General features: G+C 51.1%; 6 protein-coding genes across 6 annotated transcripts; 2 read left to right on the top strand and 4 right to left on the bottom strand.

Moving 5' to 3' along the window:
* Positions 1-8,638: 8,638 nt before the first annotated feature.
* MIND_01137500 (Zn(2)-C6 fungal-type domain-containing protein) lies at positions 8,639-9,505 on the bottom strand (the record flags this gene model as incomplete). The annotated part of the gene is made up of 4 exons (XM_037367916.1): positions 8,639-8,710; positions 8,759-8,863; positions 8,917-9,051; positions 9,347-9,505. 4 exons carry the CDS (start codon positions 9,503-9,505, stop codon positions 8,639-8,641), a joined length of 471 nt encoding a protein of 156 aa, XP_037215748.1.
* A 5,668-nt stretch (positions 9,506-15,173) lies between these two features.
* On the bottom strand, positions 15,174-16,811 carry MIND_01137400 (uncharacterized protein; the record flags this gene model as incomplete). Its single annotated transcript, XM_037367915.1, has 1 exon — positions 15,174-16,811. The coding sequence occupies one exon, from the start codon at positions 16,809-16,811 to the stop codon at positions 15,174-15,176; it is 1,638 nt and encodes a 545-aa protein (XP_037215747.1).
* A 2,507-nt stretch (positions 16,812-19,318) lies between these two features.
* Positions 19,319-20,704, bottom strand: MIND_01137200 (Protein kinase domain-containing protein; the record flags this gene model as incomplete). Its single annotated transcript, XM_037367914.1, has 5 exons — positions 19,319-19,669; positions 19,715-20,051; positions 20,113-20,150; positions 20,196-20,480; positions 20,531-20,704. The coding sequence occupies 5 exons, from the start codon at positions 20,702-20,704 to the stop codon at positions 19,319-19,321; spliced, it is 1,185 nt and encodes a 394-aa protein (XP_037215746.1).
* Positions 20,705-43,488: 22,784 nt separating this feature from the next.
* Positions 43,489-44,874, top strand: MIND_01137000 (Protein kinase domain-containing protein; the record flags this gene model as incomplete). The annotated part of the gene is made up of 5 exons (XM_037367913.1): positions 43,489-43,662; positions 43,713-43,997; positions 44,043-44,080; positions 44,142-44,478; positions 44,524-44,874. 5 exons carry the CDS (start codon positions 43,489-43,491, stop codon positions 44,872-44,874), a joined length of 1,185 nt encoding a protein of 394 aa, XP_037215745.1.
* A 553-nt stretch (positions 44,875-45,427) lies between these two features.
* MIND_01136900 (Zn(2)-C6 fungal-type domain-containing protein) lies at positions 45,428-47,535 on the top strand (the record flags this gene model as incomplete). The annotated part of the gene is made up of 8 exons (XM_037367912.1): positions 45,428-45,518; positions 45,564-45,979; positions 46,021-46,407; positions 46,454-46,680; positions 46,731-46,896; positions 46,946-47,063; positions 47,118-47,415; positions 47,464-47,535. The coding sequence occupies 8 exons, from the start codon at positions 45,428-45,430 to the stop codon at positions 47,498-47,500; spliced, it is 1,740 nt and encodes a 579-aa protein (XP_037215744.1). The 3' UTR covers positions 47,501-47,535.
* A 6,132-nt stretch (positions 47,536-53,667) lies between these two features.
* Positions 53,668-55,424, bottom strand: MIND_01136800 (uncharacterized protein; the record flags this gene model as incomplete). Its single annotated transcript, XM_037367911.1, has 6 exons — positions 53,668-53,756; positions 53,805-54,048; positions 54,095-54,153; positions 54,414-54,454; positions 54,822-55,048; positions 55,164-55,424. 6 exons carry the CDS (start codon positions 55,422-55,424, stop codon positions 53,668-53,670), a joined length of 921 nt encoding a protein of 306 aa, XP_037215743.1.
* Positions 55,425-67,733: the final 12,309 nt, after the last annotated feature.

The raw sequence follows: 67,733 nt of genomic DNA, 5'->3' as shown, positions 1-67,733 counted from the left end.
TCACACTAAACGCCAATATCCTCGATGCATTCCGCGTCCACTGCGGGAAGCATTCACTGGAAGACTGGGTCTCTGATCTTCAGTCATTCGGTGATGTCACAGACATTGCGCTCATTGTGTATCGCAAGTTGTGCTCAGCGCGAGAGGTGTCCCGTTTGCGCACTCGACCAAGTCATGAACGTGACGTGCCACTTGAGAATATTATTCTCTTCAACCGCGATGCATTGACTATGCGAGTTCTCCGAATTGCAGTCAAGGCAGGTCATATTGGAACTGTCATCACCGTCCTTCATCACTGGATGGTCATGTTTCGCGGTTCGGGCAAGATGCCCAAGTATGATGACTGCGACAGCGATTTGACCAACTCGATGCAGATCGCATGTGCTCGAGCTACTATTTTGAAGTGGGCATTGAAGCTGTCGCCATTCCGGGCACTCCAGGAATCGCAGTCGAGAGACACAAACAAGGCTGGTACATTTTGTTGCAGTAAGTGAGCCAATGTTGATTGGAATCAACGGAAATCTACCGCTAGTTCCTTGCGGGTGTCGCGGATATATTGAGCGAATTGTCGAGGATATGCTGGTGTGTCAATCGTGCGTCCCGTAACTTGATCCTGCCATCCGGTGCTCGAGCAGCCATCTCCATCATATCGACGAGTGTTTCCTTTTCGAAAGCATCGATTGGCTTTGCGAAGCGTCAGCCAGATGAGTTTTGGGAAACAGATCACGCACGTAGCGCCAGCTGAACAAGTCTATCGTTGCTGAATTGTTGCTAAGATGACAGAGAGCGATGGCGCCATGTTGAGTCCTCAACAGCTACACCATCCAGCGTCGTTTGTTTCATCTTTGCGGCCTCCCGGCGCTGGGGTACAAAACTTGAGGTATTTAGGCTGCCGCTTCTTCATCAGCGAGATGCCAGATAGAGGTAATAACTTACTCGATGATTCGTCTCGAGAAAGAGTCATTTTGGTTTTCTTCGTAATTCTGGAGCCATTCAAGCCACATGTTATCCCAGACAGCAAGGACGTACCGGCATGGAATGCAGTCGAAGTGGGTATTTTTCTTCCCACCGTCCATCGGAGTCGGAATCGGCTACAGCATGGACACGAACAGCCGTGTTTCCTGCGCCGCTTGAGGATATTGGTTTGCCAGCCCTCTGTAAGGGCAACCCTGGAGACTCCGACGAAAGCCTAGCAGGGGAGGATCCAAAGCGTGAATAAAAGCTACGGGAAATACACGGAGGGACCGACCTAGCAGGGGAGGATCCAAAGAGAAGAAACTCTAAGGGTCCGCCTGCTAGGGCGCCAACTATATACTGGTCGTCCGTAACTGCCGACGTAGAGCGCAGAAGGCCTGAGCGGCGTCGCAGGCTCTGTCCCAAGGTGATCGTTGGGAGGGTCTTGACGGATCGGTGATTGTGCGGGCGAAGGAGGCCGTGGACGATGGTCGGGTGGGGTCGGAGCGTCCGAGGGGGCGCCGGTCGGATGCGCCTCGGATGCGTTCGGAGGGTCCGAAGGAGGCCGCGGGTTCCCCTGACATCACCCCCCCTTTGAATGCGGCGTCCCGACGCATAATACGGAAGGGCAGCGAGTCGAAGGTTGCTGAGGCGATGTGCCGTGGTTTACCCGGGTATCTCCGATAGAAGTCCGCAATCTTGTCTGGCGCAAAGACACGGTCGAACCGAACCCACGAGTCGTGTGAAGCATCGTAGCCTTTCCACCTGACGAAATAGTTAAGACGCTTATACCTTATCCTGGCATCCAAGATTTCCTCGACTTCCCATTCGGGAACTCCGTCCTCTAGTTCGGGGGCGGTTCGTCGTAGCCGGGTCGTCCGTCGAAGGGGTCGTCCTGAGCGGGCTCGAGCTTAACAACGGGGAAGACGGGGTGGAGCTTGGAGTAACGCGGGGGAGGTCTAGCTTGTAGGCACCTTTGCTAACCTCTGCGAGCACCTTGAACGGTCCAAGGCGCTTGTGGGAGAACTTCTCGGAGGGCCGAGTCGTTCTAATGTCAGAGGCGTCCAACCAAACCTTATCACCAACTTGAATCTTCGGAGCGTCCGAACGTTTCCGATCGTAGTACCGTTTATACTCGTCTTTGGCTTTAACGAGTGCGGCCTTTGCCTCGGAGACGCCGTTAGCTATCCGATCGCGAAACTCGTTTACCGACTCCAACTCTGAGCGGGCGCCTGGCTCGAAACCCATTCGGGGAAGCCGGCCAGTGTCCGTCATAAAGGGTACCTGTTGAGTGGAGGAGTGAACGTGGTTGTTATAGGCGAACTCAGCGGCAGGGATAAGCTCGTCCCAGTCGTCTTGTTGGTAGTTGGTGAAGATCCGGATGTACTGCTCGAGCTCTTGGTTAACGCGCTCGGTTTGTCCGTCGGTTTTGCGGGTGGTAAGCCGTGGAGGTAGCCGGTTTGACGCCAATTAAGCGCCAGAGTTCGCGTGAAGTCAGCGATGAACTGCGAGCCACGGTCCGAAATGTACTTCTCGGGGGTTCCGTGGTGCCTCCAGACGTTCCGATAGTACAAGCGGGCAGCTCCGACCGCGTCTATTGTCGTATGGCACTCAGTGAAGTGGGCGCGCTTTCCGAGGGCGTCGACCACTACCATAACCGGTCATACCCATGGGCCTCGGGCAGCTCGACAATGAAGTCTACAGTGACAGTGTGCCAACGTTCGGGCGGGACTTCGGTCGGATGGAGCTCTCCATGCGGAAGCCTTCGGAGGGCCTTCGTGCGGCAGCATAAGTCGCAGGTCGCGACGTAGCGTCCGATATGGCGAGACATCTGCGGCCACCAGTAGTTGCGCGAAACCAACTCTAAGGTCTTGAACCGCCCGGCGTGTCCGGCGACTCGCGTATCGTGGCAGAGCTCGATGATGCGCCTCCTTAGGTCCTTGTCTTTAGGGACTACAACCTTGCCAGGGAAGTACAGGAGGTCGCCGGAGACGGCCCACTCGTCCGAACGTGATGAGCGGGGGCCCCGAACTTGACCTCGGACCTTCAAGAGTTGCCGGGCTGCAAGCGCGACGGGCTCCTCTAGGTCAGGCTCACCGGATAGCGCTTCCTTGATGTCGCGGACAAGTTCGGAGCCAGGCCCAGAGACGGTGACGGCCTCAAGCGCGAACGTGGAACAGTTCGGGGCGTAAGAGGGTGACATCCGAGTTGTCGTCGGAGATACCGTGGTCGGGCCGGGAGAGAGAGCATCGGGACGGCCCATCTGGCGACCTGGGACGTGGTGCAGCGTAAAGTCAAACCTGGAAAGGTACAACGACCATCGGGCTTGCCGACGGTTAAGGTGCTGTGCCTTTCGGAAATACTCCAAATTCTTATGGTCAGTCCAGATCTCGACCGGATGCGCGGCGCCCTCGAGGAAATGCCGATACTCCTCGAGTGCGCGGATGATCGCGAGCATCTCCTTGTCGTGAATCTCGTAGTTGCGCTGGACATCATTTAAGCTTTTGGAATAGAACGCTACAGGGTGCCACTTCCCGTCCGGGGCGGATTGTTGTGGAAAGAACCGCCCCGTCGCATAATCTGAGCTGTCTGCTTCAAGTCGGAAAGGCCGGGAGTCGTCCGGGATCGCTAAGACGGGCTCTGAGACGACCGCGTCTTTGATAGCTTGAAAGGCGGCGGCTTCGGCGTCTCCCCAGGTCCATTTCTGGTCTTTCTTGGTGAGCGCGAAGAGGGGTTGCGCTAGGGCCGAGAAATCCCGAATGAACCTGCGGTAGAAATTAGCAAACCCCAGGAACTGCTGGACGTCCTTCTTGTTCTCGGGCGGAGGCCATGCGGAGACTCCGGCAACCTTAACGGGATCCATTTCGACGTGGTTGTGAGAGATGATAACCCCCAGGTACTCGATTGACGATTTCTCGTCGCACTTCTCCTTGCGAAGGTACAGCTTGTGCATTCGGAGTCGCCGAAGGACTTCGCGGACGATCTCGCGGTGCTTACGGAGGTCCGAATGCGCGATAAGGATATCGTCGAGGTAGATCATGACGTCTCCTGAGAGAATGAGATCCTGGAAAATGTCATTCATCATCGTTTGGAAAGTCGCGGGGAGTTCGTCAGGCCAAAATACATCACCAAAGGTTCGAACAACCCTCGGTTGGTCCGAAGGCCGCCTTCCACTCGTCTCCTTCTTTAATCCGGACGTTATTAAAGCCCCAGCGAACGTCGAGTTTGGTGAAGTAACGGGCGCCCTTAAGCCTGTTGATAAGGTCATTAATCAACGGGAGGGGGTACCGGTTCTTAATCGTCATTGCGTTGAGGGCGCGGTAGTCCTGGACAAACCGAAGTCCTCCGTCCTTTTTCTTAACGAAGAAGACGGGGGAAGCCATCGGAGATTTCGAAGGGCGGATACGGCCTGTGGCAAGTCCCTCCTCGATGAACTCGTCAAGTTCGCGCTGTTCAAGGGGGGAGATCGGATACACCTTGCAATTAGCGGGCTTCGCGTCGGGGACGAGTTCGATAGCGTGGTCCCAAGCCCTCCGCTCTGGTAACGTGTCGAAGGACTCCTTGTCAAAGACGTCCTTGGAACTCCTTGGCCCAGTCCGGAATCTCCGAAGGCGGGGGGCCGAGTTACGGGCGAAGGCCTCTGCAAGGCGTTGGGACACGGTGCTCCCAGCGCGAATCTCCTCGATTGGGCGAAAGGAGGTGTAGAAGATGCGGTCGCCGTCTTCAAGATGCTCGTCGTCGTCAAGGTCTGGTGAGCGCTCCGGGAGGGTCCGAAGGAGCTCCGAGTTCGTCGTCGGCATCGTCTGGGCCAGCGATATCGATAGCGCAAACGGTGGGGAAGGCGCCCGCAAGTAAGCGATTTAAGGAGTCGGAGGCGGCGAACCTCAGCGCGCTCGGTCCGTTCCTCGTCGCGGCAGGTGGAGCAGCTTCGGGGGCAGCGGCTCATTTTCACCTCCTTTGTTTCCCAGTTGATCTCGGGGTTATGCTTTTTGAGCCAGGAGTACCCGAGTATCAAGTCCTGTTTCCCAAGGTGGGTTACAGCCAGCTGAACGCGTTCGGAGTGTCCGTTGTATCGTAGGACCAGGTCCGCGATTTGGCGAATAGACCCAGCATCATTGGGGGTGCCGTCGACATTGTAGACCGGTATGGGTACTGAGAGATTTCGGACTGGCACGTTGTTTCGGTTGACGTATTCTGTGTCGATAAAGTCCAGGTGGCTCCGCAGTCGACCAGACCCGAGAGGGAGAGCTTGAGCGCGTTCGCAGTGGACTCAAGTTCAAGGGGGAGGTGCAGCGAGTTAACGCCAGGAGCGGCAGAGATGGTATAACTGCCAGGTAGCTTTTTCTCCCAGGCAAGTCGGCGTATCCGAACGGGGGCTTCGGAGGGGGCAGGGGGTGCGTCTTTCGTTTCAGGCTCGTTGTAAGGCAAGGGAGTTGATTCATCATACAAACAAGTGAAACGATTTATGGACGCGAACGAGGGCACACCAGTCACTCGTCGCGGGGACAAAATCCTCTGCCGGAGCCTCCGAATGCGCTTCTGCTAAGGCCGCGGTGTCGGACAACCGCGAAGTAGCTCTCCTAGCATCTCATCGCCAAGTTGCTGGATCACCTCGTCGAGGATGTCCATATGGCGAACATCGGCGGGGAGCGGACAGTCCCGAGCCAAGTGATTGGGGTCGCCGCATCTGAAGCAGGCTCGACGAGGGGCGCCCCGAGCCCTAGTACGATCCAACTCCATAGGGACGGGAGCCGGAGGTACCGGGACGGGGGCGCGGGCCGCGGGTGGCGCAGGTGCGGCCACCGGGCGGATGGGGAACGGAGTTGCCGAACGAGTGATGGGGAAGGCGCCGCGGGAGCTCCCGGCGGTCCGCGGGGTAGCCGTTCCCTTAATGAGCTTCGCTCGCACCAGGGCTTCATATTGTCGGAAAGCCCGAGTGCGCCAGCCTAGATAGTCACGGAGGTCTGGGGGGTCGTTCGAAGAGGTGATGCCGTTGTTGATCAAGGGGTCAAGTCCGTGGCGGTACTTGGTTACCTTAACCAACGCGTCTTGAAGCCAGCGAGGTCCATCAAGTCCTCGAAGTCGTCGGTATATCCGTAGACATCCCGCGTTCCCATGTGATAACCCGCGCTTTCCAACTTAGCGAGCGAGGTCCTGTTCGTTCTCCTCGACGAACCGAAGGCGAAACTCGGAGAGGAACTGGCTCCACCGAGGGAAGGGGAAGGGGTTTTTGCTCCCATGACGCTCTGCCCATTGCTGAGCAGGTCCCTCCGCCATATAGGACATGGCGTAGCGGACGGCCTTTTCTTCGCTCGGCTCTCCGTTAACTACGAAGGCCTCCGGGGCAAGCCGAGCGTAGGTTTTGACCGCGTATAGGAAGGCGCGGCCGCGTTTGCGATCTCCGTTAAACGCAAACGGGGGGTTTGGTCGTAAGACCAGTTTTGAGGCGACAGTAATGTCACCAAATAACGCATCCGCGTCGGGGGCATTCGGAGATGCCGGCGGCGGTTCGGGAGCTGCCGGAGGTGGTGCGGCAGCGGAAGCCTGGGAAGCAAGGTGGGTGAGGAGATTGGTGAGGTTGTCTAGTTTCGCCTCAAGTGCGTCCATGCGCGTCAGCGTCCGGAGCAGCTCCGGTAGACATAGCGGGCGTAAAGACGACAAGAGCAGAGGAGGAGGGGTCAAGTGGCAGGGGCGGTGACGAGGGGGGTACGGACTCGTACTCCGAGCCTGAGTCAGCACCAAACCTGGCAATCTTGACCGGTTAATCCCGTAGAGAGTTTCTTCTGCTGTAAGGGCAACCCTGGAGACTCCGACGAAAGCCTAGCAGGGGAGGATCCAAAGCGTGAATAAAAGCTACGGGAAATACACGGAGGGACCGACCTAGCAGGGGAGGATCCAAAGAGAAGAAACTCTAAGGGTCCGCCTGCTAGGGCGCCAACTATATACTGGTCGTCCGTAACTGCCGACGTAGAGCGCAGAAGGCCTGAGCGGCGTCGCAGGCTCTGTCCCAAGGTGATCGTTGGGAGGGTCTTGACGGATCGGTGATTGTGCGGGCGAAGGAGGCCGTGGACGATGGTCGGGGTGGGTCGGAGCGTCCGAGGGGGCGCCGGTCGGATGCGCCTCGGATGCGTTCGGAGGGTCCGAAGGAGGCCGGAAGCGGGGGTTCCCCTGACACCCTCATTCGTGCCGATAAGTGTGCTGTTCTATTCATCCACATGGAGGAACGCGTCTGAAGGGGAGAAATTTGTTGGATGGCTGCTGGGAAGGGGTGAAGACATCTAGGATCGATATGTGTTCTTGGCTGTGTGGGGGGTCGGGCCGCAAGGATTAGGGATAAACTTGGCGGGGCGTTGGGCGTTTTTCAGTTGGGATGCTTGTCGAGCCGCCCCATCGATTTGCTAAAGGGAGAGATAGAGGATATTCCTAAAGCATTATTCAAGTTGGTCAGACAGCGGAGACGGACTGGACTGGCAACTCAACACTCAACTGCTGGCGCAGGAGAAGCCCGAACTTGTTGGGGCTGGGGCTGTTGCGGTCGGTGAGAGGCTCGGCGTATGCGCCTGAGACCTTATGTGGTTGCTGTCCGGAATGGCGAGAGAAATGTGGGACAGCAATTGTGACAGCATGTAAATGTAAATGTGTGACAGCACGCGTCCTTCTCCTTCGATCTCAGCTGGTGCCAGCTGCATACAGCGGCCCAGCCTAAGGACCCACCAGCTCATTCTCGCAACTTTTTCACCACGGCCGACTATCCGTCCAACAATTTCGAGCATTGATGGCGGATTATACACGCGTTGTAGCCAATCACATAAGCAACCGAGCTACGTCCCCAAAATCCAAGTCAAACTGCACCTGTCTTCTGTGGATCTCAACGATGGCTGCTCATAGGACTCCAGAACCGCCAGACTTGGCGCTAAAAATTGTGTCTTGGCCCAGACTGACCGCGCAATCGCTCGAAGGCTGGCATGTGAAGTGCAGTAAGTATTCTCAAGAACGGCTAGCGTGGGCTTTGGGTTATCATCGAAGTACCGTTCGGAGGGCACCGCAAAATCGTCACGACATAAGGTCTCTCTCATTCCAGCCTTCGGTTCAACAAACACGAGCACGCGGTCTGGCGATGGTCACTGAATGTCCGAGTCAGGATGGGTCCTACGTCGAGTTTCCAACTGATCAAGACGCCGAGGCGCATAACTTGTAGTCAGTCTCGTGAGTTTTTGACGAACCACACTGACTGACCATAATGATGTACAGAAAACTCGGTCGCAAACCCGCTCTGGGGTCATGAACACTGAATTGTCTGGCATCAAACCCGATTGCTAGCGCTGAGCGGAAACCATTATATTCAGGCAACTTCAATGAGAATCCGGTCTGCGAAACCAGTTGAGTAGTCCTCAGGCTGTCCTTGACTACGATATAGACTGATTTTGTCAAGTTTCCGTCACTAATCGGAAATCACCGCAATCCGGTAAGTAAATAACGCTCCAGATCATGTGTGCAGTTATTTTCAACAGCACTATTTTCTCCCTTGATTGACTAATCTCTCAGAACGTTGGTGATTCCAACGACGGAGAGATAGAGTCCCAGATCTACTATATCCGCACGCAATGTAATGGCTACCATACATCAATGTCAAGGCCAACTAACGAAAAAAAAAGACTGGAGCGTTACATCGGCCATGTCTGTTTCAGCAGCTTTCGATCGGCCACCACCCCCAGATATTCAGAAGCAAGACGATTCCTGCGGTAAACAAAGGTGTCTGGCAAAAAAGTCAGCATTGCGCGGAACATCAGTTTGTTGTCTTGACCTGGCTGAACCAGATCGGGTTGTTGGGACGACGTTTCTGTTGAATCTCCGCCACATGACTGCACGCTCGCGCTGCAGTATTACAGAGAGCGAGCGAAGGGAGATGCTGTAAAGTAGGTTAAAAAGGAAATAGTAAAAGTCGAACAAGTGGTTGCAAACAGCAGGATTGGATTCTCGTCGCATCGCAGGTATGAACGGCCGATGAATAACGATCCGTGTGTGATAGTAACTGCAATGCAAGGCTGCCGACTGGTCGAAGAAGATGTCGTCTTCAAGGAGGCTATCGGGGTTCCACTGGACTTAGTTCTGTGGAACTTAGATAGCATTTAGAAGTACCCTGTACATGAATACATATACAGTTGTCCTCCTCACCCCTTGGGGATCACCGGAGCCGATCCAATCGTCTTCCAAAAGCCGAAGTTAAGGTACGAGGCAAAAACAAGAAACCCCGTTCGACACAGCCACCCCCAGGAAATGCACAATTGCACATACGCCGGTCTGCCGTCACGGCTCGCCGGTCGCGTCGTGTGGGGCTGGAGAGGTGCTCCGGGATAGCTAACTATCCCATCATCATCACCTCCCGACCCACCAAAACCTGGAGCTCGACGGTGGGACTCGCCCAGTCCACCGGGAGTGTGCCTTCATTCTCAAGGACCCGACGCCAGGTGCTGATCACTAGTGACGCCTTGAGAGCTTTCCTCTTCCACTTCCGTTCATTGGTCATCTGGCGGTCCAGCTCGAGCCGCATATCGAGTTGCCTGTACCATCTGTTGTGCGCCTCCCGCTCGCTTACTGGATTCATACTGTCTCGCTGGATTCGGTATTCGTGGCGCATTTGCCATATCAAATATGCCGACTCGGAGACTATAATCCTATAGAGTCGGGTCAGCGCCTTGTCGACCTTGCCGTTACGGCCATACTTCTTAATCGCGCCGCACGCGAGTATCTCATCAAACGTCACCCTTGTCAGTGCTCCGGTTTTCCTCTGCCAGAGTGCTGCCGCAAGGTCCCAGACATAGTGTTGCCCAGTTGCAGGGCACTTGGTGAGTATGTGCTCCATAGTCTCCTCCGTATGGCAGCCCAAGCACATTTCTCTCTCCGCATAGCCTGGTATATTGCGCCAGTACTTCCCAACCTTGTAGCCGTTGTGCAGCAGCATCCACATGAAGTAGCGGATGTTGCGGCCGAAAATCTGGTTTCTTGTGCCCTTCCAGATCAGCCTCGCTGTCGGGGCGTTGCCTTTCGCATCGGTTGCCGCTTGTCGGGCGCGCTCAATGTTGGATGTCGTGTCTGTCCGCTGCAGTTTCTTGCGGTATGCGGGGAGGGCCTGTTTCGTTTGTCGCAGTATCTTGTAAACTTTAGATTGTGTCATTTTCGAGAGTTGCGCCCCGGGTAGTCTGAGTTCGGCAGGGATGGTGGTGTCGAATAAGTCACTTGCGCTTGGTTTCATCGCGCCCTCGTTTGCCAGGGCATCAGCGCCATCGTTGCCCACGTTGCCCGAGTGCCCCTTCACCCACTCAAAGACCGTTGGCGCTGAGCGCTGGCGTATTCGCGCCGCTGCCAGTTTAAACAGCTCCCCATTCTCTGTGAGTCTGAAGTCTTCGCTCTCCCATCGGGAGAGGTGAATCGTAAGGCCGTCGATGGTGGTCTTCGAGTCGCTGAGGATCTTCAGCGGAATGTCAGTGGGGTTGTCCTCCGCTGCAGCAACGATTGCCAGCAGCTCACCCGTTTGATTGGTCTGCTTCAGGTCTGGAGGGACCCGTATGGCCCGGTTGCGGATGTCGCCTTCTCCATAGAACAGCCCCGCTCCAGCCCGGGCGTTTGCTTGTCCGTTGTTCATTGCCGATCCATCTGTGTACACCACGATCTCTTCCTCGTCGGGCTCAACTGCCTTGTCAAGGTCTGGGGGGCTGTGTATTCCTCTTTCGCCGCCACAGAAGATCCGGAATGCATCCTCGAGCTTTTCCGATTCCGTTGGTAGTGGTTGGAAGATGTGCTCCTTCCCGTTAAGCTCCCTGTCCGCTGTCCCAGGGGTCGGATTGTCTCCAGGTTGGTCCCTGAGCGGATTCCATTTGTCCTGTAGGGTATTTAGCAAGCTCCTCGCTTTCACGAAGCACTTGTGTGGTGACTCACAACGGGGGCAGTCATCCCTTGTTGTTGAACATCCCGCGCAAGCGCAGTTGCGGCGCGGTCTATGTTGTGCGGACTCCAGGCGTCTGGCGAGCACTTCCGTTTCCCCGACTGTGACAACCCTGTGGTTCTCGCGGAGACATCTCGCTTCCGCTCCGTTGTTGAAGACTCCCCGATTTGTCGCTCGCGACTTGATGTGGAACCATATGGGCAGTTGTCGCTGGACTTCGCGTTGGAAGCACAGCCCTTCAAGGCGCGCGTCATGGTCTTGGGCGGCTTTCATCAGCCGTGCTATATCCTTCGGGAGCGGGTTAGTTCTGGACCCTGAGTTCCACGATTGCAGGAACACGTGGAGCCTCAGGTCCGGGTCCACTACGCCACGGTCATCTCCCAGGATGTTGAGGGCGTTTAATTCGTCCGCGGCAAACGCCCAAAGCGGGCGATCGTGGCCTGTCTTGAGATATGATTTCAGCCACATGACTGTAATGGCTTCGTTCCGCGCCACGATATCAAGAAGGTTCCTTCCACCCTCATCCTTTGGCGCATATATCGTCTCGGCATTAATGGTGCGCGATTTCTTTCCCGCCCAAAGGAAGTCTCTCACTCGTCTCTCAAGCTTTTTCTCGACCTCCTCCGGCATGCCTTGAACCTTGGTCAGGTACTGTGTCATTCCGCCAACGACCATAAGGATTATCAGGCGTCTCCCCTCCATTGTTGGGTGACCCAATTCCCACTGGTCAAGGGAGTTGTCTATTTTCTCCAGGGTTCGGGTCCAGACTGATATTTGTTCTAGGTCGTTACCCACCCATGCGCCCAGCGTGCGTATTGGCTCTCTCTCTGCTGCTATCTTGTGGTCGGCAGGTATCTCCATACCGTTCACGCCATTCAGGCGTCTGGTCTCTCGGAGACGTTCGCGCTTTTCGCGCTTGCCAACCGGTATGATTTCCGTCTTTGTTTTGTTGAACTTCGCTCCTGACGCCAAGCACCATTCATCTAGTATTACCAGCAGGTCTCCATAGTCGTCGTTGTCCGACAAGTACACCAAAGTGTCATCCGCAAACAGGGACGCAATAATCTTGTCCTCCACGCCCCGGATTTTCAACCCCTGTAGATCAGATTGGCGTAGCGATTCAGCTAGCGGCTCAATCGCGAGATCAAATAGGAGGCAGGAGAGTGGGTCCCCTTGATATACCCCCCGTCCCACCTTGTATGAGTGTTTCGAGAAGACGCCGTTGATAGCTACTCTAGTGTGAGCATCGGAGTACAGTGTTCGTACAGTATTTATGAATTCATGTGGTAGGCCAAACGTCTCGAGTACTTTCCATAAGTAGTCGTGTTTAATTTTGTCATATGCCTTCTCCTGGTCCAGCGCGACCACCGCCCCGCTCAGTTCCGAGACTTCACCCAGGTCGAGGATGCGTTTTGTGAGCCATATTTGATCATAGATCTGGCGGCCTGGTACAAATCCAGCCTGCGCTGGGTGTATGATGTCAGGGGCTATCTTTCCCAACTTGAGGGTGAGTGACTTTGTGAACACCTTGTAGTCTGTGTTGAGGAGCGTGATAGGCCGGTAGTTCGCGATTTCCGCACGATCATTTTTCTTGTATAGCGGTGCCATGTAGCTCTCCGCAAAGTTGGTATCTTTAACCAGCCCATGTGTTTCGATGTCATTGTACACTGCCTGCAGCATACCAACCATATCAAATGCCTGTCGGGCCTGTTTCTCGAGTGTTTCGTACCTTGCTGCCAATGATTTATACACTTCGTATGGGATCCCATCCGGTCCTGCCGCCTTATCATTTGCAGATTTGTTGAGCGCTTCGACAACGTCCTCTCGCGATGTGCGGCGTCGCATTATTTCTTCCTGGTCGGGGGTCAGTCTCGCTTTGATGCGGCTCAACACACACTCAATTGCCTGTGCTCTCTCGACCTCGTCTGTCTCGTTGACACCGTCATCTTGCAGTCTCCTATGGTGGTCTCGTGCGATGTCCGCCATGCCCTGAGATGATGTCTCGTATACGGGCTGTCCATCTCCACTCGTTGATGGCTTCCTCAGTCGATGGATCACTTCGCGGGGCTTTCTGGGCTTGTTGATGCCAGACCAGTATTTGCCTATGACTTCTCCTTCCAGTTTGTTCTGAATCTGGGCATCTAGGCGCCGTCGACGGTGGCGTTTCCGATACTTGGCCGTCAACTCGTCTGTCAGCGCGGCCATGCGCTGTGTCTTCTCCTCCGGTCCCAGTGTAGCATTTGTGCTTACACTATTTAACTTATTCTCCGTGTCCTGTATTTCCTTATCCAGGCGGGGCACAATCTCTTTTGCCCTTTTACGGGCAAAGGCTAGAATTCTTTTCTTAAACTCTGCGTAGAGCGTCTGTGCGTTATGTTCTCTGTCGCGCGGCTGGCTTCTGACGAATCTTAGCTCAGCATGGAATGCCTTGCCCTGTTGCTCAATGTACTCGGTGAGCTTCTTGTCGCCAATGATGCATTTGGGCCATACCCACCTTCCGGGCCCCGTAGTCGGCGCTTCCGCCGTGGTCAACCTTACTGTTGCCATTTTGTGGTCAGTATTAAATCCCGGCGGGCGAATCTGCCACTCATATGCACTCTCTAGCATGTCCGCCGTTACATAAATCCTGTCTATTCTGGATTGGGCTCCTGTGGCCTTCTGGAGGTAGGTGTATTCTAGTTTGGTCGGGAACGTCTCTCTCCAGCCGTCGTTCAAACCCAGATGTGACTTTAGTGTGTCAAGCGCCGCCGTTGCAAGCGCCGAGTCCGCATGCGCAGGCAGTCGATCGATGGTGTCCTCAACTATATTCGTGTCGCCCGCCATCGCATCTGGCTTCTGCACATGGGGGTGTTCGGTGAAAAACCTGTCTATCTTTTCCCAGAATTCTGCGTTCTCGGCTGGTGAGTTTGGGGCGTACACTCCAAGGATGCTCAGTGGGCGGTCGTCATGCCAGGCGACTTCCAACAGCATTGCCCTTCCGGGTACTATCTCTGTCGTCTTTGCTGTCTCTGTTTTGACAAGTGTTTTGTTTAGTCCAAATGCAAGCCCTGCTGCGTTTGCAGACTCCGGATTCTCCGAATTCATAACCCTCAGGACCCTACCGAATAGGAACTCGACATCATTATGTCGGCTTTGGTTAAGGTGTGCTTCCCCTACAACCATGACGCCTATCTTATTCTCGCGCATGGCCTGCCACAAGTGGAACCACTTGTTGTCTGGGTGCCAGAAGTTAGTGTTCCCGAGACCATTTATGTTGATGGCGCCGAGCTTCATTGACGCCTTTGTTAGTTTTGTGCCCTGGTTGGGGCTCATTGCATTTCTGGGGGGGCCCGGAAACTCTTCCTGCCTGCGGCGGAGCGGTGCCTGTCTCCCCACGGGTACCGTTATGGGAGCGCGGGTCTGTGCGGCCGTTTGGCCTTGCGCTTGGTCGTGCGCCGGCCCTTGGTCTCGGGCCAGGATTTCTCCTACGGCTGGTCGTGCCTGCGGCTGGTCATGCCGCGGTGTCGCCAAATCGGGCGGTACACCTGTTGGGGCCTGTCGGGCCATCGGCGGGTCGTGCCGGGGCTGGTCGTGCCCTGGTGTCGCCAAATCGGGCGGTACACCGGTGCGACTGTTAGTCGCTTGTGCATCGGCAACCCCATCATCGATGCGTCTTGGGGTTTGTTGTTGCTCCCTCTCGGGATCTGGCACCCTCGGCATCTCCGGGGTGTCGTTTGCACCATCTCCTCCTCTTCCGCCAGTGCTGTCCTCGGAGTTGCGATCGCCGGTAGCGGAGCGATCAACTCCTCGAGCACTTGCATGCGCGTTGCCGTTTGCCGTTGTCTGTCCTGGTGGGTTTGTTGTGCTTCTTGTGGTGTCGACTGCGTGTGTTTTGGGCTGACCGCTTCCTCGCTAGGGCTTGCGGCCTTTACGCCTCGTATATGTGGGTTTGTCGTGACTTCTGGCTAAAGCTGCTGGGGCTATAGCCTTCCCTCACTACTTGCCAGGACTGCTGGCCGGTGTACCCTGGCCTAAACAGGCCCACCGTTGCGGCGTACTCATCATCTCGGAGGCCGGGGGCCTCCGATCCGAGCACGCAAACCCTCCCCCGTTTCCTGTCCTGCACGCCAGGCGTGCAGTCAGTAAATGTGGCGGGTTCGGGGCGCGCCTCTTACGAGGCGACTTCTTCCAGCCCAGCGCTAGGTATTACTTGCATCCTGTTTTTAGAAGGCAAAAAACATATATTTTAGTGGCATGTATATTGTTCGACAAATGTGTACTATTCCAGCGCGTTGATTCAGCGTCCGCCCCTCTGCGGTTTACCACCCTTTTTCACTGGCTGCTCCGGCTTGATTGCGATTGGTGTCTGGCCCCGGCTATGCGCGTTTTGTCTGGGTCCCGCGTCGTTTGGGAGTGCTCCACGGTTCAGCGTCGGGGTCTTCATGTCCTTGATCAGGACAGTGGGGCCCGGCCAGTCAGCGGTGTTCGGGAATTCACAGCACCAGTATAGGTGGTCGTTATTTGAGCAGATCGAGCACCACGGCATTTCAGTTTCGAGTCGGCGTAGCTGTTCGAACAGGATGGGTTGTCCGGTCGAGACAGTTTGTCTCGCCTTTGTGGCCGGGTCAAATGCATTGGTTGGGCCTATGAAGCGCCGAACTCGGATGTGCGCACATATAAGCTCCCACCCGTTTATGCTGTCGGTTGGCGGCTTTCCGTAAACCTTCCACAGGTTGTGCCTCTCGTCATAGCGTGCTTCAATTGTCCTCAGGAACTTGAGGATTCGTTCATTGAAGGGCTCCGTGCTCATGTGGCCCGTGGCACGCTGAAAAGCCAGTCTGAATGGCTTGTCGTCTCTGGCAAACTCGGCTATACCCCAGCGCAGGATCTCCGCCGACTCGGAGTCTCCCCCTTGGATCTCTGGGTGAAATATGCCTATTGCCCACGACATGGCCTTTAGGTCGATCTCCACGAAGCGGACTGTGAGTTTGTCGGGGTCGTCGAGGAAGGGGAATACATTGATGCCCAGCAGCACCTCGCGAACCGCCTCGTTCAGAATCTTGGCCCCGAAGGCGAATGGCGGTGTATACGGGCCTGCGTAGGGTGTCTGGATTTTTGCCGTGAGGGGGAAGAACCGGACGTCGCCCTCGCGGATGATGCCTCCCCGAGTGAGATAGTCGTTAACCTTGTTGATTATCGTCGACATGCCTTTATACGCGTTGGCCGCGAGCCAGCCACCGAGGAATACCACTACCGCCAAGTGTTTGCTGGGTTCCTTGCGGATGGGGTCCGCGACTGCCGGATGGACGTTCTCGAGGATATCATCTGCTGAGATTACCGCCGCCGGGTACTCGCCATTATTCGGAGCATACGTCTGCTCGCGCGTCAGGTCGTTCGGGCCTTCTGGGTCTGGTGGAGTGTATGCAGGGAGGATTTTGTGGGGGTTCATTCCCCTGAATTCTGGGTTGCGGGCCAGGAACTGGTCCCGCGTTGGAAAGACGAATGGGATGTTCTTCACGGGGCGCTTGTCCGTGCCGTCTGTGCTCATTTCATCCCCTCGTTTCTCCCCTCCACCTCCCCCGCCTCCACTTCCAAACACGTCGTCTGGCTCCGGCATGGGGTCGTCTAGGTCGGCTAATGTGAGCGGGGTAGGGTTGCCTTGGCTGTCGAGGATGTTGAAGCTAGGTATGAGTGGGCGCTCCTGGTTGTTCTGACCGGGACGTTTGCGGTTCGCGGGGGTGGTTTTCTCGGGGTTGTTGCGGGACCCTGGGAGGTTGTCGGGGGCTGACTGGTCCTCTGCGGTCTTGCCCACCTTGCGTTTCTCGCTTTCCGCAGATTCCAGCGTGACGGCAAGAAGAGAAAAGTTTTTCCTCTCTCTGCCTCGTGCCTCTGAGTTTGTCTCATGTGCTGCACGCGCATTGCACGCCTTCTGCATGTGTATTTCCCAGCATGCTTATAGTTCATTGTAATGTTTAATATATAACAGTTGTGTTTACAACTGGGCCATTGGCCGAGCGGTCAGCTCATTTTGACGTCGGTCGACGTCCCCAGGTCGCGGGATCGCGGTCAGCGAGGGGCTCCGACGTCGGCGGTCGCCCCGCTGTGCTCTGGGCGTCCCTGAGCACAGCGGGGGGGCTCGTCCTCTCTACTTCACCAACCACATGGTGGTGGTAAAGAGTCACGAGACCCCCCCACTGGACTTAGTTAGATGTCAGATTACTTCAATTTGCAACTTCAAGTTGGGGCAACATACGGTGTGGTGGAAGTGCTTCGAACCACCTATTGAGGGCTGAGTCAAGTTCGACGACGACTTGTTCTTCCCATTGGTCATCCCCAAGTCCGATGAGAGATTTGCTTCGATTTGATGAGTACTAGCGACAGCGTCAGCGGCAGAAGAGAACAAGAGGGTGGAAAGACGACCAGAATCTTGCAGCTGAAGGACAGTATTCGATTAAGCTGCAGCATGAACACGAAATAGTCAATGCGCGATGGCTGTTGCGTTGGCTGGCGAAACAATGGAACCGAAGAATCGTCTGCGCTACCCCAATATTCATCGTCGCACAGGATAGGTAGCTGGATATCAAAACTAGTGGGAGTTGAACCATTTACAATGAAGATGATCGAAGAATCGCTTACTCGTGGGATTGCAATGCAAATGTTCTCCCAAGCGCGGTGCTAATTTGGGACTCGAACAAAAACAAGATCCACGATGCCCGCTTTTCCAACTCTTGTTCGAATTGATGCCGGCGTTCGTGCTTCTTGTACCTATGAGCCCCCATGTCTTGGCTGAGTCTGACCCCAAACCCAACCAATGTCCAGGTTACGCGCGGAGTTGATGTACAGTCCAGAAATTCGGCTGCTAGCTGGCCGACCGTCAGCCCGCGTGAAGAAGAGACCAAGTCTACGCACGCAATAACACTGTAAATCGTGCAAGGTAGGGGTCTTGTGGACCAAATGTCCCGTAAGTTGGACTTGGTCAAACCATTTCCAACCAGCAGTCTCAGCTGGAGAAACATCCACATTGGTCAAGGATACCCGAGGGTCCGTCGAGTATCGTGCTGCAACAGCGCAAACGAGAAGAACGGTCTTGGCGAACCCGCCATGTCGCAAATGGAGTTTTTGTGTGACCTCCGCTTGAAAAGTGGGTCGGTGCAAGAGTGGGAGAAAGGCATTGACATTGTCGAAGTAAAGAGCAATGAGGGTTTCCAGCAGATCTTCGTCCGGGAAGGAGCTGGCTGGGGCAAGGTCTCCCCACCCTCGAGTTTGGAGGGGTGTCTGGAGTGTTCTCCCACTATTCTCTGTTAGCTTGTAGTAGCAGGGAAAAAGAATCAACGCACCCTTTTATCAAACTCCGGACTGCTCGAGGGTAACGTGCCATCTTTCTTCCAAAGATCTACGGCAGCTTTGACAAGCATTCCCCCGCTCGACTTGCCCTGGAAGCCCTGGGCTGCGGGGTGGTTGATAGAAAGTGCTTTAAAGCTTGCTTCGATTTGCGTGAATGCTAAATCATCGGAATGTGGCTCCGGAAACGGATTATTGAGTCGTTGGATGGCGTTGTTGATGAGTTGGACACCCGGACTTTTCGCAGCCCTTGCTTGGCGCAGCAAGTCCTCTACGGTCTCGAGACGGGCTTCGAGTGCAGCAACGTAGGCAGCGGAGGGTCGCGGATCTTGCTGACCATCGAATGGCTGGTCAAGATAGGTGCAAACAAAGTCGTGCTTCTTGCAATGTCCACAAGGATCGCCACCGCTACCTAGTTCGATGAATGTCAGAATAAACAGTCTCAGTTATTACGCACAACGACGTTTCTTGCGTCGACACATATCGCAGGCCCTGGCCACCCGTTTCAGCTTGCTCCTCGTTCCATCCTCGTCGGCTGATGCCGACATTGAGCCTTGTCTCCCGAGTCAGACTGTAAAAATCAGCCTATGAGGGGGGTGGTTGGACGGCTGATGTAACATTGAGCCTGAGGTTACATAATCGCAGGTAGACAGGTACATGGTATGCTTGTTCCAGGGATTTTTCGACTCGTCTCGTCGCGGCTCTGAGTCTGTGCATTCTTTCATTACGGATGCGCCACACCGAGCTGGAAAGCAGTCATCCACGATTCAGAACCAAATGGCAAACTTGAACCTAGCTTTGAGCCGTGGCCCGACTGCCTCTTGGACCTTGGCTCTCAACTGACAGCGTCGGCTGTTGGTGTTACAAGCACACAAGCAAACACCTCCCGTCTGTCGTGGAACAAGGGTCTGTGGGTCCCATTATTGCGGCGGCTGACGACATCACTGGCAATGCAAGGTGTCTGATAGTCCTTCGTTATGTGTATAATTGTCGCTACTTACATGTTGTCGTTCTAAATAGTCTTACTCATGACTGATAGTAACGCCTTCTACTATCTGTGTATAGGCAACTCGAATATCAGACAACACAACCGCTTCTGAGCTAGGAAGCACTACTCTTTTCAGATTCTGGCCAGAGAAAATCACCCTTGTCCAGCGGTATCTGCGTGTAAAAATCACGCAACTCCTTGCTCAATCGTGGTCGATCCGCTCGAGGAGTGTACCGCGGAATCGGACGGACAAAAAATATTGTCCGCCAGACCTGGCGTACGCGCTGGTAAAAACGGAATGAATGCCGTTGGCCTGGCTGACGTAATTGCGACCAGGTCAAGCCACTGCACAGTTTGTCAAAGCGCTCGCATACCTCCCCAATGGTAGGTCGCATCGAGGGATCCAGCGATGTCATTTCAGTGACCAGGGGCTCCAAGAAACTCAGAGATGGGCGGATTATACCCTGGAGAATCTAAGTGACCAAACTTGTGGAAAGCGAGACACACACTTGGAGTTTCTCTTTCTGAGAGAAGAGGAAGTATTTCCTCAAAAGGTTGCCCAAGCAATATATATCGGTCGGAAATGGATTGCACAATTGGTGGGTTCTGAATTCCGGAGGCGACCTATCGCCTCCCATGATGACATATTCGAGCGGCGGCCCGTCTGAGGGATCATATTGTCTCGAGAGACCGAAGTCGATCACGAAATAACGTGGCCAGCATTCCGTGCGGGTGATATAACGAGCAGGCCAATCGGACGTGGCAGACTGCCAGGTATGCACAGGGTGATACCCGGAAGGGAAGAGACGGGAAGGGTCTTGAACGATGTTGAGTCGGCTGCAGTCCCTACACACAGAAACAAACGGGTTGTGTTAGATAGTGTCAGCGGAGAGTTTTACGCAGATACCGATGAGCAACGAAGTTCTCGTGCATGAATTCAAAGGCCTATGATAAGTCAGTGGTGGCCGAAAAGCAAGAAGAGTCACAAACCTCAAATATTTGCCTGAAGCAATGGATCACTTCCCCGACCGTGTCGAATTTGGGTTCACAGAAGCCAATGAATCGAGGCATGACCAGGATACGCTTGTCGGGGTCCTCAGGATCTTGAAGAGCTTCCAGAATAGGTACGCAGTGGTTTCTAGGATCTTTGGCATGTTCGGGAGATGAGAAGAGGTTGGCAATTTCAACTTCGTGAGGGTGGACACTCGTGGACACGATTTTAAGCATAACAGGCTTGTTGTCTGACATCCGGTGTGCATCCATTAAGGTCCGCTTCTATGGGGGTGTCAGCGGAGAGAAAGTCATGTAGCAATTCGAAGACGCACAAAATGAGTGGCTTCATAGTCTTCCAACGCGCGACGACCAACATCCGGAATAAAATGCGGATGAAATTTAGGTCTGAGGCGATATCCTGCGGCCTCCAAGAAGTCGCGACGGTCGAACCAGTACAGCTCGTGGGTCGAGCGCTCCAATAGGTGGTAATCGCGCGGCGCAGACATTTACCTCCATGTCATTGACATGAGGCAAGGTGTCCTATTTTGATGGCCGTCTGGCCGGCCCCAAGCCGGCCCTATCAGAGGACAGTTCCAAACTTACTTGCATCTTACTACTTGGTTCGAACCTCATGTTAGTGCAAACTTAGAGCTCAGCATGGTGTCGTCACGGGGGCCTCGATCTCTTCTCCTACCCCCACCATGGCGCTAGCTTTCATACGTTCGCCTGCAACCACAGCATTAAAAACACTGAAAGTGATGGACAAGAGCCTCGACAACGTTCAAGAGACAAGAGAATACTGGGATCAGACGGAACTCCATACTACCATACACACAATGCGCCAGAAAGTCGTAAAATATGTCCCAAATACGTTTACCGATACCACAACAGAAATGCCGCCCAACGCGATGAGATTTGTCAGAAGATCATTGAAGACTCGCAGCAGGGGGACCTTAGCATCGAGACACGCAAACTCGCCTCGAAGTGGAGTACTGAGTCTCATCGACTGGCGGCAGCCATCGAGGCATGTATCTTTTTCCCTCCGAGCTCTTTCAAAGTACTAGTAATGTTCGAGTCCCCAGACTACTTCGGAACGGAAACGAGAAGGAAGACCGCCCTCTTATGAGTCAGCTGTGAGAGCAGGTGGTGTCGTTCATCACGATGGGTACGATTTTTGTAATTTCTCCGTTGGGAATTATTCAAGGACCCCGAGCCCATCAACGGCATTGACCTCTCAGGCTGCCAATACCAATGGATCTCAGGCCAAAGTTGATCGTCTCAAGTTAGCATCTGCATATCCAATTTTCCGCCGCCAGACACTCATTTCAAACGACAGGGAGAAACTTCAAAACATGGTTAGTAGTTTGTGTCGCTGTCTGCGCGCGGGGCAACCACTTGATATTCTTGATCTTGTAGCGGGTGAAGGAGGGACCCATCCTATTCCCACATGGTACGACCATTACACCCTTTTTGGAGGTACATCCGAGTTCAGGGGTTAGTATTCAGCGTACACTGCTGTCCATTGCCTTCAGCTTACAATGGCTCAGGCGGCCACACAACGTGTCAATGGGCCCTTGATGGTTCAGAACCCAGACACCGAGAGCATCGAAGGAGACCGCCATCACCAACGGTGAATATTTTCCGCTGATTCTTCCAGCCAGATTCAAACTTGAACCAGATTGAGCCAATTCACCCATAACGCTGTTGCTACATCGACAGTTGCGGAGTCCGATTCGGACTCTGAACTTGAAGACGAGCCTGAGAATGCTGCCTTGATGGATAGTCTTTTGAGCCAACGCACTCAAGATGGGTCGGAGAGGGATTTGGAAGATGTGCGGGATGTTGCTGCCGACATATTGCAAGCCGGACGGTATGTTGACCGCGGGCACCGGTAGTCGAGAGAAATGTCCAGCCCACATAATCCTGGGTCAAGTCATGCAGATAATCTGAAGTGACCAATTGTAAATAAGAGCCAACTCAAATCCTTTCTACCGGGCTGTGTCCGCGTGTGAAGGTCGAGCACGTTCACCAAAAGTAGTTTTCGACGCTCTCAGTCTTGCAACAATTGGCCACGAAGTTGAATACTTGTTGTTACAATAAGCACCATGAAAAATTGGAAGACGATACCACGCTGAGAGTAGTCCAGAGTGGAGCGACATCTTCCGTCACATTAACGCCAGTATTTTTGTGCCAGGCGGACCCATGGAGGAGCACTTGATGACACAAGGCGCGCAAAGTGCTTAGCCAGGAAAGTGCAGTATCGATCAGACCATCAGACGCGTTTATGTAAGCCGAGTGCCGATACTACATGCCGCAGTGAGTCGAGTGGCGAGTACCGCCATGCCTTCAAGTGCACGCAAGACGCATTTATCTGGGCCCGGGTGTTGATTGGCCGTTGGGAGCGGCAAGAGCGGAAGACCTCCGCAGCGTAGGACGCCTGATGAAGGAGAAGAAGAGGTTTGATAGTACATGTCGGACCCACTGGCGACGCGACTTTGAGCTCAAGTTCGGGGCTGGATGCAATCTGAGGCAATGGATAGGTAGACATATGCAGCCCGGTATATGCTGCCCAGTCTCCACGCCAAAGATGCGTCGGGCAATCAGTAAGAGCGACAACCCGCCAACATACTCGAGTTTCAGCACCGGTGTAGCGGTTCTTGAGTTCTACAAGCAGCCATCGAGTCGGCATAGAAAAGTCTGGTTTGAGGTTTGAATAGCAAGTTAAAATGGATGGAAGGCCAAAAAAATTGGTTGTGGTGTCTGCGCTCCTTGCTTACGTCATTGGCTACAACGCCTCCAATTATGTAATCCACTGTCGTCAGTCTGTCGATACTTGAAATTGTTGATCAGATAGCCGACCGCGGTGATGAGCTGGTGGGTCCTTAAGCCTTAGGCTGGACCGCTGTATGCAGCTGGCACCATCACTGTATGCGAGATCGAAGGCCTAGGAGAAGGACGTGTGCTGAGAGGGGTCACGAGATCGGGTGTCACACGACCGTGACCTCTCTCATCATTTCTCTCCCCGCCATTCCGAACAGCAACCACATGAGGTCTCAGGCGCATACGCCGAGCCTCTCACCGACCGCAACAGCCCCAGCCCCAACAAGTTCGGGCTTCTCCTGCGCCAGCAGTTGAGTGTTGAGTTGCCAGTCCAGTCCGTCTCCGCTGTCTGACCAACTTGAATAATGCTTTAGGAATATCCTCTATCTCTCCCTTTAGCAAATCGATGGGGCGGCTCGACAAGCATCCCAACTGAAAAACGCCCAACGCCCCGCCAAGTTCATCCCTAATCCTTGCGGCCCGACCCCCCACACAGCCAAGAACACATATCGATCCTAGATGTCTTCACCCCTTCCCAGCAGCCATCCAATAAATTTCTCCCCTTCAGACGTGTTCCTCCATGTGGATGAATAGAACAGCACACTTATCGGCACGAATGAGGGCTGGCAAACCAATATCCTCAAGCGGCGCAGGAAACACGGCTGTTCGTGTCCATGCTGTAGCCGATTCCGACTCCGATGGACGGTGGGAAGAAAAATACCCACTTCGACTGCATTCCATGCCGGTACGTCCTTGCTGTCTGGGATAACATGTGGCTTGAATGGCTCCAGAATTACGAAGAAAACCAAAATGACTCTTTCTCGAGACGAATCATCGAGTAAGTTATTACCTCTATCTGGCATCTCGCTGATGAAGAAGCGGCAGCCTAAATACCTCAAGTTTTGTACCCCAGCGCCGGGAGGCCGCAAAGATGAAACAAACGACGCTGGATGGTGTAGCTGTTGAGGACTCAACATGGCGCCATCGCTCTCTGTCATCTTAGCAACAATTCAGCAACGATAGACTTGTTCAGCTGGCGCTACGTGGCGTGATCTGTTTCCCAAAACTCATCTGGCTGACGCTTCGCAAAGCCAATCGATGCTTTCGAAAAGGAAACACTCGTCGATATGATGGAGATGGCTGCTCGAGCACCGGATGGCAGGATCAAGTTACGGGACGCACGATTGACACACCAGCATATCCTCGACAATTCGCTCAATATATCCGCGACACCCGCAAGGAACTAGCGGTAGATTTCCGTTGATTCCAATCAACATTGGCTCACTTACTGCAACAAAATGTACCAGCCTTGTTTGTGTCTCTCGACTGCGATTCCTGGAGTGCCCGGAATGGCGACAGCTTCAATGCCCACTTCAAAATAGTAGCTCGAGCACATGCGATCTGCATCGAGTTGGTCAAATCGCTGTCGCAGTCATCTATCGGCATTATATCAGTCTTAGATATACGAAACATGGAACTGGCACCGAACTCAATGGATTTAGAATGTGGGTGCAAGGGTTTTGTCAAGCTTGATGACGAGGGTACGTTTCCAGTTGACGCCGTCTGCATATGCTCAAACACGATCCAAGCTCTTGCAACGATGACAATCGTTGTGGTTGTCCATCATAATTCACTCGCTTTGCCCCACTTGTATCCATGCCTGCGCGGGACTTGCCGTTGGACTACTCAACTGAGTGCCATGTCGTGTCTTTGAAGTTGGCATGACGGACTCTTTTCGGGAGGCTTGAGTTGCATGCGAGGCGATGTTCGGGCTAGCTTTGGTGCAGGCGCTGGTGTATAAGGAACAGACTGTGCCACGATGGGCATGACAATGGTGCGTGTCGAGTATTTTCTGCCTCCTTCTTGCTAATTGTCTGAAAGCCAGCTACTGGGCTCAATTCAACGAGCTACCTGGTCAAATCCAGGGAGCGTGTCGACGAAGATGTAGGAATGGTGCTAGAAGTGGTGGAGCCATCGCGAGCGTGTGTCCTGCTGCACTTGCCTCCAGTCTCTTGCGGTTTACGTGCCGCAAAGAGACATGAGCAACGGGAAAGAAGGAAATACGGTCAATACCGGGTCTGAGGTATGTTTTTTGTTTCATCTACTCATTACGCTTGCCTCAACCGCGGCCTTCTCTCTTTGCGCCGACGCCGCCTCGCTTGCTGCGCTCAACGGACAATGCCTCAAACAACGGAACAGGTATGGAGGAGCTTGAACAGGTGCTTAAGTGACTGGGGTTTACCTTCAACCACAATGAGAACTGGATACTGTATGCTCAACTAGTTTTCTTTCAATGGCTTGTCTTATATCTCACAGCTAGCTGCTTCCCACATGTCATAAATCTTGTATGGTACAGGTGTTGGGACCCCATAAGGAAACAATCTATGTAAGGAACCAGGAACGGCCCGACAGGTACTCCAAGGCAAATTCTTCTTGATGATGATGGACGGTATTCGCCAGCGCCTGAAGGCGGATGGCCTTCTTCCAGTCTGAACTATTCTTCAGAATAGTTGTGCCTCCCTGGCATCGTTGTACATGGTCCCAGTACCACTTTTCACAGCACGCTGTCCAATGGCCAATGTCTAGACCGGAGCCAAAAAAACGCTGCTGGCAAGGGCCACCATGAGACACCGTTTCTCTTGGTAACCTCCACCAGGCACCGTGGTTTTACCTATGGATAAGTTAGCACCCAGCCCCTTGGACCAAACGGTAGACACACACTTTTCTATCCTATACACTCCACAGAGTAGATCCAGCTCGGCAGCATCAAGACAATGATAGTAGTAAGGGCTCATGTCACATGTCAGTGGAGACGTATGTCTATAACCGGCACATGTCTGCACCCGTGTCTGATGTGATGATCTCCGTCGATTCCCGCGATCACCCGGCAGTGTGTCGCAGGTTTCTGGAGATACTGAGGCTCGCTGTAGTACTGTAGATATGGTATAAGAAGAGGTCAGGATTGATATACATGTACTTACTTAAAAAGTTGTCACCATTGGAGTTCAATCCTCACCGATTGAAGTCAGTTTTGAAGGCAGCAATATTCAATAATTGTGTGTATTGCTACTTGTATAGAAATCCAATAAGAGCTTCCTAGCTACATACACTTACTTCTAACTCCAGAATTCAATATGTGCACTCTAATTCTGTAGCACCAGCGTGCGGCCGTTCAGCCAGTGCTTCCGCCGGCGGCAGCTGGGTGGTCTGCCCCTGCCAGGGGTAGACCACTGTAGCGAGGAGCATAGAAGGCCGGCGGCAGCATGTGGCCGTCCTTCGGCGTTGTCGCCAGAGTCCCCGCTCTTGAGCTGGCGCGAGTGCAGCTAAAGCACAGCGGGTCGTTGTAACTGTTGCTGTCGCGTTGGGCGGCCAAGAACGCGTGTAGCCGGCGGCCATCGCGTCAGATGCCGATGAGGACGACCTTGGAGCGGGGAGGCCTTGAACTAGGTCGGCCGCCAAAGTTCAAGTTCGTGTGAGGGAGTCCGAGTCGTAGTTAACGACCTGTGAGTTGGCACGGGTTCTGGAAGCCAACTTGTCAGATGCTGGTACCACATATATAGTGAGAGAGTGCACCTGGAGCCAGGCAATGACCATGATGGCGAGAACGAGAGGCAACAGTAGTTGATTGCTTGTACTAGTACCTACTAAAGGCCGGAGGTGGTTTGCTCGGTCGCCAGCCTGAGTCTGGATGGTGGCAGAGTGGACAGTAAGATTGGTAGTGCTGCTTGTTCAGTGCAGCGGGAGTTGGCGGCGCGGCGCGGTGGTGGCGGCGGACAAGGGCGGAGGTTCGGGCTACGGGCATGACATGATCCCGGGTTATTTCCGACCCGACCCGACCGAAAACTGATGGGCCATCAGGCCCAGACGCCAACTTGAAAAACGATTGGCTGCAACGCATGTCCATATGAGGAGTTTCCTCCGAAAGGACATGCGTTGTGGCCATCAACACCTGTCCTGTTTTGGACACCCGTAACTGGGTAAGATTGTGCTCGAACATGCGCTGTCATCCAAATGGCGGCTCCAAACTTGCTCAGATTACAGTAGGTGAGTACATAGATAATGCTATAATCTCTCTTCTTTCCCCCTCTTTTTTCTTATTTTTTTGGCCCCGTCTCCACAGACATACGACATGGGCCGTAGTAAGCATCATCAGTACCAGGAATAAGAACGCGAGCGTCTGCCGTTGAAATGTTTACCACGTCCATCATTACCTCCGCGAGAGGAGATTCAAATCGCTGCCTGGCAAACCTGCCGATGAGGCCTCCATCATACAGCGCAGTAATTCCGTGGGCAGAGTCCAAGAAAGCGTTTCTTCGGCGCTCGTAACACTTGAACTCCACAGGAAGAGCCCGATAATTCTCGCTGCGTGGTCCTAGACTTTGGCAGTAGTGGTAGGGCAGAAGCCAATCAGCAGGCACATTTCCTCGCAGGGTTATATGGAATTCCATGCCTTCCTCCACCAAATGGTTGACAATGTCCCGCATATCACGAGATCCCGTTCGCAAGAGGAAAGCAACAATAACCGAGCTGAACACAAGGATTTTATAACTATCTTGAGAGCCCTCTCCACGAGGTTCCAAGACGAAGACGTGCTGGCGATGAGTTTCTGCGTTAGACTGAACAATAAAGTGAATATTGATTCCTCTCTCAGGCCAAACTTCTAAGTCCGGCTGTCGCAAGTCGTACAGATCCTTTGGTATCTGCCCCAGATTCTTGCCTTTGTAAAGCGCTTGGAGTAAGACTCTGGTCACATCCGTTGGCGACGGTCCGGACTCCGCTCCGAGACTTTGCAGAGTCATGGTGACGTCCATCATTGATCCGTCAGAAGTGATCCCGTCGATCAGACCAATCCAAGCGACAGGTAAAATCTGGTCCGGGACAGGACCGCCAGGAAATTCTTCGTACTGCTTGTCGTCCACACCGTTTGTCGCATAGTATTCTTCCACAATCTCTAAAGCAGCTGTCCCATCCTCCAATAGCTCGGAGACACCGGGGGCGAAGTTGAGGCAGGGGTGGAAGCTGCAGATGCTTCTCGCTCTCAGGCTTTGGCAGCGCTAGCTCAGAGGAGACTGTGCTTGTCTCATCTGAAGATAGATTGGCGTAATTGGGCACTCTCGTCGGGCGCGAGAGCTCTGCACAAGTCCCATTCTTTATGAAAGCCATCGTATTGTCGTTGTTTGGGATGAAATTCCCACCAGGTTTCAAGGGTCCTGGCGAATAAGGAAACCTTCTTCTGCAGTTTCACGCCAGACAAAGACTCGGAGTCGCGACGGTGGATCTCTGGTAGTGGAGGCAAGAGTTTCTTGCTGGATTCTTGCGGATCTGTCGAGCTCAGACTCTGTTGTAGCCTTGCGCTCGTTCTCCTTATTCCGCCGCTCAAAGAAATCGGTATAATTCTCGTCACGCTTTTGCCCGCTACCCAAAATGACGCGAGGATGTGGCCGTGCGGCGATAGGTGCATGGTAATCCCTGTTCCGAAGAATTCCGTGAATGCGAATATTGGGGTCCACATAAACCCATTCGCTGGCAGAATGGACAGGCATTCGTTGGAAATGTGTCTCGTCAAAGTCCATTTGGACAGCCTTTAAGGGTTTGGACAGTGTCAACACGCGCAAGGTTGAACGTGAAGGACGGAATATGAGTGGGATACAAATCTTGTTCTGGAGGATCAGCTCCCATATCCATTCCAAAGGACAAGCTTAAAGTATAGCTTCCGGGGTACTGTAATCAACGATTGCCCCCCACGGAGAACCGTACACAGTCCTCGAATAAATCGCCAATTTTGTCTCCTAATTGTCGGTGAATTCCCACATCCTCGACTAGTTCCGCCTGCCATGCGTCTCCAATGCACTGGAGACAGAGCAATCGCAAAATAATGGCAGCAATTAGATGGCGAAACGAGTCACGGGCTCGTATGGCATTGTCAACCATGAGGTCGTCGGCGTCAAACACCTCCATGTACCCATGCATATAGGGCAACATGGGGAGGTATCCTTGGAACTGCACAGGAAACCGAGCTGTCACTCTGCGAGATGTCCAGTGGAAGACCCGACGCAAGAATGCTTCCGTTTTTAGCCAGCTTTCGCGTAGTTTAGAATCGAGACTGTATTGGAGGACTGTGTCTTGGCCCTTGTCCATCTGTTTGGCCCTTTTTTCACTGATGATCTGCAATGACCGAAGAGAGACGTCGAGACTGTAGAGAAGCGGACGACGCAAAAGGTTGCGGGGGGGGGGAGAACCATCGTATGGGGATATTCCGGGTCTAGCCACCGGGGTTCAGAGAGGTGCAACGTAGTATTTGAGCATGTTTGAGTTGGAATCCGCGAAATAAACTCCCTGTCTGAGTTGAAAGCGACATATAGTCCTTCCGGGTTGTGGACTAGTCTGTTAAAGTCTTCAATAGCCTTGGATAACGTCGGTGGCTGCACAATACCAAAGGAAATGGACGTCATACAGCGGGGATTTCGTGCTCCTCCAGAGATGCCACAGGCACTAGACAAAATTGGGACTGCGGCATATTAGCCCGTTGAACCAGGAAATTTCGTGGCCCTGTAGGACTTGAGGTAAGAGGATTCAGCACCCAACGTTAACGTTCGAGTACTTTGCGCCGATGAGAGACCTGGTCAAGTTAACTCGAACTCGAACAGTCAGATCGGGTCACACCTTGTCACCTGGCCTTCCTTCCACCAATTCCAACCAGCGCCTTCCTTCACCACTCCCCTCTCCCATCCGATAACCACCCCCATTTCGCGCGACAAACTTGCTGACCGTCAACGGTAGCAGGTGGACCCCCCAGGAACCAGACTCCAGCCAACAACCAACACCGTCGATCCAGGCCACCATCACCTCAGGCTACCCCTACCTGGTACCTCTTAGGCTTTATCAGACCCACAGAACCCTGGGCCTAAGAGGTACCAAATCCATGGTATCACCCATAGGGGTGGTACTATCCACAAATTGTGGATGATACCATGGGTGTCACACAACCTATGACCATGGTCCCATCCATGCAGCCTTGGGTGCATCCATGGCTGTGTGGATGGTACCATGGTGCTTTGCCTAATTTGGGTGTTGGTGTATATTGCTTGTAGCTTGCTCAAAAATGGCTTAAATAATGAGCGCTTTGATGCAGCGGCTAGGTCTCTTCTTGGACTCTTTGATCCAATCATCTAGTGACGGGGAAGTCACTGGTTTGGCTGGAAGGTGCTTTTGGCATATTTTGGGCAAAAATACCCTTGCAATGCTATTGCCTTGCCCTTTTGGTTGCCTGCTTAGCACTAGAAAAATGAGATGGCTTTGCTCTTTAAGACAAGCCAAGCCAGTGCAGGCAGCCACGTAAGCAAAGCATGTGCTCACGTGATCACACCACCATGGCTTCCGACGCCGAACAATTAGCAGACTTAGAGTCCTCGTCCCCTACGCGCACTGTTACTAAATCCTCGGGGCTACAAGTTTCGCAATTTGCTCTCTTCCACATGCTTGCTTCCGTCGAGAGTCCTACCCAAGCATCTTCAGGCGCAGGCAACGACCTTGAAGACCTTGCGTGAGGTCTTTCAGCGATACATTGTTCCCTTGAACTCGTCGTACAAGGGAATATATGTGAAGGCTTATGTCGAGGACGAGTACATCAACCAGGAGGAACAGAAAGACTTACACCGCAGAATATTAAACAAAACGGCTAAAAAGGAACACCGGCCGTTTCTGCAGGCAACACTTGCTGCATTGTTGTTGGATATCTTCTTGACCTATCTATTGATAGAGCTGAAAAGCAACGAGTTGTTGGAGCTAACGCCGGAAATATACCTTGACGGCGTAGAACCCGCATTTGCGCAAGGGGAGGGAAAAAAAAATTAAGGAACATACACACTAAAAAAAATTTAGGGGCTCACAGCTGGACCGACCGACCGTGACATGCGTGACAATTGCCTATTTAGGCAGGTCTTTTACAGGATCATGTGATTGACTCATCTGGAAATAATGCTTACAAGCTGTCGTACTATGTCTAGTCACTCATTATGGCTGATATAAGGAAAGAATAGCCATAGGATTGGACCTGTGTCCACAGTTCAGAATTCAGATATGTGAATCTGAGATACACCTAGTCACAAATGTGACAATACTGACCAAATATGGAAGTTCATTGATGATATGCAGAGAATTGTATGTACAGCCTCATATTACACTGAGAACCTATGGAAACATCTTCTTACATCCATTGATTAATGTCTAATACTTGAAAAAAATTTACTACAAAAAAAAATTCAAGGCCCACTGGGGGGACCGACCAACCAGCGTCATGTGCATTGATGCCATCACGCTTCCCCCTTGCATTTGCGCGTATTTTTGGGGCGCCAGTGGGGAAATCTCTCCATCAAACGGCGCGTCTACCCTTTGTAAGTTGCAATTTTTTTTAGTTGTCCGAGCACTCACATCTTTCTTCACAGCTGCACAAATCCCTGGTCCATATGGCCCAGCGTGTGTTCGATTCCTTACAGAAAGTTGAAGAGGCCAATCGCGAGAAGGAAGTGGCCAAACAACGAGCACAAGACACTGAACCGGAATTCAGCAAACCTCTCACGGCAGAGGAGATCCATGTGACAACCTACCTAGACGCGTTAGAGGCACCCCCCTTGGCACATGGATATTATCGGGTGTTCAATTTCGTCTACTTAGTTTGGGCCATATACTGCATCTCTCATGTGAGTGGTCTTGCATACTGAATGTGTTCATAAGTAATGTCTAGACAGGGCTACGACATCATAGACGCGGGCGCAGTTCGCACGGGGATTATAAGCTACCATGAATTACTTGGCCTGACACTGCCGCAAGGCTGGAAAATGGCTAGGCTTAACGAAGGCTTCTCGGGACCCCTTGCCCTCGTATTGGGAACTAGCATAGTCAATATCCTGAACGACGATCATGATCTGCGAAATCCATCGCTGGGTCTTCATATGGAAGTGATGGTCCTGGATGTAAGCGCTCTCAACTTGCCTGATAGTATTATCCTGATCAATCTTAGTTAAATCAACACGCAGAATATCGCAGCTCCCCCAACACTCTCCTTGCGCAACTTGAAGCAGTGCTCTGGAACCTGACATGGGCCTCCGTCAAGGGAAAATTCCATCCCGCCCTGTTCTTCTCAGAGCTGAAGAAGTCGAAGGACTGGTCCCATCTCAGCGCACTGTGGCAAGCGGTGATGGACCAGAATCGAATATCCGACGCGCAAACAAAGGCTTGGTTCGGTCTTGAGGTGGAGCAAATGCAGGACGATGACACAGATCTGTCAGAACCAGAAGTCTCAGGTCCCTCCAAACGCTCCATAGATTCTGTAGACGGCGGTAGCAACAAACCTCCTGCTAAGCGTATTCACCAGGATGATCCACCCGTCCAGCCTGGAGGCGTTGCGCCGATGGAACTGGATAGCTCTGATATTCCAAGCGGACCACTGAAGAACTCTGTTTCCGATTCGCATGAGGAAACTGGCAAGTCCTTGCCTGACGGGGAGAATGCAGGTGATAAACTGAACGGCAACTCGGAGAGCGGCATTGCGCCCGATGGACCTGGATAGCTCTGATAAGCCCAGCGAAGTTGACAGCAGACCTGTTCCCGATGGGGAGAATCCGAACGAACAAGCCAATCCCGACAGCGACTCTATTCCCGAGGGTGAGAAGGGAGGTGAGAAACCGGACGGACAAGACAATCCTGACAGCGATAAACCGGACGGACAAGTAAATCCCAACGGCAGTCCCGATGACCCCCCCTCTACACAGCCGCCCGCCAATCCTCCCAAACCTCCCAAACCGCCCAAGGGAACTGAAAACTTCCTTCCCGACGGTGAGAATCCAGGTCCGGATCCCGACAGCAACTCTATTCCCGACAGTGAGAAGGGAGGTGATAAACCAGACGGACCAGACAATTCCAACGGCAGCCCTGCTCCCGATGACCCCCCCTCTACACAGCCGCCCGCCAGTCCTCCCAAACCGCCCAAACCCAAACCTGGGAAACCTAAACCTGGGAAACCCAAACCTCCCAAACCCAAGCCAAGCGACAAGAGTAAGTCCAAAGGCAAATCCAAGAAACGCCATGGAGATGACGACTCAGCTTCTGAACCCGAGGTAGAATCTGAGGAGGATGAGGTGAAAGAGGTGCCCACTATACAAATTGGAGACTTTGAATTCATCGCAGAGCCTTACAATTTCCAAACGGATGACTCTGCCCCGGTATTCTCTGTATATCCTCGACCACCCTTGCAGAGTGTTGAGTCAAAAAGCTCCGCGGCTCTGAAGTTCCACAAGGAAAAGGGTGGCCTGAGGGATATGGAGGAAGTGAAGCATTGGCAGCAACTAGAGGAGAAACGCTCAACCCAACAAAATCATGTTGACAAGTTGAAGCTTGAGGTTGAAGCTAAGCAACAGGAAGTAGAGCGACTGCAAGCCGACAAGAACCTCACTGCCAAGCAGGGTGCACGAATCAAAAAGCTGACAAAGGAGATAGCTCAGAAAGAGCGGGAGCAAGAGTTGACAGAAGAGGCAATTGATAAGCTGATTGCACAAATGGCGGGTCTACCTGTAAGTACTTGCTTTTCCAGTAAAGTTTGCCCTGCTAACCTGGATCAGAGGCCCTTTCTGGACAAACCTGTACAGGTCAGAATCCAACGTCCAAATAGTTGGGGGTATTGTGCAGACAACAATACCACTCAGTATGATTGGCATGCCCGGACCCCCGAGGTAAGTTTCTCAGCTATTAATTATCGCCCTGAGACTAACTTTTGGGCAAAGGAGGCTGAACTACTAGAGGAACTCCTCAGAAACGCCCCTCAAGGCCTAGATGTTGATGGAACCAAAAAGCCCTTGCATCTTCTTGCATCTGCCCGCTCCCTAGACCTTCCCAAGGAAGCGCGCAGATCGGAGCTATTTGTGATAGCTTTCAATGACCTGGAGTCATTGTCAGACAAATGTATCTTATTGATATTTGCTGACCGTTCAATACTGGTGATAGAGGGTCCGGATGAGAATGACCCTAAATTTAAACAGATGCTGCAGCGACTGACATCACTCCAGGCAATCGTTGATATCCAAGGTGCGTGCTTGGTAGTGATCAGGACTCTGAGTTGGTTAACTTCTATGTACAGACAACCGTTATGTCCAAACTGGCAACGTAGGCATGTTTGCCGACCGTATGGCTCGTCTCATTCCCTCCCCATCTTTTCAAAACGGGATGCCTCGTCTAAATGCACTCTCAAATTCAATGCCTCACGAGGAAATTGTGTATCCTGCGAAATTTAGGGCACTAAGCAGCCATGTCGAGGCTCTGATTCAAACAAGTCACATTCCAGAGCTGCCTTCTGTTGATCTTCCCAGGAATGCATTGAACTGGTTCATTGCGGGCAATGCAGGAACAAAAAGTGATCAACATATGGATGTAATGGGCAGTACCCTTATTCACATTGCCACTGGAGAAAAAGTCTGGGCAATCGCCAATGATGTATGTCCCTTGACAGACAAGCTAATGGCAGAGCCGGATAAAGAGAAGCCAAATTCCAGTACACACAAGTGGTGGTCCCAACAGTTCTTGCATGGTTGGAACTGTGACCAGTCAAATAAAAGCCATTACCGCATGGAATTTGTAGTGTTGCGTCGAAATTCTTTCCTGTAAGCAGTCTCCTTTTTTTTTTTAATCACAGCATGCTGACAATGTAATTTTCTAGTTTTATGCGACCATGTGTCCACCACTATGTTCTGGGCACGGAAGATACCGTGGCGACGGGATATCATGCATTCCCCATCACTTGTGTTGACCGTCTGGTGGCCGCAGAGTTACACCAAGTGTTCAGCAACTACTTTGCCACTAATGTGGAGCATTCTGAAGCTAACTGGCTCTTATGTCATCTTCTGATACGACAACTGAATGCCCAGTTAGAAGCAGACTTGGAACCTATAGACATCCTTAATCTCACAGATAACGGGAACTTACGCAAGTTGATGACCCTGATTGCTTACAACGTTCTAATGCCTGCCCTCAATCGCGAGGCATATGAGATTGAGAACCCAAATGGCTCCCTCCCCATTCATCTGCCCAGATTTAATGAGCTGCAATATGTCTGGCAGAAAATATGGGAGTTTCAACGCCTAGTGGACGCAACAGAGGGCATTTGCTCTGGTATTCATCCCAATGACACTTTTCGTCAAGTTCTGCTGGTAAATATTTCAATCTTATAGCTCAGCTCTTTCTGACTCAAGTAGGAGGTGATTTTTCAAATGTGTTGCTACTGTGTGCGCTATCGAGAAGACCCTCCAGACACTAGTCAGCGTTTTGGAGGATTCACTAAGAAACGCCTGTCCAAATACCTAGTTCAGATGTTCAACGCATTCATCCAAGTGGAAGATGGCAAGCCTTTACGGGAATGTGCCATCAAAACCCAGTTGACCACAGAGAAAGATCTCAATGTTCGTTTGGCCAAGCGTGACAAGACCTACGAGAGAGTCATGGATTGGACAGACCAGAAACCGCTTCTCATCTTTCATCACCAAATCACATCCAAAGATGTAGCGGCTCACGCAACAACGCAACTTGATGAATAGCTGGGTATGTAGTACATATATATATAGCCAATGCCTGTACCATACAAGATTTATGACATGTGGGAAGCAGCTAGCTGTGAGATATAAGACAAGCCATTGAAAGAAAACTAGTTGAGCATACAGTATCCAGTTCTCATTGTGGTTGAAGGTAAACCCCAGTCACTTAAGCACCCGTTCAAGCTCCTCCATACCTGTTCCGTTGTTTGAGGCATTGTCCGTTGAGCGCAGCAAGCGAGGCGGCGTCGGGCGCAAAGAGAGAAGGCCGCGGTTGAGGCAAGCGCAATGAGCCGCGAGGTCTCGATGGGGGGCAAAAGGCAAGAATCGATAATATATGTAAGCATACACGTGTATAGAATGGCGCGCGTGAGCTATATACTTCAACATTGTCAAGGATGATCGTCAAGACTTTGTGAAGACAACAGAAGCCCACAATGATGGCAGAGAGGTTAGAGGCAATATTGACTCACCCTTGATACGGCGGCGAAACGCTCGAAATACATGGAGCGGGATATGTTTCGCGCGTTAAAGAGGGTGCGCTATCACTAAAAGAGAGCGAGACGAAAAGCGAAGCTCTGTGTAAGCTGGTCAGTTGGCAGGCTGCCGAAAAGAAAGACGGCGACTAAGCTCGGACTGAGAGAAACTGCGCAGCGACAGGGCAGGAATCATTGTCGGGTAGAAAGAGATAACTTGGATGAACACGTGTGACGCGATCGTGAAAGACCAAATTGCATCGCTGATGTTCCCTGCCTGCGTTATATAGCGCCTACGGTGTCCTCTTAGTAAGGAGGTGAGAGGAAACGGTGGACGCACCCTGGACTGTGCAGAAAGTCTCATTGCTCACCCCCCAAGTGTGATTCAACGGAGGTTCATGACCGCGCCGGTGCTCTGAGCGCATCTGAGAGTAACAGGCAGCCAAAATATAAGAGGTGGTAGGTTCCTGTCCGTGAAAGCTTGAGGCTGCGATGGGTCGTGACAAACTAGCATTGAATATTCCAATGAGCAGGGTTCAACTTGCTAACATCGGCGACTCACCATGAGTACTATGCATAAGATATAAGTCCATTAGCAGCAATAGCCTGGGACCAAATGAGCATTTGTGCAGACGAAACAAATATAAAGGACGCACAGAAACACCATCGCCCACAGAAACGCCATAAACAAATTCCACCCCACTCGAAGAAGAAGTGGAAGGGTTGGACCGGCCATGCTTGTTGCTCGAACGCACCTGGTATTGTGACATAAGCAATAGTGCCACCGACATGGCAAGTACTGACCTTTACAGAGATCGCTCAAATCTTTCCCGAGACATCATCAGTGGGTGCCAAGTGCCCTCCATACCGAAAACGCGAATAAGGAACAGACCTCGTTCCGAATGGTATGATAATGACAAGAAGAACCTATTGAAGTAGAGTTAATGAGACAGTTATCCAAGAATTATCCGGCTGACCGTTACAATTACCCGGTGAGCATATGCATATCCCAGCCAGCAATGACAACAACAAACGACAACGACGCGCGTGAGCCATGACAACGGTGCCAGAGCCCGTGACAGACCCGATGAAGGAGGCGGGCCATGCCAGTCTAGCCGGCTACTGGTAGTATTTTTAGCAACGATTGAGGCGAGAGGCCTCGGTAGTTAACACATACATAGAGCAAACACCAAGTAGACCGTCTTCGGAGAGGCTCCACACGATCCCCGTCATCAATAGAGTCGGGAGAGCCGCCAACGCCAGCCCATATCTCGCACTCCGTCCCACAACCGTCGCCCATGCCGTCCAGGTAGTCTTCACCACAAACGGATGCAACAACTGCCTTCCGCGTCGAATAGCAGGGCCAAAAGTATTAGGTAGCTCAAAACGGGACGGGGGATAATGAGATGCGGTCGATAGCGGATATTCTCTGTTTCCGCCCCATACCAGGTCTTTTTTTGTGGGCAAGATGCACGTGACTTTCCCTTTTGAGACAGGCGTAGGTGGAAGGCCCGGGTACAGCACGTTGCGAGTAGAGGTGAAGGACTGCTGGCGCAGTACTTGGAAGCTGTCGGATTAGGACTTGGCGGGCAGGATGTATGGCGACACGGAGACATGCCGATGGTGCTTGAAAATGACGTGGCAGGTGGATGTGCAAACAGCGTTGACGAAGGGGGATGGAGAGTCCAAATGGCAGCGCGAGAGGCACTGCGGTGGTCCTTTCGAGAAGACGGTGCAGATGCGATGAGGGCGAAGCTGGAAATGAACGTCCAGTTTATGTGGCTGCTGACTGACATCGTCTGACGGGGGGTGACGTGAAGGGAAAAGATGGTTGTCGGAGAGCTTTCAGGCTAGATACTGGTGTTGCTGGTAGATACTGCGGATACTGGAAATTAGTCATCATATTACCTATTTGGGTCAACCATGTGATACAAAATCTCCATTGTGCTACTGTGCACTAGAATGATGATGGATTCAGCTGAAAATTTATAGGTGGTCAGATATGCATGACACCTCAAAATTCTCCAAGTTTGGCATTTTTTCATGCTATAATTATCAAGTAATTTAAGAATTTCATCGAAAATTACAGTTCATGAGCTGGGTTCTCCAGATAAAAATGCAGATTTATGCAGGAATAGTTCATTGGATATTACTGCTGTTATTTGTGCATATATAAGGTAGAAAGGCCTATGGACTGATCCACAAGGAAATAAAACTTGGGAAAAGATGAATTTATTTCTTTGATTCTATACTGGTGTTAATTATAGCTGGAAATATAGAAAGGGTGAAGACACTCCAACTTTGGATGTGTATTGGGACTTCTACTGGTTAACATATATGTATAGACAATATGGGAGAGCTGTCCATTTGTTTGTATAAGTTGACAATCACTGGGAACACATCACGGCGGGCTTGCCGTGATGTGACACTGACAATCAGTAACAAAAATAAACCTTTTTTGGATCCAGTATCTGAATCAGTCACGAGAACCGGGGCCGGTGAATGCTCACACCCGGAGAGAAAATACTAAAAAGGAAATTTAGCCGACAGTATCTCAGGTGGCGGGTTCAAGCGCCGCAGGCGCCAGAAAAAAATTATAGACATTTGGAACAGCAAATTTTCATTATTGTATAGCAGATCTGTGATGTATGGTAGGACATATGCAATCCCTAGGTAAGCTCTCTTTTTCTCTTTTTTTCTCTTTCCTTTTTGGGAATTTATTTTTTCTTCTTTTGGCTACCAACAACACCAGTATCGAGCCAGCTTTCAGGCTGGTGTGGGGATAGTCAAGAGGAGATGAGCGCCTGAAAATGATTCCGCGGCTCCTCTTATGCGTGTTGGTGTGGTGCATTGGCGGAAGCTTCAAACTTCCAACCGATATGAGCCACCAACGGATTGCGGGAAAGAAAAAGGACTCACAACTCGAGCGAAAACTGCATCCCGTCTTCATTATCGGTTTTTCTTCACAATCGACTGCGACGATTGGGTCAAACGGGGGGAAGAGAGTAGACGAAACAAAAAACATACCTCAGACCCGGTATTGACCGTATTTCCTTCTTTCCCGTTGCTCATGTCTTTGCGGCACGTAAACCGCAAGAGACTGGAGGCAAGTGCAGCAGGACACACGCTCGCGATGGCTCCACCACTTCTAGCACCATTCCTACATCTTCGTCGACACGCTCCCTGGATTTGACCAGGTAGCTCGTTGAATTGAGCCCAGTAGCTGGCTTTCAGACAATTAGCAAGAAGGAGGCAGAAAATACTCGACACGCACCATTGTCATGCCCATCATGGCACAGTCTGTTCCTTATACACCAGCACCTGCACCAAAGCTAGCCCGAACATCGCCTCGCATGCAACTCAAGCCTCCGCGAAAAGAGTCCGTCATGCCAACTTCAAAGACACGACATGGCACTCAGTTGAGTAGTCCAACGGCAAGTCCGCGCAGGCATGGATACAAGTGGGGCAAAGCGAGTGAATTATGATGGACAACCACAACGATTGTCATCGTTGCAAGAGCTTGGATCGTGTTTGAGCATATGCAGACGGCGTCAACTGGAAACGTACCTCGTCATCAAGCTTGACAAAACCCTTGCACCCACATTCTAAATCCATTGAGTTCGGTGCCAGTTCCATGTTTCGTATATCTAAGACTGATATAATGCCGATAGATGACTGCGACAGCGATTTGACCAACTCGATGCAGATCGCATGTGCTCGAGCTACTATTTTGAAGTGGGCATTGAAGCTGTCGCCATTCCGGGCACTCCAGGAATCGCAGTCGAGAGACACAAACAAGGCTGGTACATTTTGTTGCGGTAAGTGAGCCAATGTTGATTGGAATCAACGGAAATCTACCGCTAGTTCCTTGCGGGTGTCGCGGATATATTGAGCGAATTGTCGAGGATATGCTGGTGTGTCAATTGTGCGTCCCGTAACTTGATCCTGCCATCCGGTGCTCGAGCAGCCATCTCCATCATATCGACGAGTGTTTCCTTTTCGAAAGCATCGATTGGCTTTGCGGCGTCAGCCAGATGAGTTTTGGGAAACAGATCACGCACGTAGCGCCAGCTGAACAAGTCTATCGTTGCTGAATTGTTGCTAAGATGACAGAGAGCGATGGCGCCATGTTGAGTCCTCAACAGCTACACCATCCAGCGTCGTTTGTTTCATCTTTGCGGCCTCCCGGCGCTGGGGTACAAAACTTGAGGTATTTAGGCTGCCGCTTCTTCATCAGCGAGATGCCAGATAGAGGTAATAACTTACTCGATGATTCGTCTCGAGAAAGAGTCATTTTGGTTTTCTTCGTAATTCTGGAGCCATTCAAGGCACATGTTATCCCAGACAGCAAGGACGTACCGGCATGGAATGCAGTCGAAGTGGGTATTTTTCTTCCCACCGTCCATCGGAGTCGGAATCGGCTACAGCATGGACACGAACAGCCGTGTTTCCTGCGCCGCTTGAGGATATTGGTTTGCCAGCCCTCATTCGTGCCGATAAGTGTGCTGTTCTATTCATCCACATGGAGGAACACGTCTGAAGGGGAGAAATTTATTGGATGGCTGCTGGGAAGGGGTGAAGACATCTAGGATCGATATGTGTTCTTGGCTGTGTGGGGGGGTCGGGCCGCAAGGATTAGGGATGAACTTGGCGGGGCGTTGGGCGTTTTTCAGTTGGGATGCTTGTCGAGCCGCCCCATCGATTTGCTAAAGGGAGAGATAGAGGATATTCCTAAAGCATTATTCAAGTTGGTCAGACAGCGGAGACGGACTGGACTGGCAACTCAACACTCAACTGCTGGCGCAGGAGAAGCCCGAACTTGTTGGGGCTGGGGCTGTTGCGGTCGGTGAGAGGCTCGGCGTATGCGCCTGAGACCTCATGTGGTTGCTGTTCGGAATGGCGGGAGAGAGAAATGATGAGAGAGGTCACGGTCGTGTGACACCCGATCTCGTGACCCCTCTCAGCACACGTCCTTCTCCTAGGCCTTCGATCTCGCATACAGTGATGGTGCCAGCTGCATACAGCGGTCCAGCCTAAGGCTTAAGGACCCACCAGCTCATCACCGCGGTCGGCTATCTGATCAACAATTTCAAGTATCGACAGACTGACGACAGTGGATTACATAATTGGAGGCGTTGTAGCCAATGACGTAAGCAAGGAGCGCAGACACCACAACCAATTTTTTTGGCCTTCCATCCATTTTAACTTGCTATTCAAACCTCAAACCAGACTTTTCTATGCCGACTCGATGGCTGCTTGTAGAACTCAAGAACCGCTACACCGGTGCTGAAACTCGAGTATGTTGGCGGGTTGTCGCTCTTACTGATTGCCCGACGCATCTTTGGCGTGGAGACTGGGCAGCATATACCGGGCTGCATATGTCTACCTATCCATTGCCTCAGATTGCATCCAGCCCCGAACTTGAGCTCAAAGTCGCGTCGCCAGTGGGTCCGACATGTACTATCAAACCTCTTCTTCTCCTTCATCAGGCGTCCTACGCTGCGGAGGTCTTCCGCTCTTGCCGCTCCCAACGGCCAATCAACACCCGGGCCCAGATAAATGCGTCTTGCGTGCACTTGAAGGCATGGCGGTACTCGCCACTCGACTCACTGCGGCATGTAGTATCGGCACTCGGCTTACATAAACGCGTCTGATGGTCTGATCGATACTGCACTTTCCTGGCTAAGCACTTTGCGCGCCTTGTGTCATCAAGTGCTCCTCCATGGGTCCGCCTGGCACAAAAATACTGGCGTTAATGTGACGGAAGATGTCGCTCCACTCTGGACTACTCTCAGCGTGGTATCGTCTTCCAATTTTTCATGGTGCTTATTGTAACAACAAGTATTCAACTTCGTGGCCAATTGTTGCAAGACTGAGAGCGTCGAAAACTACTTTTGGTGAACGTGCTCGACCTTCACACGCGGACACAGCCCGGTAGAAAGGATTTGAGTTGGCTCTTATTTACAATTGGTCACTTCAGATTATCTGCATGACTTGACCCAGGATTATGTGGGCTGGACATTTCTCTCGACTACCGGTGCCCGCGGTCAACATACCGTCCGGCTTGCAATATGTCGGCAGCAACATCCCGCACATCTTCCAAATCCCTCTCCGACCCATCTTGAGTGCGTTGGCTCAAAAGACTATCCATCAAGGCAGCATTCTCAGGCTCGTCTTCAAGTTCAGAGTCCGAATCGGACTCCGCAACTGTCGATGTAGCAACAGCGTTATGGGTGAATTGGCTCAATCTGGTTCAAGTTTGAATCTGGCTGGAAGAATCAGCGGAAAATATTCACCGTTGGTGATGGCGGTCTCCTTCGATGCTCTCGGTGTCTGGGTTCTGAACCATCAAGGGCCCATTGACACGTTGTGTGGCCGCCTGAGCCATTGTAAGCTGAAGGCAATGGACAGCAGTGTACGCTGAATACTAACCCCTGAACTCGGATGTACCTCCAAAAAGGGTGTAATGGTCGTACCATGTGGGAATAGGATGGGTCCCTCCTTCACCCGCTACAAGATCAAGAATATCAAGTGGTTGCCCCGCGCGCAGACAGCGACACAAACTACTAACCATGTTTTGAAGTTTCTCCCTGTCGTTTGAAATGAGTGTCTGGCGGCGGAAAATTGGATATGCAGATGCTAACTTGAGACGATCAACTTTGGCCTGAGATCCATTGGTATTGGCAGCCTGAGAGGTCAATGCCGTTGATGGGCTCGGGGTCCTTGAATAATTCCCAACGGAGAAATTACAAAAATCGTACCCATCGTGATGAACGACACCACCTGCTCTCACAGCTGACTCATAAGAGGGCGGTCTTCCTTCTCGTTTCCGTTCCGAAGTAGTCTGGGGACTCGAACATTACTAGTACTTTGAAAGAGCTCGGAGGGAAAAAGATACATGCCTCGATGGCTGCCGCCAGTCGATGAGACTCAGTACTCCACTTCGAGGCGAGTTTGCGTGTCTCGATGCTAAGGTCCCCTGCTGCGAGTCTTCAATGATCTTCTGACAAATCTCATCGCGTTGGGCGGCATTTCTGTTGTGGTATCGGTAAACGTATTTGGGACATATTTTACGACTTTCTGGCGCATTGTGTGTATGGTAGTATGGAGTTCCGTCTGATCCCAGTATTCTCTTGTCTCTTGAACGTTGTCGAGGCTCTTGTCCATCACTTTCAGTGTTTTTAATGCTGTGGTTGCAGGCGAACGTATGAAAGCTAGCGCCATGGTGGGGGTAGGAGAAGAGATCGAGGCCCCCGTGACGACACCATGCTGAGCTCTAAGTTTGCACTAACATGAGGTTCGAACCAAGTAGTAAGATGCAAGTAAGTTTGGAACTGTCCTCTGATAGGGCCGGCTTGGGGCCGGCCAGACGGCCATCAAAATAGGACACCTTGCCTCATGTCAATGACATGGAGGTAAATGTCTGCGCCGCGCGATTACCACCTATTGGAGCGCTCGACCCACGAGCTGTACTGGTTCGACCGTCGCGACTTCTTGGAGGCCGCAGGATATCGCCTCAGACCTAAATTTCATCCGCATTTTATTCCGGATGTTGGTCGTCGCGCGTTGGAAGACTATGAAGCCACTCATTTTGTGCGTCTTCGAATTGCTACATGACTTTCTCTCCGCTGACACCCCCATAGAAGCGGACCTTAATGGATGCACACCGGATGTCAGACAACAAGCCTGTTATGCTTAAAATCGTGTCCACGAGTGTCCACCCTCACGAAGTTGAAATTGCCAACCTCTTCTCATCTCCCGAACATGCCAAAGATCCTAGAAACCACTGCGTACCTATTCTGGAAGCTCTTCAAGATCCTGAGGACCCCGACAAGCGTATCCTGGTCATGCCTCGATTCATTGGCTTCTGTGAACCCAAATTCGACACGGTCGGGGAAGTGATCCATTGCTTCAGGCAAATATTTGAGGTTTGTGACTCTTCTTGCTTTTCGGCCACCACTGACTTATCATAGGCCTTTGAATTCATGCACGAGAACTTCGTTGCTCATCGGTATCTGCGTAAAACTCTCCGCTGACACTATCTAACACAACCCGTTTGTTTCTGTGTGTAGGGACTGCAGCCGACTCAACATCGTTCAAGACCCTTCCCGTCTCTTCCCTTCCGGGTATCACCCTGTGCATACCTGGCAGTCTGCCACGTCCGATTGGCCTGCTCGTTATATCACCCGCACGGAATGCTGGCCACGTTATTTCGTGATCGACTTCGGTCTCTCGAGACAATATGATCCCTCAGACGGGCCGCCGCTCGAATATGTCATCATGGGAGGCGATAGGTCGCCTCCGGAATTCAGAACCCACCAATTGTGCAATCCATTTCCGACCGATATATATTGCTTGGGCAACCTTTTGAGGAAATACTTCCTCTTCTCTCAGAAAGAGAAACTCCAAGTGTGTGTCTCGCTTTCCACAAGTTTGGTCACTTAGATTCTCCAGGGTATAATCCGCCCATCTCTGAGTTTCTTGGAGCCCCTGGTCACTGAAATGACATCGCTGGATCCCTCGATGCGACCTACCATTGGGGAGGTATGCGAGCGCTTTGACAAACTGTGCAGTGGCTTGACCTGGTCGCAATTACGTCAGCCAGGCCAACGGCATTCATTCCGTTTTTACCAGCGCGTACGCCAGGTCTGGCGGACAATATTTTTTGTCCGTCCGATTCCGCGGTACACTCCTCGAGCGGATCGACCACGATTGAGCAAGGAGTTGCGTGATTTTTACACGCAGATACCGCTGGACAAGGGTGATTTTCTCTGGCCAGAATCTGAAAAGAGTAGTGCTTCCTAGCTCAGAAGCGGTTGTGTTGTCTGATATTCGAGTTGCCTATACACAGATAGTAGAAGGCGTTACTATCAGTCATGAGTAAGACTATTTAGAACGACAACATGTAAGTAGCGACAATTATACACATAACGAAGGACTATCAGACACCTTGCATTGCCAGTGATGTCGTCAGCCGCCGCAATAATGGGACCCACAGACCCTTGTTCCACGACAGACGGGAGGTGTTTGCTTGTGTGCTTGTAACACCAACAGCCGACGCTGTCAGTTGAGAGCCAAGGTCCAAGAGGCAGTCGGGCCACGGCTCAAAGCTAGGTTCAAGTTTGCCATTTGGTTCTGAATCGTGGATGACTGCTTTCCAGCTCGGTGTGGCGCATCCGTAATGAAAGAATGCACAGACTCAGAGCCGCGACGAGACGAGTCGAAAAATCCCTGGAACAAGCATACCATGTACCTGTCTACCTGCGATTATGTAACCTCAGGCTCAATGTTACATCAGCCGTCCAACCACCCCCCTCATAGGCTGATTTTTACAGTCTGACTCGGGAGACAAGGCTCAATGTCGGCATCAGCCGACGAGGATGGAACGAGGAGCAAGCTGAAACGGGTGGCCAGGGCCTGCGATATGTGTCGACGCAAGAAACGTCGTTGTGCGTAATAACTGAGACTGTTTATTCTGACATTCATCGAACTAGGTAGCGGTGGCGATCCTTGTGGACATTGCAAGAAGCACGACTTTGTTTGCACCTATCTTGACCAGCCATTCGATGGTCAGCAAGATCCGCGACCCTCCGCTGCCTACGTTGCTGCACTCGAAGCCCGTCTCGAGACCGTAGAGGACTTGCTGCGCCAAGCAAGGGCTGCGAAAAGTCCGGGTGTCCAACTCATCAACAACGCCATCCAACGACTCAATAATCCGTTTCCGGAGCCACATTCCGATGATTTAGCATTCACGCAAATCGAAGCAAGCTTTAAAGCACTTTCTATCAACCACCCCGCAGCCCAGGGCTTCCAGGGCAAGTCGAGCGGGGGAATGCTTGTCAAAGCTGCCGTAGATCTTTGGAAGAAAGATGGCACGTTACCCTCGAGCAGTCCGGAGTTTGATAAAAGGGTGCGTTGATTCTTTTTCCCTGCTACTACAAGCTAACAGAGAATAGTGGGAGAACACTCCAGACACCCCTCCAAACTCGAGGGTGGGGAGACCTTGCCCCAGCCAGCTCCTTCCCGGACGAAGATCTGCTGGAAACCCTCATTGCTCTTTACTTCGACAATGTCAATGCCTTTCTCCCACTCTTGCACCGACCCACTTTTCAAGCGGAGGTCACACAAAAACTCCATTTGCGACATGGCGGGTTCGCCAAGACCGTTCTTCTCGTTTGCGCTGTTGCAGCACGATACTCGACGGACCCTCGGGTATCCTTGACCAATGTGGATGTTTCTCCAGCTGAGACTGCTGGTTGGAAATGGTTTGACCAAGTCCAACTTACGGGACATTTGGTCCACAAGACCCCTACCTTGCACGATTTACAGTGTTATTGCGTGCGTAGACTTGGTCTCTTCTTCACGCGGGCTGACGGTCGGCCAGCTAGCAGCCGAATTTCTGGACTGTACATCAACTCCGCGCGTAACCTGGACATTGGTTGGGTTTGGGGTCAGACTCAGCCAAGACATGGGGGCTCATAGGTACAAGAAGCACGAACGCCGGCATCAATTCGAACAAGAGTTGGAAAAGCGGGCATCGTGGATCTTGTTTTTGTTCGAGTCCCAAATTAGCACCGCGCTTGGGAGAACATTTGCATTGCAATCCCACGAGTAAGCGATTCTTCGATCATCTTCATTGTAAATGGTTCAACTCCCACTAGTTTTGATATCCAGCTACCTATCCTGTGCGACGATGAATATTGGGGTAGCGCAGACGATTCTTCGGTTCCATTGTTTCGCCAGCCAACGCAACAGCCATCGCGCATTGACTATTTCGTGTTCATGCTGCAGCTTAATCGAATACTGTCCTTCAGCTGCAAGATTCTGGTCGTCTTTCCACCCTCTTGTTCTCTTCTGCCGCTGACGCTGTCGCTAGTACTCATCAAATCGAAGCAAATCTCTCATCGGACTTGGGGATGACCAATGGGAAGAACAAGTCGTCGTCGAACTTGACTCAGCCCTCAATAGGTGGTTCGAAGCACTTCCACCACACCGTATGTTGCCCCAACTTGAAGTTGCAAATTGAAGTAATCTGACATCTAACTAAGTCCAGTGGAACCCCGATAGCCTCCTTGAAGACGACATCTTCTTCGACCAGTCGGCAGCCTTGCATTGCAGTTACTATCACACACGGATCGTTATTCATCGGCCGTTCATACCTGCGATGCGACGAGAATCCAATCCTGCTGTTTGCAACCACTTGTTCGACTTTTACTATTTCCTTTTTAACCTACTTTACAGCATCTCCCTTCGCTCGCTCTCTGTAATACTGCAGCGCGAGCGTGCAGTCATGTGGCGGAGATTCAACAGAAACGTCGTCCCAACAACCCGATCTGGTTCAGCCAGGTCAAGACAACAAACTGATGTTCCGCGCAATGCTGACTTTTTTGCCAGACACCTTTGTTTACCGCAGGAATCGTCTTGCTTCTGAATATCTGGGGGTGGTGGCCGATCGAAAGCTGCTGAAACAGACATGGCCGATGTAACGCTCCAGTCTTTTTTTTCGTTAGTTGGCCTTGACATTGATGTATGGTAGCCATTACATTGCGTGCGGATATAGTAGATCTGGGACTCTATCTCTCCGTCGTTGGAATCACCAACGTTCTGAGAGATTAGTCAATCAAGGGAGAAAATAGTGCTGTTGAAAATAACTGCACACATGATCTGGAGCGTTATTTACTTACCGGATTGCGGTGATTTCCGATTAGTGACGGAAACTTGACAAAATCAGTCTATATCGTAGTCAAGGACAGCCTGAGGACTACTCAACTGGTTTCGCAGACCGGATTCTCATTGAAGTTGCCTGAATATAATGGTTTCCGCTCAGCGCTAGCAATCGGGTTTGATGCCAGACAATTCAGTGTTCATGACCCCAGAGCGGGTTTGCGACCGAGTTTTCTGTACATCATTATGGTCAGTCAGTGTGGTTCGTCAAAAACTCACGAGACTGACTACAAGTTATGCGCCTCGGCGTCTTGATCAGTTGGAAACTCGACGTAGGACCCATCCTGACTCGGACATTCAGTGACCATCGCCAGACCGCGTGCTCGTGTTTGTTGAACCGAAGGCTGGAATGAGAGAGACCTTATGTCGTGACGATTTTGCGGTGCCCTCCGAACGGTACTTCGATGATAACCCAAAGCCCACGCTAGCCGTTCTTGAGAATACTTACTGCACTTCACATGCCAGCCTTCGAGCGATTGCGCGGTCAGTCTGGGCCAAGACACAATTTTTAGCGCCAAGTCTGGCGGTTCTGGAGTCCTATGAGCAGCCATCGTTGAGATCCACAGAAGACAGGTGCAGTTTGACTTGGATTTTGGGGACGTAGCTCGGTTGCTTATGTGATTGGCTACAACGCGTGTATAATCCGCCATCAATGCTCGAAATTGTTGGACGGATAGTCGGCCGTGGTGAAAAAGTTGCGAGAATGAGCTGGTGGGTCCTTAGGCTGGGCCGCTGTATGCAGCTGGCACCAGCTGAGATCGAAGGAGAAGGACGCGTGCTGTCACACATTTACATTTACATGCTGTCACAATTGCTGTCCCACATTTCTCTCGCCATTCCGGACAGCAACCACATAAGGTCTCAGGCGCATACGCCGAGCCTCTCACCGACCGCAACAGCCCCAGCCCCAACAAGTTCGGGCTTCTCCTGCGCCAGCAGTTGAGTGTTGAGTTGCCAGTCCAGTCCGTCTCCGCTGTCTGACCAACTTGAATAATGCTTTAGGAATATCCTCTATCTCTCCCTTTAGCAAATCGATGGGGTGGCTCGACAAGCATCCCAACTGAAAAACGCCCAACGCCCCGCCAAGTTTATCCCTAATCCTTGCGGCCCGACCCCCCACACAGCCAAGAACACATATCGATCCTAGATGTCTTCACCCCTTCCCAGCAGCCATCCAACAAATTTCTCCCCTTCAGACGTGTTCCTCCATGTGGATGAATAGAACAGCACACTTATCGGCACGAATGAGGGCTGGCAAACCAATATCCTCAAGCGGCGCAGGAAACACGGCTGTTCGTGTCCATGCTGTAGCCGATTCCGACTCCGATGGACGGTGGGAAGAAAAATACCCACTTCGACTGCATTCCATGCCGGTACGTCCTTGCTGTCTGGGATAACATGTGGCTTGAATGGCTCCAGAATTACGAAGAAAACCAAAATGACTCTTTCTCGAGACGAATCATCGAGTAAGTTATTACCTCTATCTGGCATCTCGCTGATGAAGAAGCGGCAGCCTAAATACCTCAAGTTTTGTGAAGATACTGGATTCATATCGATGCTACCAAGTGACGCTGCCCAGCGCCGGGAGGCCGCAAAGATGAAACAAATGACGCTGGATGGTGTAGCTGTTGAGGACTCAACATGGCGCCATCGCTCTCTGTCATCTTAGCAACAATTCAGCAACGATAGACTTGTTCAGCTGGCGCTACGTGCGTGATCTGTTTCCCAAAACTCATCTGGCTGACGCCGCAAAGCCAATCGATGCTTTCGAAAAGGAAACACTCGTCGATATGATGGAGATGGCTGCTCGAGCACCGGATGGCAGGATCAAGTTACGGGACGCACGATTGACACACCAGCATATCCTCGACAATTCGCTCAATATATCCGACACCACCCGCAAGGAACTAGCGGTAGATTTCCGTTGATTCCAATCAACATTGGCTCACTTACTGCAACAAAATGTACCAGCCTTGTTTGTGTCTCTCGACTGCGATTCCTGGAGTGCCCGGAATGGCGACAGCTTCAATGCCCACTTCAAAATAGTAGCTCGAGCACATGCGATCTGCATCGAGTTGGTCAAATCGCTGTTGCAGTCATCTATCGGCATTATATCAGTCTTAGATATACGAAACATGGAACTGGCACCGAACTCAATGGATTTAGAATGTGGGTGCAAGGGTTTTGTCAAGCTTGATGACGAGGTACGTTTCCAGTTGACGCCGTCTGCATATGCTCAAACACGATCCAAGCTCTTGCAACGATGACAATCGTTGTGGTTGTCCATCATAATTCACTCGCTTTGCCCCACTTGTATCCATGCCTGCGCGGACTTGCCGTTGGACTACTCAACTGAGTGCCATGTCGTGTCTTTGAAGTTGGCATGACGGACTCTTTTCGCGGAGGCTTGAGTTGCATGCGAGGCGATGTTCGGGCTAGCTTTGGTGCAGGCGCTGGTGTATAAGGAACAGACTGTGCCACGATGGGCATGACAATGGTGCGTGTCGAGTATTTTCTGCCTCCTTCTTGCTAATTGTCTGAAAGCCAGCTACTGGGCTCAATTCAACGAGCTACCTGGTCAAATCCAGGGAGCGTGTCGACGAAGATGTAGGAATGGTGCTAGAAGTGGTGGAGCCATCGCGAGCGTGTGTCCTGCTGCACTTGCCTCCAGTCTCTTGCAGTTTACGTGCCGCAAAGACATGAGCAACGGGAAAGAAGGAAATACGGTCAATACCGGGTCTGAGGTATGTTTTTTGTTTCGTCTACTCTCTTCCCCCGTTTGACCCAATCGTCGCAGTCGATTGTGAAGAAAAAACCGATAATGAAGACGGGATGCAGTTTTCGCTCGAGTTGTGAGTCCTTTTTCTTTCCCGCAATCCGTTGGTGGCTCATATCGGTTGGAAGTTTGAAGCTTCCGCCAATGCACCACACCAACACGCATAAGAGGAGCCAGGAATCATTTTCAGGCGCTCATCTCCTCTTGACTATCCCCACACCAGCCTGAAAGCTGGCTCGATACTGGTGTTGTTGGTAGCCAAAAGAGAAGAAAAAATAAATTCCCAAAAAGGAAAGAGAAAAAAAGAGAAAAAGAGAGCTTACCTAGGGATTGCATATGTCCTACCATACATCACAGATCTGCTATACAATAATGAAAATTTGCTGTTCCAAATGTCTATAATTTTTTTTCTGGCGCCTGCTGCGCGCCAGAACCCGCCACCTGAGATACTGTCGGCTAAATTTCCTTTTTAGTATTTTCTCTCCGGGTGTGAGCATTCACCGGCCCCGGTTCTCGTGACTGATTCAGATACTGGATCCAAAAAAGGTTTATTTTTGTTACTGATTGTCAGTGTCACATCACGGCAAGCCCGCCGTGATGTGTTCCCAGTGATTGTCAACTTATACAAACAAATGGACAGCTCTCCCATATTGTCTATACATATATGTTAACCAGTAGAAGTCCCAATACACATCCAAAGTTGGAGTGTCTTCACCCTTTCTATATTTCCAGCTATAATTAACACCAGTATAGAATCAAAGAAATAAATTCATCTTTTCCCAAGTTTTATTTCCTTGTGGATCAGTCCATAGGCCTTTCTACCTTATATATGCACAAATAACAGCAGTAATATCCAATGAACTATTCCTGCATAAATCTGCATTTTTATCTGGAGAACCCAGCTCATGAACTGTAATTTTCGATGAAATTCTTAAATTACTTGATAATTATAGCATGAAAAAATGCCAAACTTGGAGAATTTTGAGGTGTCATGCATATCTGACCACCTATAAATTTTCAGCTGAATCCATCATCATTCTAGTGCACAGTAGCACAATGGAGATTTTGTATCACATGGTTGACCCAAATAGGTAATATGATGACTAATTTCCAGTATCCGCAGTATCTACCAGCAACACCAGTATCTAGCCTGAAAGCTCTCCGACAACCATCTTTTCCCTTCACGTCACCCTTCACGTCAGACGATGTCAGTCAGCAGCCACATAAACTGGACGTTCATTTCCAGCTTCGCCCTCATCGCATCTGCACCGTCTTCTCGAAAGGACCACCGCAGTGCCTCTCGCGCTGCCATTTGGACTCTCCATCCCCCTTCGTCAACGCTGTTTGCACATCCACCTGCCACGTCATTTTCAAGCACCATCGGCATGTCTCCGTGTCGCCATACATCCTGCCCGCCAAGTCCTAATCCGACAGCTTCCAAGTACTGCGCCAGCAGTCCTTCACCTCTACTCGCAACGTGCTGTACCCGGGCCTTCCACCTACGCCTGTCTCAAAAGGGAAAGTCACGTGCATCTTGCCCACCAAAAAAAGACCTGGTATGGCGGGGGAAACAGAGAATATCGCGCTATCGACCGCATCTCATTATCCCCCGTCCCGTTTTCGAGCTACCTAATACTTTTGGCCCTGCTATTCGACGCGGAAGGCAGTTGTTGCATCCGTTTGTGGTGAAGACTACCTGGACGGCATGGGCGACGGTTGTGGGACGGAGTGCGAGATATGGGCTGGCGTTGGCGGCTCTCCCGACTCTATTGATGACGGGGATCGTGTGGAGCCTCTCCGAAGACGGTCTACTTGGTGTTTGCTCTATGTATGTGTTAACTACCGAGGCCTCTCGCCTCAATCGTTGCTAAAAATACTACCAGTAGCCGGCTAGACTGGCATGGCCCGCCTCCTTCATCGGGTCTGTCACGGGCTCTGGCACCGTTGTCATGGCTCACGCGGCGTCGTTGTCGTTTGTTGTTGTCATTGCTGGCTGGGATATGCATATGCTCACCGGGTAATTGTAACGGTCAGCCGGATAATTCTTGGATAACTGTCTCATTAACTCTACTTCAATAGGTTCTTCTTGTCATTATCATACCATTCGGAACGAGGTCTGTTCCTTACACTACGGACATTGATGCATTTTCCGCCCCAGAAAATGCACAGAAAATTTGAAATTTTCTGAAGATCTTCTGAAGATTTTCCGAGGATTTTCTGTCACGGAAAATTTGGAATTTTCCATCAATCTTCTGAGAATCTTCTGAAAATTTTCCGGATCAGAAGATTCCCAATTTTCTGCCACGGAAAATTTTCAGAAAATGTAGCACTCGGATCTGTGATCCGGCCGATAACATTTTTTCTGGCATGTAAATTAGCTATCAAGGCAATCAGTCGGCATACTTAATCAACTCTAATCCTCCATTTGCCACAATTACATTAATATATTTGTATATTAGCGGTCTACATACACCCAGCGTACGACTAAAGAACTAAAGAAAAGCAGGACTACGCACTGCAACCACCGGAATCCACACCCACCATTCATCACCCAGCCATCCGTGCTCACGGACCCTCCCTCCCTTCACATTGCAGCCCGGCCGGGCGCGGCCATTCTTCCGCCGTCGTCAGTGGGTCCGGGACATTCTCGGCGAAGCGCAGAAGGTGTTTGCATGCGGGGGGTTTGGAGCGGAGTGTGGTGGTAGGTCTTGAGGCGGGCTGAGGACAAGTCAGGGTGTATTCCCTTCAGTAGTCAGTGACGCACCTATCATCTGTCCAAACCCGCGCTGCCATTCCCATCTCGCCGCAGCATCGTCACCGAGCGCAGAAACTACGCCGTTGATGGAGAGAGTTGAAGTCATGCTCAAGCGGCCAGCGCTTCTGTATTGCTATGCGAAGAAGGCGTTCATGGGGTAGTTCGGGCCGTAAGTAGTTGCAGAGCGCAGTCCGAATTGCGGGGAAGAGTGGTGATGTCGGAGAGAGGGTGTTAAGTTGGTACAACAGGCCTTGTAGCTCGGCGGAATGTATTGACGGAATGGGGTCATCGCACAGAGGGAACACACATCAGTCTCTTGTCTTGAACGAGGAAAGGAGACCTACTAAGGATTCATTGGCACATCGAAAGCGCTTGTGTCTGGAGGCAGCACCAGCCAACTGGGCTCAGGCACCAGCGGCTCATTGAGTGCAGCTGCTCCCGAAGTCAGCGAGAGAGTAAGACAGACGAGAAACAACACACCTTCCGCCATGTAAACGAGCTCTGGGGGTAACATTCCCGGCACCTTGTCGAATTGAGCATCCAGATGAGAAGGTGGTTGATAGAGCGCTGGCGCCACCATGTGCCGGTGCATGTCCATGAATGGGAAGGAGTCTTTATCGCTCCCCTTGGCGAAGGACGTGTAAACCGGAAGGCTGCCTACCTTGAGCACATGGCCAATCGAGCGGGCCGCATTGGCACATATGGCCATCGAAGGGAACGAAGTCTGTCTTCCGTTTGAGCTCAGAATATGGAAGATGCAAGTGACGCACGTTAACTGAGGACTGCTTGCCCGGTCCAGCCACAAACGGTCGATGAATCAGAATTTGACCTGTTTATAGTCAATACGACGCGCTAAGACATAGTAGGGACTTGCAGTGGTAGTAGGTCGCATATCTTGGAGTAAGGTCAAGTATACTGTAGCGGGGAAGGGGAAGCACAAACAGCAAAGCTGACTGGTCCAAGAACACCTACGAAATGTAAGTGCGCAAAATGGCCAGACTCGAGATTGTCACCTGATTCTCTTGCTGTGGATTCCACCTCACTACGACTAAGAGTCGATTCCGGAACATAGCGAGTAAAGTAACTTACAATGGGCCGGAATCCCGTCAATCCATTCGTTGACCGCCGAACTACCAAGATGTTAGACCAGTGCTGTCAAGGGTAACCCGATACATACTCCAAAGCAACTATATCATTGTGGCTTGGTTCGTGCCGGTCCAGCAGGTACTCAAGAAGTTAGAAGGCTATTTGCGAAATGATAGTAACAACACACTACTCGAGCTTGAATCTTGGTATAGAGGTCGATCAATCTAAAATACGGCGCAAAAACGCATGAATCGATGGCTGGGCAAGCGGAAAATTATGTTGCTGTGCTTCAAGGGCTGCAGATTCAGCCAACGGTAAGCTCCAGTACTCATCGTCGAGCGAAATCAGGAGTGGGGCAGTAAATCTTTTGTTCTTGATGAGAAATAGAAAGCAAGAGAAGGGTTGGCATACGTGCGGATAGTGGACACCTGGCCCTTGAATGTCGACATCAACGTTTCCCAAAGAACGAGGGTCCAGAAGGCGCACTTGTAGAGCTCGACATCAACCGGTTCCAGGTTTGTCTTGTGATACCACGCTTCATGTTGCCCTCCGACCGCTTGGAGAAATCGAAGGCCGACACCAACGTGGAACCAGCATTCGTCAGGCGTTGAAGAGGCACAGAAGTAGAAGACACCAAGCTGTAACCAGTAAGCTGAGTATAACTGGAAAACATAGTCGCACTATAGTCTTTGAAGTTGCAACAACGACTTCGTCGAGTCAAGAGACGCGCTCATTGGCCGAATCTGTGCAAACCACTTCCAACCCGCTGTGTTCCGAGTCTCGCGGCGCCTCATCCAGAAAAACACGCGGGTCGTCGCTGTACTTGCTGGCGACAGCACAGACACCAAGAACCACCTCACCAAATGCCCGCTCTGTCAAATGCCGATTTGATTCGAGTGACCCTTCGAACGAGATGCGATGAAGGACGCCCATGATAGGATTGATTTGTTCAAAGTAGATGTGGACCAGGGTTTCGAGCAGATCAGGGTCGGGAAACTCCAGCGGTGGATACATGACGGTGAATCTTTCCCACTGCATACCCATTAACGAAATACGGGACAAGAAGGACAATGCGCACTAAAGGTGGGGTCCAGAACTCGGCTTGTTGCACCCCCAAGATGTAAACTTGGCCGTGGTGGATATGCTTGATGGCCGCTTGCTGAAATTTGAAGTGCTAGACGTTCCATAGTCTCTGTCGTTCTTCTTGTAGTCGGTGTAAGGGTCGAAGACGTCGCTGACGCAACCAGCAACAAGCGGGTTGTGGTACTCGACGACCATGCCTGTGGGAGGAGGAGGGTCCGGTGTTTTAGGGTCGGGCTGGCTTCGTAGCTTGGTTTCGGCCTCTGCTAACTTTTCTTCCAGGTAGCGCGTGTAATGACAGACCTCCAGAAGCATATGGTTGGATGTCGTCCAGGTCGTGCGTCTTTGTTCGCCGTCGTCATTCCCCCGCTGAACTCCTTTCGCCTCCAGTGCTTGTCTGGAAGTGATATTTCCCCCCGTTGCTGCATGTCTCTTGACCGTTGTGTTCTCGCGGCTGACCTTCATCGACAGGCTTCGCTCGGTCTAGTAGCGCACACGAGTTCTCGTTAGCCGCGAGCGGCCTGCGGTTTGTCATTGTCGTTCAAGAGCCTGCAGGCCGGCACAGGCAGCAGTGTTGAGGTTGGTCCTGGTTGGAAGCCCAGCCGTCGTCGTCGTTTCGAAGAAGTGATGGCCATACGCGTGTGGCTGTGGACCGGCCAACGGAGCCAAATCGGGAACCCGGCCCGTCACCCACTTCGACCGTCTTCACCGACTCTCATGTCGCTGCACGATCTCGCTGTTGCGGAAGGCGAGGGCGTGGTGCTTGACAGTCCTTTTACAACTGGTACTGTAGCTGCAAGAGAAGGTGAGTGATGGCTACAAATGTAGCTGTCTCTGACAGCTCTACAGTTACTTGCAAACACGACTAGCTCGTGTCTTGTGATCTCGGACATGCGTTGACTCAAGCGATGACGAGCAGGCCGCAAGCGCCACTGGCGGAGGCCAAGTCTGCTTGCGACAGAAACATGTATGTGACAGTACTAGTGTTACGACAGTGTTACACTGTTTCAAAACACTGATTATATAATCATAGTCGGCCGTCGCTTGATCTGGTGGGACATGAGAGTGATTAACAAATTTAAAGCATTGACTGAGGATATTGACTTGGGAAGGTGGGATGTCGACTGCACGGCCACATAAGCAAGTGAAGAAAGATGGTGAACTCTCAGTCTTGCCCAGGGAAAAGAAGGAAAGTCGTACATGTCGTAAGACTCCGAATGGTCTTTTATAGTGGTCACTTTAGGGAAATATTCCCCCCTGCCATATATGTGTACATTTTTCGCGTTTAGCACGATTTTTCCTGTATTTCTCGGTGGATTTGACTGTAACTGACCATGATAATATAAAATTATATGTGTTACTTCTATAAGGCATTTCCAATTTAAAAAAAGTTACATGCTTGGACTTATGTGGCATTTATTAATGATTGCCTTTTTTGGTTAAACTTTAAAAGCCATTAGAAAAGAAACAATAGTCACTGTATTCTATATTTTTGTTTAGCTGTAACAGATCATGACAGTATATAATAATTTGCACAGGCCACTGTCTACAGACTACAGTTCCAGGGTTTAATAACTACTATTGACTTGTCTAGTAATCTTGAAATTGGAGGCATTTCTGTATCAATTCCAGAGATATCCAGGCTACTTACTGTCAATTGAACCTAATTAAGCAGGCAGTAAGCCAAGGCTCAGTATCTGCCTTAGACAAACCCAAATTTGGGTCAATCCATTGTCAATAGTCTTGGTGATATGTAAATGAGGTTTGGCTGGGGATGCTATAATAGCCCATTGGGCCCTGGGGTGATGGACCAGTTCAGCCACTGGTGTTATGCAGAAAAGTCGTGCCATGTTGCGGAAAAGTCGCACTGTTAAAATAAATATGTCGCTGAGTCAGCCCGAGTGGCCCCGCGCTTTTTCTGCTAATGGTGTAACAAAATTTATTGCGCTACCTAAATTATGCAGAAAAATCGTGCAAAACACGAAATTTGTGATGATATGTGGTGGGGAATATTTCCCCAAAGTGACCACTATAGGTCTTTAGGGCAGGCTCATGTTGAAAGTGATGACACTTTTTGAAACAAATAACAGTTGTGTTGGTTGTGTGGCAGGAAGAGCAGACATGAGCTTGCCACTGGCATTCCTTGACAAGTTTCATGAGTGCCTTGTAGGTTGGGAATCTCGGGATGGGCGAAGAGCTAGTTGACAAGCCCAGCACAAGCGGACACTCTTGCCAATTAGAGGCTTGTAATCAGTGATACATTTGCAAATATAGTCACCAAGGTAGTTGCCGATGGCATGGCCGCATGGGGATTGTTGGTTGTTGAGGATGGAGGTGGAAGAAAGGGTGCAAGGGAGCAGATGGGGAGAAGAAGAGTATGAAGAAGAGTATATTTTTCTACTGCCATTACAGAGGTTTATATAGTGTGTGTATTTGTCCTGGCAATTTCTAGTAAGACTGAGGAAGATGAATAATTAGAAATGGAAAGAAGCTCGGGGAACACCAGAGCTCCAGGCTTGGTAAGCGCTGGCCGGTGATTATTCCCAAAATGATATCACATAGTTAGATTATGACTAGTAGGAGCTAAATTGCCCGTTAAACTGGATCTGCCATGTATTATTACAATGCATTGCATATAACTTCAAATTTTAGAATGTTATAATAATCAGATAAAATTAATACCTGTGGACATATAATTAAGAGCCTAAATAATATTAGATAGTTAAATTATGAGTATTAGAAGGTAAAATGCTGTTGAAACTGGATCTACCACCTATTGTTATTGATATATTACATATAACTCCAGCTTCCAAAAAAGGAAATTTTCAATAAGGTAGAAAGATATTCATATGATTAGACTATAATGATATTACAACTGGATCCACCATCTACCATTATGATATTATACACCTTTTACTTCCTAAAAAAGAGATTTTATGAAAAAGGAATTTTTTGGAGAAAAAAATGTTTAGTTAATATAGAAAATAAAATGAAATAATAGGTATAACCTATAAAACTAGTCCCATCTTCCTCTATTGAGTCCCCAGCCTAGAACCAATAAATCTCTATGTTCAATACCATAAGTCCCTTTAGGCCGTTTTAATACTGTAAGATGAGTCAAAATATGTTGTGGCTCAATAATACAATATTCCTCAGAAGGAGAGGCATCTACAGTTGCGAACAATCAAAGCTGACAACTCTTTAAAACTTTAATTGTGGCCCAGCTATTACTGCTATAAGAAATCTGAGTTCAGATTCAGGGAAAACCCCTATATACTATTTTTACGTAATTTTCCCACGTCATATAAGGGGTGTCGAATATTTTGGATCTGCGGACCGAAACTTATATATACCTTTTCACCTCAAAAATGGTTTTCATAGCCAAAAAAAAAAACAACTAAGTATAAAACTAAGTATGTACTCCTGCCTTTTCCAGCTGTGCCAAAATTGTACTATTACATGCTCTGTGAGACCTCTGCTTCTTAACTGCCCATGCTGCTGCTTTCTCTGTTAATCCTAAACGGTATGCACTCATAAATTTCCAAGAGCGCTGAATAAAGCGACGGATGACATCTGTAGGACATCCATCCAGATACTCAAGTGCCTGTTCTTTAGCTTCCTCAAAAGTCTTTTTAGGATGCTCCCTATAGCGGTATTCACACCATCCCCAATTCATTTCAATTGGATTCAGTTCACAGTGGAACTTGGGTAGAAAGATGCACAAATGTCCCCTGCCGGTAATTAATGTCTCCAGCATTGTACAATCTTTGCCAGAAGCTCAGGGCAGCTGGTAAATGCTGTATTTGCAGTAAGCCAAGATGGGATTTATTTATGCTTATGCATAAGAATGAAAGTTTGCATATAGCCCTGCAAAGGCATTTGCCAAATATGCTGAATGTAGCCTGTGAGTTTCTCACTAGGTCTAGTTGGGCTTTTGAACTGGATATTGCTATTGCCTTCATGAGAACGTCTGCAACTGAACACATAATTGTGCATCTTAAATCTTAAAGGGTGTAGAGCTGCTGGGGGTAGAATAAATCTCCTGGCTGATTTGGAGATCCAATTGGTTCAATAGTTGTGAGCTAACGACCACGTCATACCCATGGGCCTCGGGGAGCTCGACGATGAAGTCCACAGTGACGGTGTGCCAATGTTTGGGGGGACTTCGGTCGGATGCAGCTCTCCATGTGGAAGCCTTTGGAGGGCCTTTGTGCGGCAGCATAAGTCGCAGGTCGCGACGTAGCGTCCGATATGGCGAGACATCTGCGGCCACCAGTAGTTGCGCGAAAACCAGCTCTGACGTCTTGAACCGCCTGGCATGTCCGGCGACATGCGTATCGTGGCAGAGCTCTATAATGCGCCTCTTTAGGTCTTTGTCTTTGGGGACTACGACCTTGCTGCGGAAGTATAAGAGGTCGCCCGAGACAGCCCACTCGTCCAAACGCGATGAGCGGGGGGCCCCGAACTTGACCTCAGACCTTCAAGAGTTGCCGGGCCGCAAGTGCGACGGGTTCCTCTAGGTCAGGCTCACCGGATAGTGCTTCCTTAATGTCGCGGACAAGTTCGGAGCCGGGTCCGAAGACAGTGACGGCCTCAAGCGCATGAATGTGGAACAGTTCGGGGCGTAAGAGGGTAACATCCGAGTTGTCTTCAGAGATGCCGTGGTCAGGCCGGGCGGGAGAGAGCATCGGGGCGCCCATCTGGCGACCTGGGACATGGTGCAGCGTGAAGTCAAACCTAGAAAGGTACAACGACCATCGGGCTTGCCAACGATTAAGGTGCCTTCGGAGATGCATCATGCTGACAATTAAGGTGCTGTGCCTTTCGGAAGTACTCCAAATTCTTATGGTCAGTTTAAATCTTGACCGGATGCGCCGATACTCCTCAAGTGCGTGGATGATCGCGAGCATCTCCTTGTCGTGAATCTTGTAGTTGCGCTGGACATCATTTAAGCTTTTGGAATAGAACACTATAGGGTGCCACTTCCCGTCCGGGGCGGATTGTGAAAGAACCGCCCCCGTTGCATAATCAGAGCTGTCTGCCTCAAGTCGGAAAGGCCGTGCGTCGTCCGGAATCGCCAATACCGGTTCCGAGGTGACTGCGTCCTTGATTGCTTAGAGACATATTCTGTGTCAATGAAGTCCGAAGTCGCTCCGCAGTTGATCAGTCCTGAGAGGGAGAGCTTGAGCGTGTTCGCAGTGGACTCAAGTTCGAGGGGAAGGTGGAGCAAGTTAACCCGAGGAGCGGCAGAGATGGTATAACTGCCAGGTAGCTTTTTCTCCCAGGCAAGTCAGTGAATCCGAACAGAGGCTTCGGAGGGGGCAGAGGGTGCGTCTTTCGTTTCAGGCTCGTTGTAGGGCAAAGGAGTTGATTCATCATACAAACAAGTGAAACGAGCCGTAGTGGTAAAATCTAGGCTAAATCTGCTAGCAGCCTGCTAGTACCCCCATTGCCTAAATGTCTAGCTTCTGCTAGCCAGCCTTTAGCTAGCATGTTGCTAGCCCTTACTAGAGCCCATTGTGACTTATTGTGACATGTGTGACTATATTTTATTAATATTATTATTCCTTATCTATTAGTATATTAATGATAGGAGTGATGCTATCTGAGTATTGTTTTGATTGTGGAACCAATTTTGATGGCCATCACTGATTTTGATGGCTCTATGATACTACATCATTTCTGTCCCAATTAGGATAGTAATTGATAGAGGCCTTCCTCACTATATACCGGATCATTGGCCTGAAGAAAAGGAGTTAAACTTCTATATATAGTAATATCTTAGTCATACTAATCAATTTGATGTATCAATACTGATTTTTGATGACTTTGTAAGCACTATTTAGCCTAGTTCTGCTAGCAGTTGCTAGACTAGCAGGATCTAGCTTTCTAGGCAATGGGGGTGCTAGCAGCCACTAGAAGCGCTGCCTAGATCTTACAGCTACAGGTGGTGAAACGATTTATGGACGCGAACGAGGGCACACCAGTCACTCGTCGTGGGGGACAAAATCCTCTGCCGGAGCCTCCGAATGCGCCTCCGCTAAGGCCGCAGTATCAGACAACCGGGCAAGCAGCTCTCCTAGCATCTCGTCGCCAAGTTGCTGGATTATCTCGTCGAGGATGTCCACATGGCGAACATCGGCGGGGAGCGGACAATCCCGAGCCAAGTGATTGGGGTCGCCACATCTGAAGCAGGCTCGACAAGGGGCGCCCCCAGGATGTGCACTCAGTTTTACTAATAAAACTGTGGCTACTGGTGAAGGGCTGTACTCATAAAACCTGGGGGAGCTCATGCCAGCCATGGCTGGAGTATTGTGACGAAAAATGTGACATTCAATCAATTGTGAATATCTCAATGAGTTTGACAGATATGACTAAGCTATTACCAGTTATGGAAAGACAAATCACTATTTTTTCAGGCTGAAGACCCGGATAAACATCTAGGTAGGCCTGTGATCTAGGGCAAAGGTATACATCCTAATTAGGCTAAAATTGATGTATCCTGACATAGCCATCAAAAGCAATGATGCCCATCAAAATCGTTCCACACTGATCATTTTATCTTGATCTCATCAATCCCATTATCAATACCATAATCTAACACCCAAAAATGAATAATGGGTTTTTAAAAAGTGTGACATTTGTGACCCTTGAGCCCTTCCCCAGGTTTTATGAGTACGGCCCCTTACCAGTAGCCACGTTCTTATTAGTATTCCTGAGTGAATGAGCTGGCGCCCCGAGCCCTAGTACAGTCCAACTCCATAGGAACGGGAGCCGGAGGTACCGAGATGGGGCGCGGGCCGCAGGTGGCGCAGGCGGGGCCACCGAGCGGACGGGGAATGGAGTTGCCGAACGAGTAATAGGGGAAGGCGCCACACGGAGTTCCCGAGGCGGTCCGCGGGGCGGCCATTCCTTTTATGAGCTTCGCTCGCACTAAGGCTTCATACTGGCGGAAAGCCCAAGTGCGCTAGCCCAGATAGTCACGGAGGTCCGGGGGGTCGTTCGAGGACATGATACCGTTGTTGATCAAAGGGTCAAGTCCGTGGCGGTACTTGGTCACCTTAACCAATGCGTCCTCGAAGCCGGCGAGGTCCATTAAGTCCTCAAAGTTGTCAGTATATGCGTAGACATCCCACGTTCCCATGTGATAACCCGCGCTCTCCAGCTTAGGGCCTGTTCGGGTGCTGCGGGTAGCTAGCCGTAACCAGATGGCTGAGGCTTCGGACATCTACCTACCCAGACTCCCACACTCCCTGTGCGGCTGAGGATCGTCAGTGTGACAAGCGGCGCCTAGAAGCCGCATTGTAATCAATATTTGTAACCATCACATATACAATATTTGCTCTCTTTCTCCCCTCTTGACGCGTCTTCTGGGCTTTTCGACACGTCATGCTACTGCCTACACTGTCTGGCACCCCCCCAGCTGCCCAGCAGGCACGGCTTGCGCGTCAGCGGGCCCAAAAAAGGCTGAGACTGAGCGCCGCCGCTGCCAATTTGTGTTTGCAACACTTGTGTGCATGCTCTCCACTATCATTGTGTCTATGCGCCTTGACCTTGCTGAGCCTATTCCTATGCATACCTCCATTCTCTCTGGCCAGCAATGGCTTGATGAGCTTCTCTTGGGCCATCCTCGGCGCTTCATGGAGAACCTTGGAATGGCCAAACATGTCTTTCTGCGGCTCTCTGTTGAGCTACAGACCCACTATGGTCTTCGGAACAGCAAATACGTGACTTCAAACGAAAAACTGGCAACATTCCTTCATATGGCACGAACAGGAAGCAGCAATCGTCTTCTGTCGGAGCGCTTTCAGCGGAGCAACGAGACTATCAGCAAGTATGTGTCTTATTGGGCCTTTTTGTGTGTTATTCTATATTTATATTCCAAAGGTCCATTCATACAATCCTTGACTGCCTCACAGGCCCCTTCTATCCTAAACATGTTCATCTCCCTCCTGACAGCACTCCTCCGGAGGTCAAGGCCTCGGGAAAGTTCTACCCATACTTCCGGAATGCACATGGGGCAATTGACGGCTCATACTTTCATGCCTGGGTTGCGTCAGAAGCAATGGCACGGTACCGGAATCGCAAGGGGTTTATTGGCCAAAATGTGCTTGCTGCATGCAACTTTGCGATGCAGTTTGTTTACGTTCTCAGTGACTGGGCGGGCAGCGCGTCGGACTTGCAAGTGTTTAACTATGCTCGGCGATTTGACTTTGCTGTTCCTTTGGGTCGGTACTATCTTGCGGACGCGGGTTTCCCTCTGTGTGATGTGCTCATGGTCCGGAGGCTGGCGGACCGTGGCCGGTCCGCGGGCCGCGGCACATGACGGATGCACGGATATGACACCGTACGGCTCACCGCCGGCACCCGAACGCTTGGTCTGGCTGAGGCTGGGCCTTTGCTAGGCCTCCGTAACCATACAGCTTATTTTTGGCTGCATACGGCTAGCTACCCGCAGCACCCAAACAGGCCCTTAGTGAGCGCGAGGTCTTGTTTGTTCTCCTCAATGAGCCGAAGGCGAAACTCAGAGAGGAACAGGCTCCACCGACACCCATAGCTGTAAGATTTAGCCTAGCCTCCAAGGTACACCCAGGATATCCATTGTCTAGCCCACTAGCTGCACACAGCCTGGGTGTACCTACCTAGCTATCTAGCCTAATTCACTACAGAGAATCTCTCAATCAATAGCATCAATGATGGAATCAACGGTTATTGAATACATATTACTTATTGATTATGTATATATAATACTTTAAACTCCTTTTCTTCAGGCCGATGATCCGGTATATAGTTGGGAAAGCCTGTATCAACAACAATCCTAATTTGGACAAAAATGATGTATCATGATATAGCCATCAAAAGTACTGATGGCAATCAAAATGGTTCCACATTAAAAACATTATTTAAAAGGGTGTGCTACCATCAGTCACATGATACCAGATAAGGTATAATAATATATTTTCTATAAAAATAATGCTTTGGCCCAGGGAGGAGCACTAGGCTAAATAACTAGGTACATGCAGTCTCCTGGCTGTAGCTAGAGGGCTAGGCAATCCATTTCCTAAGTACACCTACTGGATCTAACCTAAATACTACCACTACGGCTCCCCACCGAGGGAAGGGGTTTTTACTCCCATGACGCTCTGCCCATTGCTGAGCAGGTCCCTCCTAGGATATGGCGTAGCGGACGGCCTTTTCTTCACTGGGCTCTCCGTTGACCACGAAGGCCTCAGGGGCAAGCTGGGCGTGTCAGGGGAACCTCCCTTTCGGCCCGGAGACGCGCCCGATTCCGGTCCGACTCCGGTTTTGACTCCGGTCCGGCCCTCCATCTCGCCCGCACAATCACCGATCCGTCAACGCCCTCCCGACGGTCGCCCTGGGACCTCGCCTGCGACGCCGCCCAAGCCTTCTGTGCCCGACAGCGGGAGCTACGGACAAGCAGTATATAGTCAGCTACCTAGCAGGCGGACCCTTAGAGTTTCTTCTCTTTGGATCCTCCCCTGCTAGGACCTTGATCTCAGGCCTCCGGGGTTGCCCTTACAGGGCGTAGGTTTTGACCACATATAGGAAGGCGCGGCCGCGTTTGCGATCTCCATTAAACGCAAACGGGGGGTTTGGTCATAAGACCAGTTTTGAGGCAACAGTAATATCGCCAAATAACGCATCAGCGTCGGAGGCATTCGGAGCTGCCGAAGTCGGTTCAGGAGCTGCCAAAGGTGGTGCGGCAGCGGAAGCCTGGGAAGCAAGATTGGTGAGAATGTTGGTGAGGTTATCTAGTTTCACCTCGAGTGCATCCATGCACGCGTCAGTGTCCGAAGCAGCTCCGGTAGACATAGCGGGCGTAAGGTCAACCAGAGCAGAGGAGAAGGGTCAAGTGGCAGGGGCGGTGACAAGGGGGGTACTGACTCGTACTCCGAGCCTGAGTCCGTGCCGAACCTGGCAATCTTGACCGGTTAATCCCGTAGAGAGTTTCTTCTGCTGTAAGGGCAACCCTGGAGACTCCGACGAAAGCCTAGCAGGGGAGGATCCAAAGAGAAGAAACTCTAAGGGTCCGCATGCTAGGGCGCCAACTATATACTGGTCGTCTGTAACTGCCGACGTAGAGCGCAGAAGGTCTGTGCGGTGTCGCAGGCCGTGTCCCAAGGTGATCGTTGGGAGGGTCTTGACGGATCGGTGATTGTGCGGGCGAAGGAGGCTGTGGACGATACAAAGGGCTTTCAGCCCCACAAGAAGCGCATTGCTCTCCCGAAGCACCCTTCCCTTGTCGCCAAAGAAGAATGCTAAGATATTCGTCTCGATGATGGAGCATCCATTTGCGTAGCACGGAGTCCTGTGAGGTCCGCTCAATATTGATGTCCCCCTTAAATGAATAAGAAGTTTCCATACCGCTGGTCGTAAAACTCGAGGCAGCTTTTCTTCACTTGGCAACTCTTCAGTCCAGTCGCCCTCGTCGGTTCCCATAGAGTATGTGTTGACTAGGATGTTGAGGGATGAATGCAGATGATCCTGAGGTTTGGACGCCATTCAAAATCGTTTGAGAGGTGAAGGAGGTAGGACGGTGAAGGAATGCGAGGAAGAGCGTCAACTGTCTGCATAGACTCGCTCTATGCCTCCATCGAGTGTATGCCTTTTGAGGGTAATGACATGGGTAGTTGTATCCGGGGAGGAAGAGCGAGCGCGTTTTGCGCGCTGTGTCCGCCAGGACATGGAGGAGGGGAATGAATCAACAAAAAACCCAAAAAGGAAGTGTGGTCAGGTGATGCAGGCATTGGCGGGTGATAATAAATTTCGCAGTTTGGCAGTAAAACATTTACAGTATGGCAGTAAAACATCAAGGATAGATCATATGGGGGTTCAGAATACACGAATTGGTCTATGTCGACGTTGACGTCGACACTCTATTCAAGTTCCTTGTCATACTGGAAGGAACATAAAGAGAGTGTGCTCCCTCGGATACTCCTCACAGTCGAATTTGTCCAGCCAACAGAAATGTGTGCGCCATCTAATTAACGCGCTTTCGTAAGCCTGAAGTTGGAGGGTACGAGCATTGGCGGTCTGCGGGCCCAGTCTGCGAAATTCTTTGCGAAATTTGCGTTCCCAGGTGTGCTCTGTCTGGAAATGGTATCCATGCAAAGCTACTTCAAGTCGACGAGTCTCTTGCGAATACTCTGTACTGAAGCGGCCCAGCGTGTCGTCCGCAATCTCTGGGGAAGGGCAAAAGGGGAAGCCAACCCAATGCTTGATATCACTGGTATTGACGATGAAGTCTTCGTTGAAGTAGTGCATGTATCCTTTTTCATCATGCAAAACCTTGAACTTGGCATGGTCCAAGAGCAGGGCAGGAGGAAGCGGAAGGCGTAGAGGTTTAGCAACCTTGCGCGTGTTTCGATGAGCGTCGTATGCCTCTGACCTGAGAGCTCCTCTGAAAGATAAAATCAGTCAGTCTGTCGGTAAGCCGCATCCATAGCCCCACGCACCTAGTACTATGACAATACTTTTGTTGCTGAAGGCGACGTGCTTCCTTTCTTTCAGCTTCTGAGTGATATTTAGCAGGCGCCATGCAAAGATCAAGAGGGTAAAGGGCAAGAGTCGTAAAGTATGTCACGCGGCTTGCACACGCTCATGAATTCTTGGACTTGCAGTGTAGATGCCCTCAGAATTGAATGTAGATACTCGATAATGAGCTTGATAGTGCTTTTCACGACTTTAAGTAGACAAAAACAGGACTGCGACAAACATTCTCCATGCACAAATCGGCACGATACGATACGGCTATCCTCTTCTCGCAATACTGTCCTGGGCCCATGCATAAGCCAAGCCCAAGCTAAACGTCGTCAGACTTGGGACCAGAGATGTGTAGCTAGCTTTGACTTCTCACTCACATAACTTGAAATTTATTCTCTGCCAGTCGACTTGATTGGTTCACTAGTCGGGATTGGTTTGGTTGGTTTACGCTTGAAGGTCAAGTCCTGACTCAGGCCTGTGCGATAGTATGTGTCGTAGTGCCGCGTTGGTATCCCGAGGTCAAGACAAAACCGTACATCGGAATTGGTGAATGTTTCTCCCTTTTGTAAGCCTGTACTGGACGACATTATGAGCAGGTTGACGATGGGCATTGTCCAACTACCTTAACCCAGAACACTGCGGAGGTTCAAGATTGTTGAGACCTGAAGACATTGAGCAAGTTATGGTCGGTGCGAAGTGCAAGGTCACATCCCATATCAGCGATTGACCTCTTGGTTG

Source organism: Mycena indigotica (assembly GCF_014461135.1).
Source record: "Mycena indigotica strain 171206Taipei chromosome Unknown Mind.scaff0010, whole genome shotgun sequence".
NCBI lineage: Eukaryota > Fungi > Basidiomycota > Agaricomycetes > Agaricales > Mycenaceae > Mycena > Mycena indigotica.
The sequence above is the reverse complement of the archived record's forward strand: the minus strand, read 5'-3'. Positions and strand labels throughout refer to the sequence as shown.